The sequence below is a fragment of the Dreissena polymorpha genome, chromosome 3 (genome assembly GCF_020536995.1).
Source record: "Dreissena polymorpha isolate Duluth1 chromosome 3, UMN_Dpol_1.0, whole genome shotgun sequence".
In the NCBI taxonomy this organism is placed as follows: Eukaryota; Metazoa; Mollusca; class Bivalvia; order Myida; family Dreissenidae; genus Dreissena; species Dreissena polymorpha.
The window spans coordinates 2,156,729-2,222,756 of NC_068357.1; the positions used below are offsets into that span (position 1 = coordinate 2,156,729).

Sequence of the window (66,028 nt, forward strand, 5' to 3'; positions counted from 1 at the left end):
AATTCCAGACACACTGATTTCAATGCGAAAAGCCATGAACAATGTTAACATGGAAACAATGTTATCAGGATTGTTTTACCAGGCCATAGGTCCTTAACCGTACTAATTCTGCCCAAACGGCCATTTTGAATCATCGTTTTGATTGGATTCTTATATTGTTTTTCTATAATTGTTGACATTATATGAAAAGAAGAGCCCCTTCTTCACCACAGAGTAGTCTAGTTTTTCCATCTCGGCTACAAATTGAACACATTCTTCATACAGAACTGTTTGAGAATTGCAGAAAACCAGTAAACATGATTCCGAATTACCTCCCTTGATTTACGAACAGTATTGGTCATACAATAGTGTTATGGGCAAACACTCTGTTAAAAACAAAACCTTAGGAATATATCATTAAGCAAACGCATGTTTCATGGGTGTTCGATCATTTTGGAAATTTGTCGTTTTACTTTAAGGTGGCACACTACAGTTTTTGTAGTCTCGGCCAATCTCGTACACAAGCAGGAGCAAACCAATGTCTGATAACTGGTCACCTCGCAAATCTGAAAATAAACCAAGCACATTTCCAGAATGGTTGAGGCTGTGCCTTCTGAAAAATTAGTAACATTCAAATCAAATGAGTTGGTGTAAAATGTTTTAGTATTGATTATTTCAAATCAAAACATCAGAATTCTGTGTGTTTCCGAGCCTTTTAAGCCAGTTTCAACAACAAACTGCCACTTTCCTGCAGAAGCAAGGTGCCTGGAAACCATGTTTTTACATTGGTAACTTACCAAGTACTAAACAGCAATGGAGAAAATTGGGGGTGTCAAAGGATTAGATTTTTTGTAATAGTTCAATGTCCGTACGCCCTTTCAAGTTTCCAACAGAAATACTGACCGGAGCCAGCATTACACCTGGTTTCGAATCGCATTAATTCTACTTCCTGTATGCAGCTATAGTTACAATACCAATGTTTTGGTAACTTACAAACATCCAAGAAAAATCACCACAACTCAAACCTGACATTCATTATTATTTAGACACTCAAAATGGTGCTTACTTGAGCAATGTTCTCTTTTTTTAGAAATTTCTAAATTGGTGGCTAAAAAGTGTAGTGTGCAGCCTAAACATTCTAGCGGTCACTATTACATGCGCGCGCATCTTTACAGGGCACTATTCAAAATAGCGCCCGCTGACTTTGCGCGCGCATCTTTACAGGGCACTATTCAAAATAACGGACCTGTGAAGTTTATATACGCAAAGAAGAAACAAATGTTTGTGAGGTATAATATTGTAAAATCAAGCTACAAAGAACAAAAAGGACAAACATTTCTAAGAAATAATAAAGGGTATTAAATGAAAATGAATCAATTCAGTATTTCATGGACATGATAAGAGTAAATTGAAAAATATACTGACTTGAGTATATCAAATTAATGAAGCATGCACTACATGTAGATATAACACATGGCCCATAAAAATGTTATGCTATTCATTAAAAGTGCAATTTACTTCCAGTGGGATCACTAAGATGGCAAGACTTGCCTTTGACATAACGGCTCACCTTGGAAATGCAGCTGATGCTAATGGCACCGAGGTGTTTAAGCTGTTCCATTCTGGCATGTGCAGCAGTGATCTTAAGTCAATCATGGAAAGTTTACAAAACCAGATTCTTGTTCAAGATTCCTCATATCTACAATTGCATTTGGAATTGGGATATACATTCTAGATAAACGGTTTATAATACACTGGGGGGGGGGGGGGGCACCGAAAACATTGGAAGATTGTTTGCAGGAGGTTGTTAGGGCCGGTCGTGATGGAAAAGCAGCACAGGGAAAATGTATGCTACCAAAGTATCCCTGCTGAACTGTTCAGTGGAAATCAAGACACTTGTCAAGAGTGAGGGATGCTACCGGCAATACGTTATTGATTTGTTGTCGGTGACACCGACATTAAAAAGTGTGTGGTAATGACAGCATATGCGTTGCATGTGAATGTCATATGTGCATGTGCTGCTATAACTGCCAGAAGAAATGTTCATGTTATCAATTTAATTTAACGTTTGGACACACATAAATCCATCAGTCAATGAAATCATGGTGAGCAATTGGAGTGCTATACTGCTGGGCAACTGGAGTTTCACTTTTGTATATTTGCTTTCAAACAAGGTATTAATCTCATATTTATTTACCATCTTCACATTAAGGTCATTAAACTGTGAAAGTTTGAACAATACTCACTCAGTAGCTTATGCTGATAAGAAAACACAACCTACAGGTGGCTGTATATGCTAAGGCCATTTTTGCAATAAATCATGGCCATTATCAAGTACTTAAATACAAGATGTGATATGGTCATTTGGTTGCCTTTTATATAAACTCATATCAAGAAAAGTGAGCAGTGCCGCCGTCAGCAAATCTGAGCTAAAAGTTCAGGTAAGTATGTTAGTTAATTGTCACGGTGCAATGTCCTACTGAAGAAATCAAAAATAGTCAAAATAATTAATTTTATTAGCAGCAATTGGCCATGAATTTTCCTTAAATATGAAGCAAATACTTTGACAGTTGTAAGGTAGAAATAGTTAGTGCATGTAAGTCATTTTTTCAACAACTTCAGCGCTACTATAGTGTATTATTATCAAATATTCTGATTTATTTGCACAGCAACCTTTCTGTGCCATAAGTTTTGAAGTTGTTCTCAGTGGAATACTGTGAACAAAATGTTCATAAGAACTGTGATGTCTTCCAGGCAGGCATTGGAAAAGGCGTTCACCTTTATATAATTTCACAAACTTCTTTAAGTCTCGTGTGTGCGCTGCATGTACACTTTTCGATCGACCAATGTATTTGTCCATCACCTGGCTCATGAATTTTTTTTCCTAATTTTTTTTCCTAATGGTTCCAGAAATCAGACTGCAGCGCTGAACTGCAGAATCAGTATACTAGCCTTCAGACTGCAGCGCTGAACTGCAGAATCAGTTTACTAGCCTTCAGACTGCAGCGCTGAACTGCAGAATCAGTATACTAGCCTTCAGACTGCAGCGCTGAACTGCAGAATCAGTATACTAGCCTTCAGACTGCAGCGCTGAACTGCAGAATCAGTATACTAGCCTTCAGACTGCAGCGCTGAACTGCAGAATCAGTATACTAGCCTTCAGACTGCAGCGCTGAACTGCAGAATCAGTATACTAGCCTTCAGACTGCAGCGCTGAACTGCAGAATCAGTATACTAACCCTCAGACTGCAGCGCTGAACTGCAGAATCAGTATACTAGCCTTTAGACTGCAGCGCTGAACTGCAGAATCAGTATACAAGCCTTCAGACTGCAGCGCTGAACTGCAGAATCAGTATACTAGCCTTCAGACTGCAGCGCTGAACTGCAGAATCAGTATACTAGCCTTCAGACTGCAGCGCTGAACTGCAGAATCAGTATACTAGCCTTCAGACTGCAGCGCTGAACTGCAGAATCAGTATACTAGCCTTTGACCCGTTTCAGATTGGCTGGAACAAAAGTTATAACAGACATTTAAGGCTGCTGTAGAACGATTAACTAAGTGTATGCATAGAAATGAGAAAAAACATAAAATATTTTAATTACAATCAAGAATTTAACAGGAAGAGCACTTATTTGTTCCATAACTCAAGTTCGTCATGCAAATGTTTTACTTAAATAAGTACGTTTTAGCCTATCTTGTGGTTACAGCCTGATTGGAACAGCTGTATGGATAAGATTTATTGCAGGAACTTGAACTTGGCTGGAAATCTTTTATGAATGACGATACTCACAAGAAGTCCAAATGCGGGTACCAAAGAACCAATCTTGTTACCAGAACTGCAACATTGTAAGTTTCTATAAAGATATAAGCAAACAAAATTGCAAAAATAACTGTCATTTATATAATTTTATATTTATATACATTACATTGCACTATTCTGTAAAATTTCATAAACTCCTATATAACTTCATATCAGAATGTTTAAGTAGGTTTTAAGTAAATATAGCATTATGTAACCTATTGAAGGAATGTAAAAACCTTGATATATTGTCTTTTGTTCGTATAGTGGTTACCGCAGACCACAACACAGTTGGCAGAATCGATTTCATTGAGAAAAGCTGTCCACCTGAACTTCTAAATGCTCTCTTATGTCAAATCCTGTCTAAAAGATGATAGTGTTTCGAGAATGCCCTGACTTCATCCTGGACAAGCAGACCTATGACTTTTTTATGTCTGCAGAAGCATTCTTGGAGCCTTTCATCTTGTTCTCAAAGCAGCATCATAGTTTGTGTTAGTCACCTGACGAAATATTATCTCAACTAAGGCAGAAGGTTTCTATTGAGAGCAAAATTTGTTAAAAGTTAAAGCTATTTATTGGTACTTAAATACATTGCTTAGCATATCTTGTGTCTCATGAATAAAGAGCTGTTCAATTGAAAGGTTAACACCTTGTTTTAAAGATGATTGCTGGCTATGTTTTTGCTTGGTTGAATTTACAACTTCATTTTACAAAAATGTTAATTAACCTTACTAATCCTACAGATTTTAATGTTATTTATGCTTATAACTTACTGTTTCCTAACCTGTACTTGATGGTCTTTTGAAATTATTGACTGAGTATTTAAAATGTTCTGGTATTGGTATTTTCATGTCTATCATTAGATGTTAACATTTTCTTTATATTTTATTATAATTATTTATAATTATAGTTTTTAATATGTGTAACTGTAGACAGGGCATCCTTACATATAACAGTAATAAGTTGTCACTCATATTCTTAAATATCCATATATACTGTCGAAACATGCATTTTTTTAACTAAAATAGAATTAAGTTATTTTAGTCAGTATCCGATTAAAGCTACAGTTGTTAAGCAAATGAACCCGGGGTTGTATAAAGAATAATGTATTCAATGGTACACTACAAGCTATTGTTTCTACCTAAGCATATTCAGAAGTAATACATTAAATAACATGATGTTACCTTTACATGCTGTTTGGGTGTACTGGCTTTCTTTTGAGAAAAGTATATTCTTTTTGCTGCTGGTGATGGTGAAAATGATACAGGTGACTTCGAATTGTTACACTGATCCTTTTCAAAATGTCCAGAATAAGTTAGTTTCCTTTTCTGAGTAAGCAATTTGATCTTGTCTTTTTTTACTTTTTGAGACAGAACTGACTGGTCACTTGACTTATTTTTTTAAACAATCACCACACACATTTCTTCGCGGTGTTACTTCCATATCAAAAGTTTCCTTCACTCTCTCTTCTAACGTGAGGTTCATCCCATGGCCATGAAGCTAACTTGCAACACTTCTTGCATTTTCCAAAGAGAATACACATGCTCAGCACTGCTCTGCACTGCTCCATCGGTTGCAGACTAAATAAGACAAAGGTGCTCGCCCAGGTTCTGAAAGTCTTGATTGGCATCTGCCAACTGTTGACACTTGTTCTGTCAAAATATCTTACACATTTTCTATGCTGACAAATACATGTTCAGGTTCCAGTGTATTTCCACTCAAAATCAATCCAATTCTCCATTTGCATCGATGCGTTTTGCAATAACCATGAGGATACTTCTATTAACTAGTGACTGTTTCTTGTAAGAGTCACAAAACAGTCACCAGTGAAGTAAAACTCCTGGAAATGTCATTTCCTTTCAATCTGTGTTTGTAAACAAACTGAGCACATGTTTTGTTTCTAAAAATAGATTGAGTCGCATTACCTTGAAATCTCACGAGAGTCTCATGTTCAAGATGTATTACATAGTGTTGATTTTATTCACTGTTCCCGAACAAAGCAGTAATATGGACATGTTTTTCACAAAATTTTGACCACAAGTGAGATAAATGTGTATACAAAGATCATCATTATATCGTGATATGCTTTCATTTTTCGGTCAATAACTGTTTAAAAAGCTGTTTGGACCGGTGTTATTTAAGTGTCAACTTTTCAAGAATTTCTGGTTGGCTTTGCTAATAGGGTTGGTCCATAACTTTAAAGTCGTGCCAGTCAAACATCATACAAAGCGACATTTAAAGTTATGGAAGCCAGAACTAATGTTATCCATGTTATGTAGCAAATATGTTGATGTCAAGGTAATGGTTTTATGTTTCGTTTCGCTTAGTTTAGTTATTAGCTTGTAACACCATTTTAAGTATGAAAAGTGTAATGTAGAAACAAAGTAATATTAAACATTATTTTACAAATAATTAAGTATCACTAACTCGTCGAATAAACTCAGACAGATCCAATATCTTGAAGAATGTCTTCTTGTAGTATCTGTTGTAATAACAACGTAAGTTTTAAATATTTTTGTACTATATGTGTCTGGTACATTCATTCAATTAATATAAATAAGAAATGTGTTTGAAACATTTTAAAATACCATCTTTCATGAGAGGTTTGCATGCCACTTATGTGTACGATTCTCACTGAGTGTGTATACGGTTCTAAACACAGGACGCAGTGTGCATATAGTGTTGGGCGTCATTTGTCTGTGTGCACATAGTGTTGGACGCCATTTGTCTGTGTGCACATAGTATTGGACGTCATTTGTCTGTATTCAATAAGCAACACGACTCTGATACCAATTGCTACCACCGGATACTGTATCCTTGATACCGAAGGTACGACCTTTTTGTTTGTACATGTTCCATGTCAAACGGCATGTGCCGGACAGAAATAACACTTCAACACGTGTCAGCTTGATGCAGCCTTTTATTACGTCGACATCGGTTTATATTACCGTAGAGCTGCCTGCCGTGCAGTAAGTCGAAGGTGCTGCATCTCCGACAGCACCGCTGTTATCATGGTTGTTTTTCTCAAAAAATGGTCATTATCCACATTGGAAATACACATGAATGTATGAATGCATTTAACGCATTAATTCTTTGTCGCTATTAGTGCATCGATATTCGAAGGAAGGGATCTCGTTCATGGACAGAATGGTTACTAGCGATGAGACGAGGGAACTCCATTTCGATCCTGAATACATCCTGACATCATAGAGCCCACGCATTAAAAGGTCCCCGTTCATCGAAGCTGCCGAAAAACAGACATTATTGTCATCGATTTTCATGAGATGATTATTCAGCATCAAGTCAGCGACGGGCAGACCGTGAATGCATTTCATTATGCTAAGGTAATTATTTCATTCAAATAGGAGTATTACATATTTGATATCATTAAATTGCTCATTTGTTCTCTTTGTGTGGAAGTTGTTCTTCGCTTTTGATTTATAATTCATAATTCGACTCGCAAATTGAATTGTTCGTTTTATTTTTGGGTGCTAAAACCAGCCGTCGTCGACGGCTGTGAAAAGGAAGCTGCCTCGCTGGCCCCGCTGGGGATTAGAATATTGTTCGAAATCAAGAGTTTTTTTGTGGTGAACTTTTCTAATATGTAGACGATCTAATGTTGGAAACCTTCTGAGCTCTGTCGCTTATTTACAAAAATGGGTCATATATTCTATAATTATTCTTGACTGATTACAATAGCAACACAAAAGCGTTGCTCAGGCGGTCATTGTGTGGAAAAAAATACGTCGATCGCTCATTTCACGATAAATGTGGCGTCATTCGACTGACAGTGGACTTCTATTGGCAAATAATTAGTCAATTATTTTTAATCGATGTCATTTTCATGTACATGTTAAAAACTGACTTTGCTCATAGTTCCGAGTGTAGTTTTATGCCAAAAACTGTTGTTTTCCTGCCGTACTTTCTGTGGATGATAACTTACAAATGTGTTTGCATAATTTATTCTGATTAAATGAAAATTACAAAGATCGGACACAAATATACAAACTTTCGGAAACATCCTCGTATACTGAAAATTCATGTGTGTTTATGCTGAATCAGCAATTGAAACTATTAAATCACAAAACGTAACACTAGCTTAACGATTGTCTAATTAGTTTTTCGTTGTTGATAAAATTTGTGTCAACATATGGTTTATGTACATAAGCTTAAATAGGCATAATGCAATTTTACGGTGATGGTGGCCGAGGTATTAGGGCAATTGCCCTGTGGAGCAAACATTAAAACTATAACTATTTTTCAGTTGATTTACGTGCGCTTTTTATCACTTTTATCAGTGCGATTAACGGTATTTAGACTTCATAAGGTGGCCAAAAATTTATGAATGAGTATCTTTAAAAATATCAATTAAAGAAATTAAATATTTCAACATCAGCACCACTATTTCTTCAATACCCCCCTTCATCCAACACAGTGTCAAACGTATCTATCACACACACAGATAGCTGTCGACTGCATTGTATTTTAACAGGCTTTTCCCCAGGCGGTTTTAGCACAGCGGGCCCGCGGTGCCTGGACTTAAAAATCTATTATGCCGCGGCGCTTGATTTTCCGATCATGTCGCTGTGACGCTTAAAAATTGAACAAGCCATTGCAAGCTTTGATACGAATGTTGTCTGCATTCAACCAACGACCAATCCGAACATGCACCCTCTAATCAGCTGTGTGTGCATTAAGGGCTTAGATAAGTCGTGAGCATGATTTACGGGTCGTTGGGGTCAATTATGGTGTCCGTACGCCGATATTGGTCGATACTGATCGATTATTACCGGCACACGTGGCGTGAGAGCAATTAAAGGTATGCTCAATTTGTTTGTTGTTTTATTTTAATTGCATACAACTATAGTGTTTCAAAAACAGTCACTGTTGTTTGTTGCGGTAGTGTGTAATTAAAGAACAGAACATGCGTTTTATAATGACCTGCACAATGTACATCGTCAGTATAACGAAACAAAAAAGGCATGATTAGGAAGATGGATGTTACGAAAATCATATAATTTCAGTAAAATATGGTATAAATTTCATCGTAATTGAAGACATATTTAGAATTAATTGGAGTAAACCTCTAATTTGATTTCTCCCGCCAACTTAAACAATGCGGGAAATCACGTGGTCAGATTTGAGAATAAAATGGCCGTCGATGCCTCGATTTGGTTCAGGAAATCGCGAAATATTCCATGAGTTATCTCAGCACTCAGACCACCCAGCGGAAAACGGTTGATACTCGCTGAAACCGCTTCCGGTTGACCCTATGATAGGCGTTATCCGAATAAAAACAAGTAAGTAATAAGATGTACCTGTTTAAAGACTCAATTTATCCATCGAATCGAGGCATCGGCGGCAATTTTTTCTCAAATCTGACCAAGTGATTCCCCGCATTGTTAAAATGTGTTCACACAATTTTCTTAAAGGCGACTGAAAATTACCAATATGATGAATCGTCGCTGTCAGAGAGTGCAATAAGTGAAAGTTTGCACGACGTTGATAGAGATCCCGAAACCTCCGACCCAAAAACCAAGCGACTCGAGCGGCAAGCCAGTTGTTTCGACCTTAGTTGGAAGCAAGATTGTCCATGGGTAAGCGAAGTTTAACGAAGTAATCTCAAATATATTTACTTTACTAAACCTTTTATAGGTATGTAGTGAAAGCAACACAAAATGAAATGAAAGTGAAACATAATTTAAAATTTTCACTGAAACAGACAGATATTGTGTTGCATCAAAGATAAGACACTACAGATAATACAATTTCAATATGAAAGCATATCTTATCGTAATTTTCCAAACATATAATAGACAATGAATATAACAACAACAGTTTTTTGAAAAATAATCTGTTTTTTTTTAGGTATGATGTGCTCTTTGTGCATTCGTCACATGTGCATACCAGTTCTTTCAGCAGTCGGTACTGCCTCGTGGGTACTTGTCTAGACGGTCAATAATACAATAACAAACACAAAAATGCTTAAACATCTTTTTGTTTTTAAATCGAAGCGATTTAAAAAATTTAATTCAGAGTAAGTTTACAAATAGTTTGTATTTCAGACTGCAAGAGGGCTTCAGCACAATGAAAAGGGTAAACAACAGAAAATCATGCTCGCCTGAAGTCTGCAGTCCTCAATGCTCTGGTGATGGCCAGCATTGATGGACCGGACAATGAGGCAGTGAAATACGGAAGAATGGTGGATGCCTGGCACCAGGAGAAGCCTCGAATAACAGTTGTTTGAAGTAAACATTGTATATCTGTAAAATATGTGACTGTATTTGCATTATTATGCCTACTGCTTTTTTTTTGTTATTTCATAGTATAAAATATTACTTTAATGAAAGAAATTGAGGAAAAATAAAGAATAAATAAATAAACTTCGGTGTGTTAATAGCTCCAACTTATTGTGCATTTTGATTATGAACATGTAGAAAATCTATAAACAAAATCGACCCTCGCAAAGGACACCCTTCCGCAATAACCACCATTCCGCGATGTCTTGACCTGTCAGAGAGCACAAGATGGGAAATAATGAAAGCTCAAAATTGTGATATTATTTAAATCAAAGAGAATTCAATTTCAAATTCAAATAATGACAAGAGATGTGTTCGTCAGAAACACAATGCTTCCTATTGCGCCGCTTTGAAAATATTTTTATTGACCTTTGACCTTGAAGGATGTGCCTGACCAATTCCTGGGGAAATGCCTGATTTATATACATTATTTACTCCAAAGAGCGAACCATGCATAACTTCTGTTCAGTTCTTAAATTAACCTCCGTAAGGAGACTTCGGTTGACGCTATTCTCATTTGTCTTAAGTGAGCAAAGACTTGTGACGATCCATACAATCAATTCCATTTATGAAGCGGTGAGAAGTGGCTATAGTATGATTCAGGCGTGTTGAAAGTATCAATATGACATATAAAGACCAACTTATAACGAATAACGAATATATATATTCCCCTCAACAAGACAGATGCCTTTAAGTAAACATTTAGATGAATGTTCACATAATGAACCAAAATTTAAAATAGTTCCATTTTATAAGCTATTTTCGAACAATATTTCAGCTAGGTTAGCAAAAGAACAACATTTTATACATGTATTTAAACCCAAATTAAATTTCATTTAATATTTATCTCCATGACATTTTGACGTTGTAATATTTGGTTGTATGCCCTGATGAGCTATGCGAAACGCGTTGGCTAAATCAATATATATTTAAAATCCCAGACACGTGTTTTTACTTTTATGATATATATATATATATATATAAATAAATAAATATATATATATATATATATATATATATATATATATATATATATATATATATATATATATATATATATATATATATATATATATATATATATATACACATATATACACACATATATATGTATATATATATATACACACAATAAAAGATGCCATATTACATGACTTCTATGTGAACCGCCTCTCGTAATACTTCTTTTGCCCCCAGTTGTGTCGCTCGCGGTTTATTTTAGTAATATTTTTTAAATATTGTTAACATATTTGACTCATTTCGAAAGTCTAGTTTGTTCAAAAATGGGTATGTTTGTTATGTACAATAAATGGCTTATAAAGTACTATTGCTCCTGTTCCAATTATGTACAATAAATGGCTTTTAAAGTACTATTGCTCCTATTCCAAACAAGACGATATTTTTCCAAATGTGTCTTAAAATAATACATACAAATACTATGTGAAAGAATGTGGTAAGGCACGATATTGAAAGGAAAATCTGCTGGGTTCGTTAAAACATCAACTTGGTCCACTTGTGAGCATGCAACACATCGTGAGCATATGAATTTCTCTGATTTCACATTGATAACAATTGAACACATACCGAAACCAACATATCTCGTCTTATTTATTTATGTAATGAATTGGGAACGATTGCCCTTATAAAATGCATTGAGTTATTTTCTTTAAACGGGAGCTTTAGAAAACCCTAAACTTGTGAAACAGGTTTTACATATTATGTGTCTTTAACTTATCTATCCTTTATATGAATAGGTTTTACAAATGGCTTGATCATGTTTGCAGTGCACTAGGTAAGACATAAATGTCATTAATGGTTCTACAATTTTTCCATTCCATAACTCTATTAAGTAATTTGGAATACATCGCCTTTGCTACATCCGCAATTACTCTTCTCCCAGTAGTTACATCTTACCAGTAGATATTTAACCAATATTACAGCATGAGCATGAAATCGATAATTAATCAGCGCTTTACAAAACACTAAATAACTAAACCCTATGCGAACAGTACAACTGGGCCGAATGTATATACGCAATTAATTAATCACGAAATAACGAAACACTTTACGAGCAATACAATAGGAAAGACAAGATTCAAAGTAAATTTTGTATTTGTTTGGCGAAGTTGATCGTAACCATAGTCCAGTAAAAAAATGTACGGTGTCATAGAGGAGACATTCACTCCTCTTTTTTTTAAATTGCACTCCTCTTTTTTTTATCTCGTGGCCACGACTCTACTAACTCCTGGCCACGAGATCATTATTTCGTGGATGCATTAAACAAAAGAGGAGAGAATTTATTTTAGCTATCTCGAGATCCCGACTTAGCTACCTCGTGGCCACGAGTAAGTCAGCCAATCAAAATGTTCCATATGGGTGTCCATGGTGATCTTTATACAAAGGGAAGTAAATATCACAGTAAAAGTCCGCTTTGGCTAGCTATGTAAACGCGTAAATAATATTTGCACATGTAGCGCAAAATTTGATTTGCTGACTAACTCGTTCCCTCGAGATAGCTAAAATTCTAGTAACTAAGTCGAGGCTACGAGATAAAAAAAGAGGAGTGCAATTTAAAAAAGAGGAATGAATGTCACCTCTATGCCACCGTAAAAATTGCTGCATTCGCTTATATTTTAAACTTCAGTATTAACAAGTGTACCCCACCCCCTTAGGTTTAAATAATTTAAACGACTACCATTACTGAATATTCATATATAACCAACGTAATAATTAACGTAATAAATACAGACTATATTTGTCAGCCCAAAACATTTTTTTGTGTCGAAGAAAACATTATCAAAAATGAAGTTTTAAGCGGCCATTAAGGACGTTACAGAATATGCCTGAAAAGTAGGTATTTTACTAAATTAAAAAAATTACAACACGAAAAACGTTGATCTAGCTCCATTTGAAAATTCAACGAACGGACCCAAACCACAGGTGGAAGTTACGTACCCTGGATAGTATATTTAATTTTTTTTATTTTTTTAGAAGCCCAATATATTCAAATAAATATATAAAATCATGTTTACTAAGAAAAAAATTGAAAAAGAGCAATGAACAAAAATTCCCCATCCTCTGATATTTGAATCATAACTAGGTCATTAACCTGAATTTATCATAGACCTGTCTTTGCGGGCCGCAGAAATGTCAAAAAAAAGCTTTAATCCAAAACAACCCTTGGTCTTCTTATGGGCAATTGGACAACCTTTCAAAAAAAGTTTACTTCAAAGAAATCTGTGCAGCCGTTTACTCACAGTCGGCCGATAACCAAGCAATATTTCGAGCCCATTGGTCCACCCGAATAAATCTTTTTCTAAAGCTTTTTTGACATTTTTGCGGCCCGCGAATGCAGGTCTATGATAAATTCTAGTAAATGACCTTGTTATGATTTCAATATCAGAGGGTGGGGATTTTTTTTCCATGGTTCTTTGTCATTTTTTTTCATTTAACATGATTTTACATATTTATTTGAATATATTGGGCTCCTAAAATAAAATAATTTACTATCTAGGGTACGTTACTTCCACCTGTGACCCAAACCGAAAAGACAAATTAAGTAACCCCCCCCCCCCCACACACACACACACACACTTCGCAAAAAAGGACTGTAATACGGAAGACGCTTAAGACGGATTGCTTAAATGCTTAAATTGTTTTGTGTTGAAGCGTGGATTTGTACGTTCTTCTAAGGCTTTTGATTGCACTTTATTACCTCGAACGAAGGTCGACAAATCGCTCGCAGTTGTAACCTTCCAATACGGATTAACGTTAATGTCGTACGAGGTGTTTTTTAACAGTAAACTGTTTGTTTAAAACATTGAACGAATGCAAAACGTATATCGGAGTGTGTGTGTATCATGCATAAATGTACATTTAGATAGGAATACAATAAGATAGTGTGGATTAAACTAAGTTTCGATAAACACAAGGACGAATAGAAGTGGAAGTGCATATAGTTTCAACGTTTTTGTTATAAACATTGGATTAAAGTTGTCAACTTAATTGTTATAAACATTTGATTAACGATGTCATTTTTAAGTTAAGCTTGTCGGATACCTGTGTTTTCCCGGTTCAAATGTTTACACGTTAATTTACATATACTGTATTCATACGCGTCTTAAATAAACTACGGCGTACCGTTTAAGTCATTGTATTTTAGTTTTGTTGAAGCAAAAAAAAAAGGAATTGTTATCTGTTTTTAGTTGTTGCATATAATAAAAGGAATAATACGCTAGTCAATTGTTCCAAGAGTTTGTATCAGTCTCGTGGCTTAGCTATTTCGCATCACACTCGAGGCGGATGCGTCATCACTCAAGCCACTCGACTGATACAAACTCTTGGAACTTTTGACTAGCAGGTATATGATTTGAACTTATTCTGCCGAGTATTTTAAGATTTTTTACGTCAGCTTCATAATTTGAACAAACGTTGGAGAGGATCTGATTCAATTTACACATACCAAACCTGTCAGTCATCCGTTTCAAGGAGAATTTTAAGATTATGAAAACAAGTCAACCACATTTTCGTTCCAATTTTGAGCACGGGGGGGGGGGGGGGCGTTTGTTATTCGAACAAACTTCATAAAGAACCGCATTACACTAAGCCACGTATTCAACCATGCGGTTGTAAAAACTTTTTTTTTTGTTTTATTTTTTAAAACACTTTAAGGGCACACTGATTAATCAATGATTAATCAAAGCACCGGTTAGATTTGAACAATTTTCGCAGACGACAATCCAATTAATTTTCTTATAAAGTTTTGTCAAAATCTGAACTGTGCTTAAAAAGGTGATGTTGTTTGAGGTTTATGGACGAACGCACGGGTAGACAATACGCTTTCATAGTAGCTCACCATGAGCACGCACGCAGGTGTGGACAGTTCGGTATCATAGTAGCTAACCATGAGCACGCACGCACAACCATTAGCACGCACGCACGCACGGGTGGACAGTACGTATCCTAGAAGCTAACCAGGAGCACGCACGCTCGGGTGGACAATACGTATTCTAGAAGCTAACCATGAGCACGCACGCATGCACTGGTGGACAGTATGGTATCCTGGAAGCTAACCATAAGCACGCACACACGGGTGAAGGTATGGTATCCTAGAAGCTAACCATGAGCACGCACGCATGGGTGGACAGTAAGGTATCATAGTAGCTAACCATGAGCACGCACGCACAACCATTAGCACGCACGCACGCACGGGTGGACAGTACGTATCATAGAAGCTAACCAGGAGCACGTACGCACGGGTGGACAGTACGGTATCATAGTAGCTAACCATGAGCACGCACGCACGGGTGGCCAGTACGTATCCTAGAAGTTAACCAGGAGCACGCACGCACGGGTCGACTGTTCGGTACCTTAAGAGCTCATCAAGCGCACGTTGCTCTCATGTTTGCTTATTTAAACAAAATCTATATATTCAATATTTGTAATTATGCCAATTTGCATTTTTACAATAAAACTGTGAATACTCAAATACATTAATAATTTGAAGTTAACCGAATCAGATTACGAATTTCGAAATCATTCATCTGGCCATGTAAACTTATTTTGAGAAAATCTTTTGTTATCTTTATATTCAACCCAATACATTATAAACCTATTTTATTAAATTTAAAAAAACAAACAAAAGATCATCGTATCATATAAATGCATTGTAGCATATATACACTTATCTTAATGAAATCATTTTCCTGCCCTTATATATCGGCATGAATTCGGTGGAAATTCGAATCGATATATGGACGTAACTATTTATTGTCTTGAAATTCTCTCAATCTTGATTGGTTTCATGAATCCCGTCTCCGTCACGTTCTTAATGAATACTTCTTGACAGTAGCACGAGATTCCGAGGAGAAAACTCGATTATCTTTATTACATGAAGTTAATTGAGCAAACAGCATTCCTTGATAGTGTGACATTGGGTTAAGACCAATGGCCATGGTTCCTAAAATATCGAGATCAGTTCCGACTGGATACACCATTTCGTGGAGCGATCAATTTAGGACTCGTAACACTTCAGTTTCAGACTGTCATTTATGAACACGGTGGCCTGGTCACAGTTTGCAGCGTTGGACGGGATTATGAAAATATGTATTCTTATTTATATAGATACGCATCGTAACAATTATAATACGAGCATGTTTATAAAGAAATGTGAACAAATTCTATTCATTTCAAGCTATAAAATATAAGTGTAGAAAAGAAAACTTGAACTAAACAGATGATTGCATTTCGCGAAACATCTTCTACAGAAAACGTTAAAGAATTAAAAAATACTTTCGATCATGACTTGACAAAATGTGATGTGAATATTGTGTGAAGATTGCCTAAATTTATAATGACAAACTTATTTAGACGGTACTCATTGTCAATGTTTTTGGAATTATGGTAATGTACAATCATGTACATTGGTGTCCAATAAGAGTTTGACGAACTCTCAGACTGTATATGCAGCAATATGAATATTTCACGTAAAGCTAAGTTTTATAACAAATTATCACCATAGGAAGGGTAGCAAACTTAAATGAAATATTCTTGTACACAAGTGTAAAGTGTTTGTGAATCTGGAGCATAGAATAGTTGTTCTTTCATTGGATTGTATTGGAGAAGAATTCAACACGTGCTTTTAGATACTCCTAGTACCATCACAAAATTGACTGTATATGGCTTTATTCATTAAAACAAATAAACTGCTTCGACATATAATTTTTTAAAGGTTTTAATAAGACTGTAACATACAATAAAATATTTTCAGCCCAGTAACCTGCGATGTGTCCCCCTGGTAAAAGTCGACGTATTATGATTAATGTTGTGAATAGGAACATTCATGGAAAGGATATGCAAGTGAGATTCTTCTTGTATGTGCTGTTTGCTGTCGACATCTTTGTACAAGGTATGTTTAAGTTTATATAATTGGTAGTTTAGGTAACACATCGGCTTGGAAACCTTGTTATAAGTTATTAATTATTGCCACCGTATTGACCACCTGTTTGGACTGTTCGGATTAAGTGTTTTTATCATATTGACGTTTTTTCTATCGTGATAATGCAACGACACGCCTGAAACCAAATACATACATTTATTTGATTATATACTTTTTACGTGACAGAAAGGGAAATTCTGCCCCTGGGAGGCGGTAACAGTGACCCGGCGATCACGACGGTCAACATCACAGGCTCTTTCATTTTTCTAGCTGTTTTTGCGCAGGCGATAATTAGTTTATATCGGTTCATTTTAATCAAAATCTCAAGATGTTAACATTTATTTTATATAACAAACATATCACTTTACAGGTCGAAATTGCTTGTAAGAACGTCATGTTTGTATATGACAACAGTTTTTGTTCATGTGAAGATAAGATTGCTTTGTAAATGCAAAAATATGTAAACTGTTCTACGTTTTATCTCGATCCGCGTATTTACTGATTTCTTTCTGTTATCACGCTCGTACAATATATAAGGAACAGTGCATGAAATAACGCAAAATGAAATCTAAGCAAATTGCTTGTATCGTTGTACAAAACACATACTCTGGTAAGTTTCTTTCTTTCCAATGGTTTTATTTCTAACAATCTAGCTTTTGACACAACATTGACTCCTGCCGAAACTTTATGACGCTTTAGTTGGTCAATTTCTGTGTGCCCTGGTTTCGCAAAAGTCAGTTGAAATGCCTTAAACTTTTATTTTTAATAATACTCGCGTAAACCTTTTCAAGGTTTCAACCAAATCCCGCCCTACCGTCTGTCAGTGGTTAGAGCAAAAGCAACAATAAAATAGGTCCGAAAACGTATAACCTTTTGGTTGTGTAATAAGAGTTCACAGCAAATTCATACGCGATTTCAACAAGGCGATTGAAAGACTCAACGCCATCAACATAAAAGCATTTCTGTGTTCATTACGTCATTTGCATTTGTGATGCAGTTGGAATAGCTGCAAACCAGACCTCCGCTATACAGCCCTCTAGTTATTGTTGACATATAGCATTTATAATAGTATGAACAATTACGTATAGCGTGACATGTTCATGAAAATATCATGATCAAACCTCACTGCGTGTTCACATTTTCATGTATCGTTTTGAAAGAATGTTTATAAATCGTTTTGTTTACATTTGTCCATTTACAAACACAGTATATACAAATAAATGTGCGTCTTGGCTGTTTACGAGATAAAACATGATTTGGTCATAGTAACCTGGAATCTGTAATAGAGAAACTACTGCCTTTAAAGGCCAAATATAACATGTGTTTGTTTCCCCGTTTCCGACCGAATCGCCATAATCGCCACTATCATATATTACTAGTTTAGTAAAGAATTATAAGTTAATATTAAAGAATGGAGCGCTCGAAACGCGAAACGTACACATCTATTAATTAGTATTTCTCAGCATGTCCTTTCCACACACTGTAACCACTATGCAGCATGTCCTTTCCACACACTGTAACCACTATGACAGCATGTCCTTTCCACACACTGTAACCACTATGACGAAGATTGCGTGTCCATGAGAATTGAGAGCAAAAGCGGACATGATTTCTGTCGAAACTGGTGAAATTGGGATGAAAGTGAAAACTAGCTTGATATTGGTAGATATTCTTAAGGGAGTGATTTGCGATGTTTATGATTCATGTGTACACGGTGTCAATGCAGATGCAAATCGAGATCCCGACATACTCATACAATAAAAAAGTTTAATTATTGCTTGTGTGGATCGTAAATATGACAACAAACAACTGTCCCAAGACATCGTTAAATGTTTGAGAGACTGATGTGCGTGCAATAACGTCTTTTTATTTATGTACAGTTAGTTATGTCTTTAGCATCTTCATGTCGTGTGTTTTATTTCTGCACGGAGTTTTACGTATTATAAAGCTATACAAGTTTCATATTTACAAGTAACCATGATTAACATTCATTTTTTTCATATTTTAATTTTTATTTAACAAAGCATTGCAATTTCAATAGACGTAAACATTTTTGTATATATTTTCAAACTATGTAATCTGGTACTTTAACACCATGCATTTTATGCTTCTTCCTAAAATGCATTACGCTTGTAAGGAATTGTAATATACAATGGTTTAACAAAAATAATTGAATTATATTACACGGTACGTATTTTATTTTATAGTGACTCGAAAAAATATGATTCTAATACCCTCGTGAACTTTAAAGCGTTTGTATTTGAATTGTTATACCGATCATATGATTGTGTTATTGTTTTGGTTAGGTGTTTATTTGCAACGCTATTTGTATATTTTTAATCAATTAGTTTCCAATTAATGATTATTACAAAGTAAGTACAGAACCGTGTGCTTGATTAAGGCTGCTCTCCTTCTGATGCAGATGAGTTTATGTATTTTTTAAATAATAATTGACCCTTACTTATTAGCCGTGCTCTGTGAAAAGGGGGTGTTATGCATGTGCGTACAGTGTCGTCCCAGATTAGCCTGTGCAGTCCGCACAGGCTAATCAGGTACAACACTTTCCGTATGGACTGGATTTTTGTTAAGAAGAGACTTTCTTGCACAACACTTTACGCACACGCATTCATCCCCCTTTTCACAGAACACGGCCCATATTAACCCATTTATGCCTATCGTCTAGAAAAAAGGCATTGACAAACAGCGTAGACCCAGATGAGACGCCGCATGATGCGGCGTCTCATCAGGGTCTGCGCTGTTTGCTTAAAGGAATTTTTGGAAGAAATATTCTAAATAAATAAATAAATATACTAGACATCTCTAATTTTGGAAATAAATTGATCCAATTTAGAAGGATGGGAGAGTCCACTAGGCATAAATGGGTTAATAGTGTTATTATCTAGTTCTCCAAGCCTGTCAACGGTAGAGCTACTTCGTGCTGGGACATCGATCCATCAAGGTCTTTCTAATGCTGACTGATTGTGCTGTTGAATTATAAATGATGTATTTAAAATTTGCAATGTATGTGATATAATTATCTGGGAGAGGATCCAGATAATGTTGTTAAAACGTGTAATTCAATCCCATGCATATTTGATGCAATAAATACCTTTTAAACTATCAACAAAACACGCACTGAAATGTTAATTAATTCCCCAAAAATATCATAAAAGCAACTAACTCTCTCCATTTGCCTTGTTTGCACTCTTGTACCCGGCCAACAATCAAATAAAATTGTATTAAAGACGTATTGCATGCTTCAAATGTAAAATAAGCTCATTAAACCTGAAAGCGACCCGCCTTTCCAACAGATCGCGCTCATGTAATTTAGGTTATTAATTATCTTTATCACGAAAAAATGTCTCTTTAAAAAATGTGTTTAGGTTGATAACCAGAGACCAAACACATCTATGTCAGTGATTGAAAATGTAGTGGTATTTGTTCGTATAAATAAGTTGAACTTGTATTTTACCATCGCCTTATTGGTTAATATAAAACACTTGAATCTAACATTAATGTACATGTATATAATAATTGTAAGTAATATTAATAAAATAAGTCATGTATGGCATCGTGACTTAACAAGTTTTTCATATTTTTTTAAATATCTTCTGGAAGTTGCTTTTGTTACGGATTCTTAAAATCAAAATACCCTGTTATAGAATGTGTAAATATATCAAATTTAAATGTCTTTTCATCTCTTCATAACGTTTGAATAATTTGTTTGCCAGTTTTCTTGTATTTTATTTGGTCAATAAAATAGTGTGTCAATCCAAATTTAAAATATGTTCCAAGATTAAAACTTGCCTCACGCATAAAATTGGAGGCAACCATATTTGTTGAAACATGTTGACGCCTGCCATTTGATTGATGTAAACAAATTGAAAAATTATTGCACAAACATACTTGAATAAAAGGAATAGTATTAAATTACGTTTGCTATGACGTAAGTCACTCTCAGAATAAATGAGCCTTGTTCTTAGAAAACTGGGCATAATGCATGTGCTTTAAGTGTCATCTTAGATTAGCCTGTGTAGTCCGCACAGGCTAATCAGGGACGACACTTTCCGCCTAAATGTGATTTTCGGTAAGGAGGGACATCCTTCAAAAGTAAAAATACCATAAAAGCGGAAAGTGTCGTCCCTGATCAGCCCATGCGGACTGCACAGGCTAATCTGGGACGACACTTTACGCACATGCATTATGCCTAGTTTTCTCAGAACGCGTCTCATATGTAAAAAAACAGTCCGCTTTACCTTATATTCTGCAAAGTTAACATTATATTGTGTATCGGTATCTTTAACTAAATCTTGCGCATACCCTTATTGCTTTTACATATGATATATGTTTCTCTTTCATTGTTTTTGGTTGCTTACGCTCCCGATTTTATTGATTACATAAAATAACATATTGAGGATGTTTCGCCGCGTCATTACGAATGTCTTTTTATATAGATTTTAATTTTGGTAAGCATCTTTTAAATCTTATATATTTATTCAGTTTTTATACTTCAAGTAAGTTTTATAAAAAGCAGCAGTGTTTTTGCAATCATACGTACATATATACAGTTAAATTCCATGTAATACTATTGATGTCAAGAGTCGTCAGCAGTTCGTTAGATTTGCTTTGCGTCAGACTGTCGACATAAACTCGTCAGTCAACGTTATAGAGGTTATTTGTTCATGTCAATGTAAGATCGTTTGTTATTTCACGACCGATCATATAAAATATATTTTCACGAGTGGCGCAGCCACGAGTAAAAATATTATTATTCTATGATCTCGACTGAAATATAAAACGATCTTACACTGACATGAACAAATTTTCTGTTTCTTGTATGCCCCTTTTTCAAGAAAATAATTAACAACTGTTTCTCTTTCGCTGAAAAGTTACCATTTCTCCCGTGACGTGCCTCAATACATTTCAAAACACAAAATGACGTCATTATAACAGCAAAATTCCACAGTTAAGCTCTTTTACTATGTAAATAAACGGTGAAAAAGCATTAAATAAATAGAAACTTTGTTGGATTCGGTTGAATGTCGATTTTAATTCACTCGTGATCATATAAAAACATATAATAATTATTTATGATAATCTTAACATAGAAAAAGGAGTTCCGAAAATTTGTTATTTTCACCGGTGAAAATAACAATTTGTTTATTTTCACTGCTGTTATTTTACAGCAGAAAGGTCATATTTTATAATAAGGTATCACAGATTATTCATTATTCACAATTTAAATTATTGCATACGAAATATTTTCGTGTTTTTGCTGATTGTAAGACATATTTGAAGAATAAAGCTTTAATGCACTACGCTTAATTACATAATTAAACAACGACAGAAACAGCAAAGTAACGCGTGCCTTTCTTCTGTATGACATAAAACGTGTTACCTTGTAACGCATTGTTTGCAAAGTACCTTGTAATAGGTAATGTACCGTTTCCTTTATTTCCAAAGTATCCGCCATTTAAATTCTCTTATAATTAATGGCTCCATATCATGAAGACTTTCATGTCCTAAACAACGCTGACATTTTTTGAAGCGTTGATTAATGTAGCTGTAGCCTGGAACCAATTACAGATAAATGGCGGTTGCATGTTTCAGCGAATGAGACTCTAAAATGACGCATCGAAGTAATCAAATTCATGTCCTGCTAAGAACGTGCGTTGCTGTGCCGCCTTTATTATAGATTTACAAAAGGGCATCAAACACAAATTCCCTACAGTGTTAGATGTATCATTTATGGGCGAATTACATAGAATTCTAAGAATACGTTATAATTTAATGCGAACAGTTGCCTGTTTCACTATTTTCCACATAACATTCATTTTGTTTTCTTAATATCAAAGACGTATTTATACTTCGAATGCTATACATGTTCATCTGTTTTTATTTTAACAATTTATTGACTGTCTTTAGTTAAAATTTATAAAATGTAATTAAATGCGATTGTATTTACAAGTATTATAAAGTTATAAAGAAACAGGTTCACATTGCCAGTTAAGCCCTTAGTTTGAGCTATGTTATTACAATCCCTTTATAACTTGTTTTGTTTCAGTGTTATGTGTGTACTAAATATCTATTCTCAATAAGTTTGGATCAAAAGTATGTGATTATTGTACGAATGCTTTTAAGTAAAAATGGCCATGATATGTTAATTAAAAATCTGATATATAAAAATCATTTTTAGTTACCAGGTTAACGGTCCTGTGTCCGCTTTTATTAAACTTAAATTTTTCCTTTTTGTACTTAAAATTGAAGTATTTGCACCAATTAAATTGGACATATCATTGCAGGACCGCATTTGAACTACTCTAATTAGTCGTTCCTTATTTGCCCTTTTCAGTTCAAATACAAGCTTTCAAATATTACATTTTTTCTCAAGCGCATTGTTCAAATAACATAATAAAAAATACAGGAATCATTACTTTATTTTTGCGCGTTACGAAGATTTCAAACATTTAACATTCCTTTTATTTTATTCATAATAATAATAATAATAACTTTATTTCATGAAGAATTCACATTAAGAAATTATATCTTTTTTACAATGTGGTCTTCAGTAACAAAACACAAGTATACATATTGAAACATGCATATGAACATACAAGGGAAAAAAGAAAATGAACTTTACAGTTAAACGTTATAATAACTTCCTTATCAATTCCGACGACGACGACGAAGATGACGACAACGATGATAACGATGACGATGATGATTATGATAATACAAAATATGCAAAATCTCATACAAAAATCAATCTTTCAAAATAAATCACATCAGACACATCACAACAAAGTATTTACATAGAAAAAAAAATCATAAATGTGTGTGGTAAAAATAAATGTTTTGGGCTTTGAACACATCACTATTTCCTACGACTTTGCTGTCTCTAAAAGATGTTATCCATTAATTGCATAATATGTTTATATGACATTAAGATATATTCTAGTAACCAGAATTTATTCATGTACTTTTGTTGATGTATTGGGAATAACAAAAAAGAAAGAATGTGTAATAACGACAGTTTCACATAGTTGGCAATCGCATTTTAGTTATTGAATGTAGTGTATGGTATTTAGTATATCTAATGCAATCATTTGAATATGGGAGTCAACAATTCAATTGTTAAATCCATAAGATTGCATGTAACTATGAAACTTTTTATGATTAAACAAATTTCTTACACGCCTTTTTGCCGAATTTGACTTTCTGCCATTAATGTGTTTGTATATGTTTGTATATGTATATATTATTAAAACTGAAAAGTATGTTAGTGACTTTTTTCGAATGCAGGTTAACACAGGTTTTGTCTTCCTAAAACCATCTGCAGATACTACTTTTACAAATCATGAATAGATGTTCGTGTGTAGAATGATTAAAGCTAGTTTTATAATTTATCACTTGTTACTGGCTTATTTTTAAACAAAATCTAATAAAGTTAGCAAGCTGCAGCTTAACTATTACCGTTTTAAATTTCACAAGTAATTAAATTAGGGAATCTCGAAGGCTTTTAATTTTTTTTTACATTATACAAAACAAATATTCAAAAAAATACATCATCAAAAAGATTTTTTTCTTTTAAGTTTTCTCTTTCAGGATCGAATTGCATATGTAAGGCACAGAATACATAAGGCATAAATTGTGAATATATTTTAACACAACGAGTTATAACGCATCGTTTAGGTATTTATGTTGAAATCGTGTACGCATTTAATAAATACTGTTAGTTGTTTGATTTTGTCACTACCGAGTTAATTTATTATCTTTTGTGTATAGTCTTAATATTACGATTTCACACCCAACAACCAGACCGGTCGCGATGTTTGGACACATGTAAACGGCTAACATGAATCTAAGTCTACTAATCAAAGGCAAGTAAAAATATGGTTGAAACTGAGGTCAGTGGATTGCTTTAAACTAGACTAAAGTGTTTAATTGCGCCCGAAAATACTTTTACCGAGTCATACTTAATAAAGTATATATTTTGCATGCATATCCCGGCGGAAGCTTGTGAATCGGACACTTTCTCTTGCCTTCGCAGACATACTGTACATATTATTTGAATAAATAACTAATATAACGAATTCAAAGATTTGACGGCATTTGGTGTTGTTAATAAAGCCACGCCTATGATGGAACTTAATGCCACATTTATTGTTTTAATATAGACCCTTACTCATGTAATCAATGGCACACTAATATACGGTCTCATTGCAATATACTTCTGTAGAAATTTTCAATTAATCATATAAGCTTTCGACATAAAATTGTTCCTGAAATAAAACCAAATCACGAACTACTTTATGTCAAGTAAACAATATTTATTTGCCGAACGACGGTAAGTGCCGTTGCCGATCGTTCTGTTGTATTTAAGTTAAAAAGAAGTCCGGCTGCCAGCATCACACGGAACATAAAAACGCTGAGAATACGGATTCTCTTGCTTGAATATGTAATCAAGTGCATTGGTCTCAGAAAATATATAAATATTCGATAAATATCTTTACGATTGTAAAAGCTGAACAATATGGTACGCTTGTTGAACAGTCCGACTGTTTTCGTCTATTATGAATATTATGTCAGTTAAAAAAAATTAATTGCAAATTGATATAGTTAATGAGTTTCCAACCCTGAATTAATAACTGAATCCGCTTGTTTTGTGAATAATAGTATATCGAACAACTTAAATCGTTCAATTGGTATTTATATTAAATGGCGTACTATTAATTATGTCAACCGTTGGACAACCATTCATATACCCACAAGTTGCAAACAATTTCACAATACATATACCGATCGCCGTGGCCTAGTGGATAAGGCGCCCGCCTTGGGATCGGGAGGTCGTAGGTTCGAGCCCCATGGGGAGCGTTTGTCTAAGGATGGATGTTTGTCATGGGACTTGTTCCGATTAGGCCGGCTCGTGAGCCGCGAGCGTTAAACATGAATGGTTACCGACTTCTATCCGCCTGGCGTCTGGCATAGTGATAGGAGTTGGGAGGTACATGGTATACACGCAAAAAGTGTCTCATAAGTCAGATTGACTGGCCCTTTCAATAGGGGTGACACTATAATAAAAAAGACCTTTATACCGAGTATTCATGTACCATTCGTAACATTTAAAACCGTCGCTTTTGAAACACAATATATTTTCTCCGCGTATTGGTATCTAACAGATTTTTGTTCCGAAAATCAGAAACACGTGTCGTAGTCAAGTGCGTGTTTTTCAAGGGGTGGAACGCCTGAATGTTGGAAGACGATATTGATAACGTGTACTATAGGTGTTATGTTTCGCAACAGTTCGTGACCGTTAACGTGGCGAAGTCGTAATGCACACGATGTCGGATCCTGACGTCCCGACAGAATCAGATTTCTTTTAACTTTTTTTCCTCACTATCAAAATTATTTAAGACTGTTAAAACATTGAATATTTATAAGCAATCTCATTTAATTACTTTTGAAATAAAGCTAATTTGTGTGAACATTTTTCTTTAAAACGTCAATGGGAACATTAATTTGGATTTTCTTACTATAACAATTGTTTAGACTATTAGAAACATTCAGGATTTGTAGCAATCAAATTTAAAGACATTTGCAAAAAAACGCCAAAATATATTAACAATTCCCTTAAAAAACTGGATGAAGACGAGATTTTTTATTATATTTTCTTAGTTCAACAGCTTATGCCATTGATGCCATCATTCCAATAAATATCCTACGGTAAAGTCGTATCAAGCGGTTTAGGAAACGAGTTTCAGAATTCCTGAATTCGTGCAAACAATGCAACAATAAACGATTTACCTTCAGAGATGTATTTAATTACCGTAAATTCATCTAAAAATTGTGTTTTTAGAGCGTGTTTAACCACACAACGCCGAATAGTTCATACACAACCGCATTTCGCACGTCGTTACCTCGTATCGAGACATCACATCGGGAAGGGGTTGTACTCAATTGCAGTAGGCATTAGGACAACTAAACATTCAACTTTGTTTCACTGAACTACGGTGGCATAGAGGTGACATTCACTCCTCTTTTTTTAAATTGCACTCCTCTTTTTCATATCTCGTGGCCACGAGTTAGCTAAGTCGGGATCTCGAGATTCGAAATAAAAAAAAGAGGAGTGCAAAACTAAATAAAAGAGGAGTGCAATTAAAAAAAAGAGCGGTGCAGTAAATAAAGGAAGGGTGCATTATACAAAAGATGACAGAATTTCGAGATCTCGAGATCCCGACTTAGCTCACTCGTGGCAACCAGTTAGTCAGCCAATCAAATACCACTTGTTCCCTCAAATTAATCAGCCAACGAAAACGTCCTAAAAACAAATTTAAATAGTGTTAACGGATAATTAAATGTGTTGTTTCTAGCAGAAGTAGTTTAGATCTGTACTATTATCAAACTTTGTTTAGGCAAACATTTACCTTGCGATTTTGGGTGGCAAGAGAGGGGGTCAAATTTTGATATTAATATTTAAATTATGCTGCACATTATCTGAAATTTAAATAATGATGAAACACTTAAGAACGTGTGCTCCAAATACAGCATGCATGTAATTTTTTTTGCGTAAGAAACGTGGTCGGTAAATATTACTACAACAATAACAACAACAACAACAACAACACAAACACAATAATGAACTATTCCTTTCTGCTTAAATTTAAATTAAGCGATTGTAACAGAATAATGAGAAGTAAAAAACAAAACAAGAAAAAAACAAAGATATAACTTTGACCTTAGCTTCCAAATGAATAAATAATCAAACAACGAACATACATGTATGGAACTATTTCTCCAAATTTAAACAAGAGCATAAATAAACGCCCAGCCAATCAAAAATCAAATGTACATCTGGGCATTTTCTTGCTCCCAAATTACCATGCTATTTGGATGAGTGTCTCTGATTTTTCGAGTGATATAGGATGTTTTGCAATATTTCACCAATTCTTGTTTCATTTATTCAAACTTATTCTTTATATCATTTTTTGATAGCCGTCTTTTATTCAGACTACTGTTCCTTAAACAATAACTTCAGCAAAAACGCCCCTGTTTCTAACCAATTAACTTCTAACGCCGTCGGCGCTCTGTTTATAATAACCCTTAATTATATGACAGACAGACAGACAGACAGACAAACAGACAGACAGACAGACAGACAGACAGACAGACAGACAGACAGACGGACGGACGGACGGACGGACGGACGGACGGACGGACGGACGGACGGACGGACGGACGGACGGACGGACGGACGGACGGACGGACGGACGGACGGACGGACGGACGGACGGACGGACGGACGGACGGACGGACGGACGGACGGACGGACGGACGGACGGACGGACGGACGGACGGACGGACGGACGGACGGACGGACGGACGGACGGACAGACAGACAGACAGACAGACAGACAGACAGACAGACAGACAGACAGACAGACAGACAGACAGACAGACAGACAGACAGACAGACAGACAGACAGACAGACATTTTATTTGACTTGCACAATGTACATCGTCAACAACACATGTGGTTGGTATTGATATATGTTAACATGTATATGCGCAGAAAACAATTGTCGACAAACATGAATATTTACAAAACAAATATATACAGAAGTACAGAGGATGAACAATTTGAAAATTAAGTTATACGATTTAACAAATTCAATCTAATACTCAACGGTTCCTTAACAAATAAACAAAGTTTTATTATTTCAGACCTATTGGTTGATTGAAGCAATTGTACATACTTCATAACAGATGGATAATTATAGTAATATTTTTTAATGTATTTCTTTCTTATATCAACAAATGTTGAACAATTACATACAAAATAAAATTCGTCCTCAATATCCGTGGCATTACAACAAATACAATATCGTTCTTGTCTAGCAATATTGTTTCCACTATATCTACCAGTCTGTATACGTAAGGGGTGAACAGATAATCTTAATCGGCATAGATATAACCTTAAATTTTTTGGAATTAAGTCCAGGTAAGTCTCATATTCAAGATTTGACTTAAATGTTTTATAAATATCTAACATTGAACTATCTTCTAGTGTACGGTGCCAATTTTGTTTATATGAATCAATAATTCTGGATTTTAGAATGGGTTTTCAAATTTAAACATCGATATCATGAACACTGTTAAAAACATAACTGAATCCGTAATCATCCTATAAGTTTTTGATGTTATAAATCCAAATTCGACAGCGTCTGGCGTAATTTGAAACTCCAATGTTGTATACAGTTTTGATAACTATGTTATCAGAGGCTGCTATTTTAAACCAATATTGTACGATTCGTATGTATCTATGTATAACGAGAGGATATCTTCCTAACTCACCATAAACACATGCATTACAGGTATTAGTTTTAACTCTTAAAAGCCTTTTACAGAATTTCAGATGTATCCTTTCCAATTCCTTAGATTTCGTAAAGCCCCAAACTTCTGCTGAATAACCTAAAATAGACCTAACGAATGCGTCAAATAACTGACATAGAATTTTTGGCTTTAAATCAAAATCTTGACATTTACAAAAAATATATTCAATGCTTAAGAGCTTTGCCAATTAAATGTTCTTGATTTAAATTTAAACTACCTGTATAATTAAATACAACACATAGATAATTAAAATCATTTACAGTTTCTATAGCATGGCCATTGTATGTCCACTTTTCATTTGGCAATAATCCGCCTCTTTTTCGAAAAACCATTATCTTTGTCTTATCAATATTAACTTTCAGTCCCATTGTATTACAATAAGTATATAAATTATCTAAATGGTTCTGGATTTCCTTTGGTGATTTACCAACAATGGCCATGTCGTCTGCAAAAAGTTATAAAATTAAAACAATGTCATCTAGTTGCAAACCGGAATCAATATTTTTTTGCAAAAACAGCTCAAGGTCTTCTACAAATATAGAAAACAACAAAGTGGACATAACTTCTCCTTGACGCAAGCCAACAGCATAGCTAAAGTAATCTGAAAATGAAGATAAATATTTTACACATGACTTAACTTTTTGGTACATATCTCTCACAATTCTTAATATTTTGCCTAGAATTCCACATTTAAACAGTTTTAGCCATAAAGCATTTCTATAAATAGTATCAAAGCATTTCATGATATCGACAAAAGTAACATACAAACGTTTGTTTTTAAATACATAATGAGTTATCAAAGAATATAAAATAAATATTGCGTCAGTAGTGGATCGTCCTTTTCGAAATCTGAATTGGGCGTCCGAAATGATGTTGTGTTATGTACAAATCTTTTCAACACGTTTATTTAAAACAGTCGTGAATAATTTTGACAAACAGCTCACTAACGTAATTCCTCTATAATTATTAACATCGGATTTGGAACCTTTTTTTGAAGGGGAATAATAATACCTTCCGTCCACTGGTCCGGGAAATAACCGGAATTTAGTATATTGTTAAATAAATCACATAAATGAGATGACAGGATGTCAATAGATTTTATAAAATATTCATTTAAAATGTTGTCACATCCATGAGCTTTAAATCGTTTAAGTGATTTTACAGCAGTTGTTATTTCATGTACCGTTATCGGTTCATCTAATTCAGGATAAACATTATTAGGACGATTAAAATCATTACAACAATTAAAACTTTCCGCTTCTTAATTCGATGCACCCATATTATCCGAGCTAAGCTTCGAAAAATAATCTGTTAATTCCGCTAACGGTATATTATTAGATCTATTGGTTTTTTACTTAAAATATTTCCAAAATTCCCTTGGTTTACTTTTCCTTAATTCTGTAATTTTATCCTTCTTCGTTTGTAATCGCAACATTTTTTTCTTTCTGACAATATTTGTATACATATTTTTCTGACTTAAAAATATTCTGTTAGTGTTCGTTTTATCAGTGTTGAAGCATCGAAGTGCATCTAAAAATAAATTACGGGCATCTATGCATTCACTGTCAAACCTCTCCTTTTTTGTACTAGAATAATTTTCGAAGGCAACATTATCTTTTAAAATACACTCTATCGAAAACAAAGGGTCAGCTATATCACGAATACTGTTCGTAAATAAAAGTAACATATTGTTCACCGAAACCCTGCTTAAATTATCTGTGGTATTAACAATGCTTTTAAACAAAAGCACTCGAGAAATAATTCGTGAGCGAAACTGCTCTCTAAACGTAGAAGCCCATTTATACCTAATCTCTGAATAGTATGAACCACCACGAGGAAAGTCATTACAGTTCAGCGAAAAATGCAGTGGAGCGTGATCAGTCCATTCATGGTAAGGACATATTGTAAATGATTTAATCTGGGAGAAATTACATTCTTTTGTTAACAAGTAATCAATGACTGAGCAACCATTATTAGACAAAAATGTATATTGGTCAGTATGACCTATACGACCGTTAATAATTCGGTAACATACCCCTTTACAAAGATCTAACAATTTTATCCCGTGGTTATTATGTGACCTGTCATTGGAGGCCCGTGCAGTTGTGCTATCGGAAACATAATCAGGACAATCACAACAATCATTTAACTTATCAAATATAATATAATCACTCTTCTGACCGACTTTACTTTAAATCGCCACAAATAAAAACACTACATAAGCTATCATACATAAACAAATCATTTTCTAAAATATCTAATAAATCGACATTAATACTGTTGTACATAGCTGAATCATCTCCCCAGATATAGGCTCCACATACATAAATATCGTTCCGGGTATTAAAAATAAAGGATCAAGTTTAAGCCATATGATTGTATCTAAATGATTTTTAAATATTTGTATTCCATCTCTTAATTGCTCTTTATAATATAAAACAATTCCCCCACTATTTCTACGGGCTATGTCGGCAGCAAGGTTAGTCAACCATTGTTCATTCTCTCTCGTACTTGATAAAGCGTTATCTTGTTTCTTATTTTCAGTTTCTCCTAATCCAAAGTCGCCAATACTGAGCATGTGCTACAAGTGTGAAACTTTCATTTCGTTTGGATAATAGATCATTATAAACACGCTCTCCTCAGTGAATATTTAGCTTGATTTAAAATCTTTTAAGTACGCCATCAAAGATAGTTATGCCGCTTTCCTGATTAAAAGAACATTGACGAAGTTTTGCTGATTGAAGAATTTGAAGGAACTTAGAGAGTTAATATTTCGCTCAAAGTTTTATTCAAACTAATTTATGAAAAAAGTGTTCTACTTGATTTGTTTAAGTTGAAACAAGTAACTTTAGCATTTCATGAATTATTTAATGTTCGTGATTTTTAGAGAAATTATATCTTGCTTATACTGTTTTAAATTGCGGTTTTTAATTGTGTTGTCATCGTCAATTTTGTATTTGTTTCCAGTTAAATATGTTTGTGTGTTTTAAAGTAGTATTATGTATCAATTATTTAAAACAATTTTTCCATTAAAGTAATCTATGTAATTTTGATGATTAATTTACGTTTTTAGCAAAGAGACAGATCTGTTTGATGTTTTAACAGATCCGGTACAAGATATGTGAGAATCCATTTAAAATGCATAACAGGCAAGATGCGATATTCCTTTTGTTTGTCACTTTGAACTTTCTGAAATAAATTATTTGTCATAATATTTCGTGAAATAAGTTGACCCTTGGGTGGTATCAATACCGAGTAACATTGTTTGCTGTAATATACCATTGCATTTCTTAGGTCGGCCCACGATTGTACACGAGACAGAATTCGGGTCATGGCATTAAAACACGTAACAAAACATAGATTAGCGTTAACGGGGCCTTTTCACAGATTTTGGCATATTTTGAAGTTTGTCATTAAATGCTTTATATTGATAAATGTAAACATTGGATCTTAAAAGCTCCAGTAAAAAATCAAGAATAAAATTTTAAAAAGGAAAAAAAGTAGACGGTATAAGGGCTCGAACCAGTGACCCCCGGAGTCCTGGAATTAGTCTGAAGTAAAAACGCATTAGTCCTCTCGGCTATTCCGCCGGGTATACATAATATAAGTATTTTATACCTTATATAAGCAATCTTCGTAGTTTTGTAAATTTAAACGACAACAACAGAACTCTCCAAATTATTCAATCGTTTCGCGTTGCAACGCGTTATAATTTTTAGGTTTTCAAATCGTCAAAAGATACATATAATGGCTATATTGGACTATGGTAAATGTTCAGTAATACTGTTTCCTCACAAATATCATAACTAAAACGAAAATTTGCGAATCTGAAACAACTTTTTTCAATTTTGTCAATTTACCAAACCGTGAAAAGATCCCTTTAAGGCTTGAGCACAAAATCAGAATACGTTTAAATTATATTATAAGTAATAAAAAGTCCATGATACGTATTTTAAGAGAAATACAAACATTTTCTCTCTTGGTAATTGATGAAACTTGTGTCTTTTCATTACTCTCTGTACAGTACATCATGAAACTGAAATAACGTTACACTTCAACACCGTTATTTCGAAGTCGTCGGGACCGTTAAAAAAACTTCGGATTAACGATAATTCGAAATAAACATTTGGCAGAAGACTTCTTTGATTCTGTAAAAATGAAACGTTGTGGAAGTCGCATGGTTTTGTTACACGCTTACTTAAAAGCGTAAACTAGTCAGATAGCAAATAGATTTCCACTTGTAACAAACGGAGGAATAAAACGATTCTTTTTCTTGTTTTTATATTTGTATAATTACAGAATATGTAAAATATAAAGAATAGCACAAATTATCAGACATACATAAATATGAATACATTTTCGGAAATGAAACATTTTTTTAACAAATACGCGATGTATCTCTGAACAACGGCGTTCGCGCAGACGACAAAGGTGTAATGATCGGCTTTTGACGTGCCACGACAAAGGTGTGAAATTACGCACCGTATTTTGCAGTTTTGACTTCGGATTAAAGATTAATAATTAGGTGCGAATTATAGTGTTGGCACCGACTGAATCACTTCGAATTAACGATTTCTTCGGTTTAACGAAGTTCGGATTAACAATGAAATTTTACATTAAACAAAGGAGAACCAAAATCGGGACCTGAAAAATACTTCGAAATAACGGTGACTTCGGATTATCGGTGTTCGAAATAACGGTGTTGAAGTGTATATGCATGAATCCAATGGCAACGGTTTACATGATTTTTACCGTCCGTCTATTAAAAAAGCACTTTACATATCGCCTTTTTTAATATAAAAAGTTATGCTGCTGTCACTCAACATCATACAATTCTTTATTTTTTCACATGAAATGAATCATGGACATAAAACCATTAATACAAACCAACGACCTATTAATAAAGTGTGTTTCGCTGATACGCACATCATTAAGTAGAAACTAGTTTTCATTTAAGACGCTTGATTGACAGCCGTCGTTTCAGTGATATATACGGGAAACTGTGTTATAAGCAATTACGTACAAATGACGCCCGCCGTGGTATGTGGGAGAGAATGTACATAGTTCAATACAGATACGGGATCAGAAACGTGTGCAACTAATTTACTAAATATGCACTTGATTATTGATAATTGTATTCTGCTGTCTATACTTTTTAAACCCATTTATGCCTAGTGGACTCTCCCATCCTTCTAAATTGGATCAATTTATTTCCAAAATTAGGGATGTCTAGTATACTTATTTCTATATTTCGAATATTTCTAACAGCGCAGACCCAGATGAGACGCTGCATCATGCGGCGTTTCATCTGGGTTTACGCTGTTTGCCAAGGCTTTTTTACTAGACGCTAGGCATAAATGGGTTAATGTAGCGAGCTTAGAAGATTTCAAGCATGTTCCTCTTTAATCAACATCACCAACATTACATTAACTACAGAATTGACTCAATGGTCAATAGAAATGTGTATTTTTTTCACTTTGATGAACGACGCGAGTTAAGGTTGTATTAGATACAAGAGTTTTAAAAGGTTATTACGTAATTACGTAATTATATATATATATATATATATATATATATATATATATATATATATATATATATATATATATATATATATATATATATATATATATATATATATATATTAGGGTTTGATGAATGGGTTAGATTATAAGAATCCCGAGAAAAGAAGAACAAATTTATTTCAATTTTCGAACTTCGTAGTAATTACACCATTCTAGTATTGTTAACCCTTTCAGTGCGGGAACCGAATTATGAAGGCCTTTGCAAACAGTTTGGATCCAGATGAGACGCCACAGAACGTGGCGTCTCATCAGGATCCAAAATGTTTGCTATTCTGATAGTATTCTTTGAAAAAAAAATCAAAGAAAATGCTAATTTTAGAATTTCAGCAGACGACATTTTAGCAGAAGACAAATTTCCCAGCATGCAAAGGGTTAAGCATTTGAAAGATATCTCAGCTAAAATATGACGCATTAATTTCTGAATACATGTAATGGAAAGGGCATCACAGAACATCAGGAGATTGTAATGGAAAGAGCATCACAGAACATCAGGAGATTGTAATGGAAAGGGCATCACAGAACATCAGGAGATTGGAAAAAGTGAATTGTATCTATATTTAGGCTAAAACACTAGTGGCATCATTTTTATATGAGTTTCAAGAGCACAAGATTTATATTCAATATAATTGTAGTATAACACATATAATGTTGGTTGCGTACAACGTTTCGCCCTCAAGACATACATTTTGCTTAGTCCACGCTGTTCCCGTGCCCTCGATATGTTAAAAACAGATTTCGAGGGAAAGAATCCCAATTAACATACTAGTGGGAATATGTGTATTTGAAATGACGAAAAGTTTAGCAATTAACAAACCTTACTGATAACAAATGGAAAGTTAAGAGTCATTCTGCATTGAAATGTTATAAAATGACGTTTGTGACAAAAGTTGGCCACTGTTTTCAAATTAAATGCACCGTACAGAAATAGACAAACATTTGTCCTGACAATGTGAAAAATCTAAGGTTCTTTTCTACGAATGATCAAATTCGCTAGCATTTTGCTATTTCCCAATGGAAGGAACGGTAATTAAACGGCTATTCATTAAACGAACGATGGTTATGGCTTCTTTAATGGTTTTATCTGTATTACATCTGACGGTCTGTTCATTGAGCGACACTCTAAAATGGTTCGTTTCTCTTGTATAATTTCAGTTGACGCCAGCCAAGATTTTAAGTTGAAAATTGCCAAAGACGGCCAGCCGATGGTGAACGACGTTCCCAAGGTTTCTTACGCTCAGATGCCAGCCCCTCGTGTGGGACCAGCCATTCCCAGCCATGAACGAGGGGTCCCTGATGAACAACGTCTCATGAACTATTTGTTCCAGGGATATGAAAGGACGGTGAGGCCGGTGCGCAACGCCTCGACTCCCGTAGTCATCCGGATGGGCCTAACATTAACACAGATATTCGACATGGTAAATATGCAACTGTTTGTATCATTTCTTTATTTACCAGTTTGCAACCTCAAATTTATTTAAACGTTAGTAAGAGAATAATAATTTCCTTCAAATACATGCTGCTAAAATCAATTTTGCCGAAATCGTTGCTAATGGATATCTGGTAAAATAAAGCAACCATGAAAGTCGGTACTCTAACGGGCTGGTTACTGTAGTATGTATTGTCTACATTAAAAAAACTGATGATACAAGTTTGAAACTAGAATTTATAATATTGAATAAACCGTGTTCCACCAGAGCTCTTTCAAACAAGTAGAGTATGAAATGACTCCGCATAATTTTTGGATGAATGAACGATGTTTAACCCTTTCCCTCTCAGAAGCAAAGTGAAAATAGCTATGTGCAAACAGCATAAGACCAGAATAGCCTGCGAGTGACTCGCAGTCTTTTTGCTGCTCATCAGTATCAAAGGGTTGGGAATGAAGCCTTTTCAACTTGAATCTAGTAAGAAAGGTTTTGAATTAAATTTAACTTCCATAGGGACTACACATGCGTCAAAATACGTATCTAAGTGAAAAAGGCTAACCAATACCGTATTACGATGCTTAAAGGCCATGTCACACCGAAGTAACGGACGAGAAACGGACATAAAATCATTTAATCCGTTCGTGTCCGTTCTTATCCGTTTAATGTCCGTTTCATATCCGGTGAATCAGCTCCTTGTTCGGCGATGTCCGGTGACATCCGTTCCGTCCGTTTGGAAGTTTTGAGCATGTTCAAAATTTTCCGCCGGATAAAACGTTCAGAGATCTCCGTTTGATGTGCGGTTTTCATACGTTAGTTGACGGTTTGTTCGGAATTCGTGCGTTACACCTCCTGTACGTATCCGGTTTATGTCCGTTAATGTCCGGTTGTTCTGTTCCTAACGCATGTTCAACAGATAATAACGGACAGTTGACGTATATACAAGTGCGAGGAGTGTGGCGGAACAAAACTGTTGACATTCATTTAACCGTAATTAACCCGTGAGTCGAAGTATCATTTCATTTTGGTACGCCTTATGAGAAGGACATATGCAATGGAGTGTCGTGCTCGCATTCAATAAGAGTGTCAAGCCACCCTCGTGCAGGCCCAGATTGACCTTTTGGATGCTAATCTGGCCATGCATCGTCTTGCTCAGAAGAGAGCAAGGAGACGGAGGCAGCGCAGATGGTGGATCAGGGCTTGGCTGGGCCCCGAGTGGAGGCGTCAGTTCGGTCTGTATGACCATCTTATGGTCGAACAACGACGAGAGGACCAACGCGTTTTCATCAACATAATGAAAATGCCACCCGAGATGTTCGATGAGATTCTCGCACGAGTGGACCCAAGGATAACGAAACAGCGCAACAACTACAGACTTCCAATTTAACCAGGGATGAAGCTAACAATTGCGCTGCGTCATATTTTGTCTGGTTCAAAGTACCGTGATATGCGATTCGGCTGGAGGGTACCCCACAACACAATTACTCTTCTCGTGCCAGAAGTAAGTACCGCTTAATTTACTATAGTGCTAAAATTAATTGTAAAAGGCTTCTGTTAGCCATTTTAATATATTTGTATATTTTAATGTCTATTTCTATCATCATTTTGCATGAATTGTATTATGTTTAGTTATTGGTATAGGATAAAAGGCAAATAGATGAGTGCGCGCACTACAGTACTAATACCATTAGTACTGTCTTGTGCGCATATCTTGAAATGCACACAGTTATATGCACCGTTTATCAAGTAGTATATGTTTTACCTAATCATCCACTCGCAATAAATCATGGATTATCTACTGTGTCATACACGTATAATCCACGCTAGCTTATCATACTGTTATCTTTTACACGTCAGGTGTGTAGAGCAGTCATAGATGAGTATGCTGACGAGGGGATGCCGTTGCCAACAACAGCTGCCGATTGGACGCGAATAGCGGACGGCTTCAGTGACAGCCGGAATTTTCCCCGTGCGCTGGGTGCTATTGAAGGCAAACATACTGCCTGCAAATGTCCACCAAGATCCGGGTCTATGTATTTTAACTACAATAAGTACTGCTCCGTTTTCCTGCTAGCTCTGGTTAATAGAACAGAACAGAACAGAACAGAATAGTTTATTTTTGACTTAAGCATGTGAAGCTCATCGTCATTAACATACATATAAATAACAGCATGCGTTGAAGTACACACAAAAACACACATCATTTTAAAGAATAAATAATCTAAATAAACACGAAATAAACATAGTTCGTGAACATATTTCGTGAGAATGGTACATGGATGGGTTTAATACACAGTGGTCACACAATTTTATGCATATAGGTTTACAAATATAGGTATAATTACATATTTCTGACCTTATTTTTTTGTAAAAATGTATTTGTATTTAACACTACATATATATGACATTTTCTCTTATTTTAAAGCATGTTAAACAATACATGGCTAGCTTTCTTAATACAGTTTTGTTTGAGCTATTAAGTAGTTTAATAAACTTGAACATATTTGGCCGGATTCTATAATAGTTCGGAATTAATGCATTCCTAACATCATTATAATAAGGACATTTAAGAACAAAGTGAAATTCATCCTCGATGTCATTAAGGTTACATAATATACATTTGCGTTGATCTCTGTCAATATTCTGGTGTCTGCCCGTTTCTATGAATAATTTGTGAGAGGACAAACGTAATTTTGCAATAATGTTCCTATGTTTTTTGTTGACAACAATATCAAGATACGATGATCTTTCAAAAACCGGTTTGAGTTCCTTATATAGGATCATTGAGCTACACGACGTCACACTGACATCCCAGTTGGTAATATACTGGTCTCGTAATCTGTTTTTGAATAACGGGATAAAGTGATCATTGTTAACAGATTCGGGGAATAGCCATACATCGGTGAAACCGGTTTGGTTAAGAATGTCCCGTATTTTCGATGACCAATTGTTAGCATTATTTTTACGTTCAATTTCTAATCTTTGTAAAACTACAACTTGTTTAAGAATACAATTTCCCTGTTTCACAGTATGTAATTTCAAAAAATATTTAACCATCCTGACATATCTGTCGATATGCAAGGGAAATCGACCAACTTCGGCATATAGCGATAGTGAATTTGTTGACATTTTTACGTTCAATAGTCTTTTACAAAATTTACGGTGAACGCGTTCAATATTTTCCGCTTTGATGGATCCCCAAACTTCGCAGTTATAGTTTAAAATGGATGAAACATATGCGTCAAATAAATTAAACATGATATTTATGGGTACGTTCATATCTTTCGTTAGGTTGAACAAAGAATGCATCGCTTTTAATGCTTTGCCATAAAGTGTATTTGTTGCGGGCACGAACGATCCGCCACTTGACATCACAATTCCAAGGTAATTAAAATTATTCACAATTTCTAGTTCTTGACCTTTATAAGTCCATTTGAATGCTTTACTGATTGAACCCCCTTTTCGGAATACCATGACCTTTGTTTTTTCAATGTTAACTGTTAAATTCCATTTGTCGCAGTAGGTTTCTAAATTGTATAATGACTCTTGAAGACCCTCTTGTGTTTCAGAAAATAAAACCGCGTCGTCTGCGAATAATAAGAGATAGATAGATATTTGTTCTAATGTCATGCCGGCGTTTATTCCATTCTGCAGACTTAATTCGATGTCATTAATAAAGAGTGAAAACAATATGGGCGAGGTTATCTCCCCCTGAAATAGACCAACGTTACTATTGAATATGTCTGACAGTGAACCCATGTGTTTAACCTGTAATTTGACTTCATTGTACATGGATCGAATAAGGGTCAAGAGTTTACCGTCGATGCCCATATTAATCATTTTACTCCATAATTGACCGCGATTGATGACGTCATATGCTTTCCGGTAGTCAATATAGCAACAAAATAGTTTTTCTTTATTCTGCAACTGTCTTTCTATGAGGGCATTAAGAATAAATATTGCATCTACTGTGCTACAGTTTGGTTTAAAGCCGAATTGTGCATCCGTTAAAATGTCATTAGTTTCCGCCCATTGTTTAAGACGTTCATTAAGTATACTTGTAAACAGTTTGGCAAAACAACTAATTAACGTAATTCCCCGATAGTTATTTGGGTCTGTAATGTCGCCACGTTTATGTATTGGTATGATAACTCCGGACGCCCAGCTGCGTGGAAAACACTTTTTATCCATTATGTAATTAAATAATATTTCAAGCGGCTTTGAAATCACATGTATTGTTTCAGTAAAATATTCATATATTATATTGTCCTGCGCATGCGCTTTATTGTGTTTCAATCGTTTTGTTGCCTTTATTATTTCTTCTATCGATATGGGGTTATCTAATTCGGGGTACGACGGGTGTGTGTTTTGCCTATTGTCAAATTCATTTAAGAAAGTTTCGGCGTCAAAAGAATTTTGATTTACACTGCTTTCGTCGGCTAATTTACTGAAATAATCACTAAATTCGCTTAACGGTATCGTGTCTGAGATTTGTGATGAAGGTTTTCGCTTGAACAGTTTCCAAAATTCACGAGGTGATTTCCGTCTCATATTATTCATTCGCTTGCTTTGGTCACTGTTATATTTTAATTTTGTTTTCCTACATGCATACTTGTAATCCTTCTTCATAGAAATCATTTGTTCTCGCGTACGTTCATTTTTATTTAGATTGTACTCGTATAAAGCTCTTGTTAGCTGAGATTGTTTGTTTTTACACTCTTCATTAAACCATTTTTGTTTATTTTTATCAGCATATAAAAATCGGTTATTTTCAGGTTTTATAATGCGCTTAAAATATTTTCCCCCCTTTAAATTTAAATATTTTGAGAATTCTCCCACTAAAATATCAGGGTCAGCGTTTGAATCAATTTGCGATAATAAAGTTTGTTCCAGATTCTGTACATCGCACGATACATCACGCACAAAATCGCATTTGTTCTCTGGTTTCCATTTAAAATAAACAATCGGATTACTATTACTTGTTAAACCCGCGTTATTCGTGCGGAGATTAAATGTTAGCGGCGCATGATTAGAGAATTCCGTGAAATTGTTAACGGTAAAATCTAAAATATCACTGAAATTTGTACGCGCAGTTAATAAATAGTCTACCGCGCTTTCACCATTATGTGTACAGCATGTTATATTCCCTAAATTGTAGTCGTTATGTAACCGTCCATTCACGATACGAATATTGGTTGCTTTGCATATGTCTAACAAGTAGTCGCCAAATCGATTCGTAACTGGGTCACAATTTGAACGCGGGATTAGGGTTTCAATATCTGGGTCGGAAACAAAATCAATATCGCTTATATACCTGTCATTTTCGATGTAATCTGCTTTGTGTCCCGTTCGCGAGTTTGTATCTCCCGTTAAAAACACTTTACCTTTAGTTTGATAAAAATTAATATCACACTCAATCGTTTCAAAAATATCATAGGTATACAAAGAATGAACAGGGGAATTTTCTGGTGCAATATATACAACACATAGATATACATCAAATTCAATATTAAAAAACAGCTTATCTAATTTTAGCCAAACAATGCAATCAATATCATTTTTTACTAATATGACACCTTTACGAATAGAATCTTTAATATAAATAATAATACCACCACTTGAGCGCTTCGCTCTACGGTGTTGCAATCGTCTATAAGAATGAATTGGTTTGCTGTAGCCTTTTAAATCTATTGTAGAATCTTTATTTGTCCAGGTTTCAGTTAAGCATATGTTAATATGACTACAAGTTCGCCTGGGCCGTGGTGCTGCATCCGATGCACAGTTGTGGAACGAGTCAGACCTGAAGGCAGCAGCTGATAACGGAGAACTTGACCTGCCAGAACCTGGAGCTTTGCCACATGATACTGAGGATGTACACTCATTTTTCATCGGAAAGAAAAAATAAAAGTGTTCGACCGGCCAAGATTTATTTATTCATTTATTTTATTTTTGGCGTAAGTGTACATAAACATTCATAATAAAGAAACAAACAAGCATATGCATTAAAAACAAAGCAAATAAAATTATGATACTTTATAATATAAATAAAGCATAACATAAAATAACCGTTTTTTTGTACGTTGATGTTCAGTTCTTTTCCGTTTCTCTCATGTTGGGAGAACGTTTTATCCGGTACTAATGCGCTACACTGCCGTTTTATCCGGTAAAAGTCCGTTACTCGCACGGTAATATCCATAAGCCGACCGTTAATTATCCGGTAAATATCCGTTAAACGTACGTTTATTTCCGTTACATCACCGGTACTTGTGCGGTCATTGTGTGTTTTCTACGCTTCACACACCGATTGCGAGCGTCTTGAGCGGCAGAGCAGGTAAATTTCATCACCGGATAACCAAAATCTGCATATTTTGTCCGTTTTCTCTCCGTTACATATTCGTTAGTCGGTTTGACCGTGCCTTAACCAAGATGATATGGTATGCAGCTTTAACGTTATTGAATACTTAGAAGAATCAAACAAATCTCAAAGTGATAAGAACCCTCGTATCGCGTAAATAATTGCGAAAACCGTAAACACACTATACAACAGACTGCCCCTTCATTTCCAACGGTTTTGTTTGCTAAACGGCGAACGAGGAGCTGTGAAAAGGGGGGTAAGAGAAGACTTTCATTCAACAGAAAATATCAGAAAAGCGGAAGGTGTGCGGACTGCACAGGCTTATCTGGGACGAAACTTAACGCACATGCATAAGAGCGATAATAACACAGAAAGTATCACCACGTTAATTTTTATAGTCATGGAATAATAATTTAATATTAACTGACACACAGAGTGGTGAATGCATTATCCGATCCATTAAAACCGAATTGAAACCATCGGTTAGCGCATTGAAAGCATTTATTTGATAACAGTGTCAACGCATGGCAGTTTATGATTGCTTTTAAGTATTACTGTTCGTAATATTTGACAAAGTCTCGAGTGAACATAAGTCACCCTCCGGTTTAATTTCTCAGGTTTGTGAAGTAATTGTATAATACTTTATTTCAGTCGTATGTGTTGACCTATAAGCTGATTTATATTTTCGTTCGAACTTGAATTTTAATGAAATGCGCAACTTGACATGAGTTTCGGTGCTGATAGCTTTATAAAAACTCTGTTTTTATTACAAAGTGTTTGTTGTATTGGCACGAAGTGCCATTTTATCAGGTAATTCGATGTGTGTTTTGTTCTTATTTCGCTGATAAGAAGTGCTTAAGCAATTACAAATCGTCATATGGTATGGATATGTTGAATATTTTACAATGTCGACACTTGTTGAAAAATCGACCAAAGTTTGTTTTAGTAAAATATTTCAGTAGTGTCGTTATTAAAAGTTGTCTGTTTAGGCAATAACTGGATGAGAGTGTGTACAATCTTTATGTTATTGGGCCGCGCTCTGTGAACAGGGCTTAATGCTTAAACACGTTTTCAGTTGTGTTTTCTGTGAAGGCCTGTCTTAAGCTTTTAACAATAAAAAACTTTAGGATGCATAAAGTACAACTTAGCTATAATTGGGCCGTGCTCTGTAGGAAATGGGTTTAATGCATGTGCGTAAAGTGTCGTCCTAGATAAGCCTGCTCAGTACGCACAGGCTCATCCGGGGCGACACTTTCCGCTCTAATCATATTTTTCGTTTAAAGTAAGTCTCTTCTCGGCAAAAATCCAGTATATAATTCTTTAGTCTCGTCTATTGTTTCACATAAAGATGCCAATCAAGAGTATACTTTTGCGGCGGAAGTGGTGTTCCAATAAGGTCGTTGATTGACCATTTTTTGTGCATGCATTAAACAATTTAAGAAAAGTAAGTTTGACAGAAAATCCAGCTTTTCTTTTGCATGTATTGCTTTTACTAGAGATTAGCAAATGTACCGTTTAGCACAGGTCTTATTATTAAACAAAAGTGAGCGCACATATTCATGTCATTGTATATGTTACTTGAATTAAAGCATGCTAGTCAATTATATGTGACACATATTCAACTTTGGTATATTTTCTATAAAGCTCTGTGAAAAGGGGGTTTAATCCATGTACGTAAAGTTTCGTACCAGATTAGCCTGTGCAGTTCGCACAGGCTTATCAGGGACAACACTTTCCGCCTTAACTGGATTATTGCTAAGTAGAGATTTTCTTTAAACAGAAACTATCAGGAAAGCAGAAGGTGTCGTCCCATATAAGCCTGCGTGAACTGCACCTGCTTATATTGGACGAAACTTAACGCACATGCATTAAACCCCGTTTTCACAAAGTACGGCTCATATGAATCATAAATGAAAATTGGTATAAACGAAATTTCGACTTACGCAAAATACTGATTAATCGACTGATAATGGATTCTTAACTAACTGACTCAACAATCTAGGACCATACCTACCATACATGGTGTGTAATCAATAAAATACATTTCCACAATGACCCATAATGACAAGTAGAACAATAAATGATATGAAATGCTTTGTAAAAGTAAATCAACCATGTTGATGCTTTATTTCAAACCATTTGTTATTAACCGTTTTATTTAAAAAATGCTCGAATTGCCAATTTACTATTGTATTGTATATTAGATTTCATAAACGCCAATAGAAACTGCTATAAAGCTTGTAAATGGTATTTATAAATAAATAATAACCCACGAGGTTCCGTCAATAACTTGGCCATTATTTATTGGTTTAAAATGGAATTAAATACTATTGTTACCGTGTTGGTTATTTTCAAAGATGATATATTTCAGTAAAGGTTTTTAAATAATAGTACGCCAAACACATTTCTTGTGGTTAACAAACGACAAATCCCATTTACGTCAAGACTGACTGATTGGGACCCAACAATAGAACTGATTGTATGCTATTGCCAGTTCCAGTGGAACCCCGCGGGATTTATAATTTGCGGCTATCTGTCAATAGCTAATTATTGTGGGACTGATGAACTGTCACCTGTCTCCCCTGTGAATATTGCGATTTATCTTTGCCACCCCTTGATTGCGGCGTCCGGAACAGGGGCGAAAATAACCGGCTCGTATTCGAGATTGCAACCACTGCAATGCATACCAATGAGCACGTGGCAATGTTCTTTTATTGCGGATTTAAGGATTTACCAAAGTCCACTTTCCACATTGGTTGCAGCTTATTCTAGCATGGGTTTGTGTGTATTTGAAAGAGTGCTATTGAGAATGTATGCAACCGATTTGGTCCTTTTGTATTCGTGAAACTCGCTGAATATCCGAGGAAACAGGAGAGCTATTACGCGCAACTGAACCGATAAATGCTTTTTAGAAATACCATTATAGATATTGAAAATTTTACTCCTCTTCGGATTCAATGCGCAGACATATTTATTATAATGTTTCTTGTGAACCATAGGGAGAAATCTGTTCTATACATACATGCAAATATATTTTAGTTCATTGCATTGCTTTACGTGCATTGGTTATTGCCCATTAAAATGGAATCGTTAATAGAGGAAAAGGCTCTATGTAACAATAGAATGAAACCCTATCGTAGAGACAAAGAATTGACACGCAATGATATTTATGAACTGTTTGAAGATTTTGTGTTGGTCTGCAGTTTGGTTTTGTTGCGGCACGGCATAAACGTGAGCAAACGCATTTATTTTAAAGGGACTGTCAACCGCGATTGACGAAAAAAGAAAAGTTATAAAATATCGTATTTTTTTACAATTATTAGTTTATATTGATTAAAATATCACGACTGGCATATTACATTACTTGAAAAAAAAGTTGTTATGTTTTCATATTTTCAGTATATTCGGTAATAAAATTTAATGGGTATGTCTACCAGGTAACTAACTACCATTGAACTATAAATAACGCAAGTAGATTGATCATCATCGTCACGTGGTAAACCCAGGAATGCAAATTATGCATGCGCAATGTATTGTATATATTTTTTATATAAAATGATCAATCTACTTGCGTTATTTATAGTGTGTATATCGTTATATTACCTATTTTCGCGATATACTTTCGATTTCACATGGCGAAATTTTATTACCGAATGTACTGAAAATATGAACGTTTTTTCAAGTAATGTATTATACCAGTCGTGATATTTTTATCAATATAAACAAATAATTGTAAAAAATACGGTTTTTTAAAACTTTTCTTTTTTCGTCAATCGCGGTTGACAGCCCCTTTAAGGCTATTCATTTAATATAGGGGATCGCGTTAATGTGGCAAAAACACACGTTCGTCGTGCGAATGATATCGATACTTCATGTCGAGTATTTTTATATGGCCGATATATAAAACTTAAAACAAGACGATATTGAAAATAGCCGTTATGTATTCGTTAATGTGTCTGTCCGCACATCGATATTTACATTTTTAAAACAACTTCAATACATGTTTTTACTTTTATAAAAAAAATAACAATCAATTACAATAAGATATACGAGAGAAAAACAACAGCACTAACTCCGCATCTCAAACAATACTATTATCCTTTGACTTGTTTCTAATTGGACGCATACTAACTAAACAAGTATTTTTTTAAATTCCCTATATGCACCAAAATGCGCAGATTTGCCGCATATAATAAACAATTGCTTTATACATCACATAAACTCATGTGCTACAATTCACTTTCCGTCACCAACAGGAAGTTATCAATAAAACTAATGTGTGTAGTTAAAATGACTCAAAATTCTGCATTTCCCGTGAAATAATATTTGTTTTGTGTCATTTCGCAGGACGAGAAGGACCAGGTCCTGGTAACAAACGTCTGGCTCGATCAGGTTAGTGTTCTCCATGTTGTGGACAATATAGGGGCGGTTTGAAGGGGTTTTTATGAGCGATAATGTACTACAGGCAATTTCCTTTGTTACTTTGTTAACACTTCAGGTTTGGAAAGCATGGTGATTTTTTTTAAAGTTAAACTTGTATTTATTCATACCTGTATTTGTTTTTTCTACAGCTATTCCTGATGATCATTTCACATCATTTACAAAAAAAAAGAGGCATAGTATAAATCAAACCAATTATTTTTGAAACAAAACATAAAAAGATACATTCCAATTAATTGTACAACAAAAACGAAATTGAAATAGTGCATAAATGTTTGTTTAACATATTACTTTGTGTTCCTTGTAAACCATAAACATAACGATGTATGCGTCGACTTAGATAGCTTTATTCGAAGGCAAGCAATAACAAAATCAAATATTATTTGACTCTAAATACGAAGGATACAAAGATGTTGTTTATGGAATCTGGAAATGCCTCTTCAACATCCAGACTATTATATCGAACGATGATAGTTACAAACTCATTACTCGTAGCACGCAATATCCTGTCTACTGACCAACGAATCCTAACATATTGATATTGCAATGTATGTGTGTCGTGATTCATTTTTCTTCCCGAACGACCGGAAGCGATTATTTCCGTTGCCGCCACTGTTAATGAAGATAACGGCTTCCAGTAATTGTGGTCATGGCATTTGAAAAAGGTCGATTGGATGACTAGTCTTAAAACAAAGACGCATGCTTTATGTCATTCAGAATCGAATTAATTAACACGATGACATATCCATCCATGGCTGTTGGCAACGTAGCAACAATGGCAAAATTATTACACAATTTGGTGCGTTCGCGTTGAAAACCTTCTTACTACTTAAATAATGAAATAGATAAGAGATTTCATTAACATATGTATTATATATGACTATTAGTAGATTATATACCTGACGACACAGTGATCTATATTATAGGCTCTGGTGATAACATTCTTGTTTAGGAAAAACGTCTTTGCAAGAGAAAGCTATATCACCATTCTAACAGTTTACCTTTCTTAAATATAAATTGGAATATCAATAAAGTGTATTAGAAACAATCTGTTATAACAGCACTTTCGTAAAGTAGCTCCCTTCTAGTGAAGAAGAGTCAAATTTTAGCTCAATATGAAAGGTAATTATAATGATACAAACGAATTCAATACAGTAGACTCGGCCAATACCGGACTCTCTGAATCCCGTATTTTCTGCATCTATTTCTTTGTTAAAAAATGTTGAATAAACCGAACTCTCTAGAAAACCGGAAACCGAACGGATATCTCCGTGAATTTGGTCATTTTCAACGTAAAATACATTGAGTACACCGGACGGTCCAAATTCTCAAGATGCCCGAGGCGTGAAAATAACTTTACCTAGTCAGCGCAGCGCGTGCGGTGTCATACATTTTACTCGCGCAATCATCGATAATCTGATTAAACATGTCATAAAGGTGTCAAGTCGTTACCGCGCTAAAGAAGTCCGATTAAATAATGTTAAACAAACTGTGAATGTCTATTATAGACGTGCGGTAACACCAAAAGTGATTGACTCGATCGTTTTATTAACCTTATGATAAACAATTTAATTACAAAATTAATGCATGCCGTTGCGGCGATCACTTTCTTGTGATCTTCTCGGGTAGTTTAAAAGATCTTATAGCCATGTTTTTAACGCTTAAATGGTTGTTTGTTTGTTTGTCAGATAAAACTGTGAGAAATATGACCGTTAAATATCCATCCATCTGTCTGCAAATGCATTCATTGCCTTTTCTTCATTTCAAACGCATCTTCAGCATTAATAATCTTAAATCTACAAGTCTTCTCAAATTGTTATTCGTCAAAATTGTTTTTGAGGTTTAATTAATTCAGAGCTATTTATAGCGAACTCGAACACGACTCACTCGCCTATATGACAAATGTCACGTATGTACATGTATTAAGCACCACACTGACTTTGGGATTAATCAAAACAAGTCGGTATGGAATGTTTTTTGCTATTAATTGAATAAAAACACATTTTTGAAGAATACTTTAAACATAAACCTTACATGAGTACAGTTATCACATGGTACATGTAAATGTATATGGTTTGATGTATTCTTATATGATTTTAAACACAATGCATACAATGTATATTTCGGCAATATGCATACTCTTAGTAAACCGGAACTCTCTGAAAACCGGACGATCAGGCCGGTCCCCAGACCGTCCGGTTTACAGAGAGTCTACTGTACTTCACTTAATTATCCCTAAGTCGATCAAAATTTAAACAGGGTGAATCGCATGTGAAGAAACACCGCATGATGGTGTGTGCCGTCTATCAAAATGTTTTGACAAAGAGTTAATGGGAGTACTCAGAGGACATTACAACACTTAATTTCAAAATCCCAGATCCTTCTTTTGCTTACTATCTTATAGTTTTGTATTTGACATTGAAATTTCAACATCGTCTTTTTGAAATATTTTCTGAAGGATCATACACGCGTTGATTTTTCTGTTATGTGTGGTGTGAGTGTGATTTTTGCTTGAACGAAGTCTTTAAAACACATAATACGGATATACAAAGATGATGACAAATACCAATAAAAATATCTTGTGAAATGTTTTATTTTGATACTTTCAATTAGTATAACATTGAAATATATACTAAACAGTACATAAATATGTCGTGCACTACCGTCAAATATCCAATGTCTCTTTCTCACTGGAGACCGTTCTAGAATGCTTCAAACACAAGTACATTTGTATCACTGTATGGCTGCCACACGTAAGACTTTATTACATCCTGACTTTATAACTAAGGACTCCGCTGTCAATCAATTTGTTAAAGTTTATCACTTACTTTGTCAAATTTTGCAACATCTCAAAATAATTGGATGGTTACAACCATAAGCACTGAAGAAGTGTTATTTCTTTAAAATTACATCCTTGGTTATTTGACTTTTTGCGTGAAAGTAGTGTATATTGTCAACAACAAAATGATTAAGCTTATACCAGCTTTTTCTGTATTGCCTCGTTGCAAAGTTGAAATTATTTTGAATTAGTGAATAATAAACCACATAGTAATTGATTTGTTTTACGTAATTTGATTGATTTTAATTTGGATAACAATGATGTGAGGTTATCGTTAATTGACACTTATTTTTATTTTATTTAATCTTGTCTAAGTCTGGTAGTGTCCTGTATTTAAAATACAAATGGCCACATACTATTTATAAAAACAAATGAATTGTAACAATATTTTTTCTCCTTAAAATGTTTCGTAAGTTTCGCTATTCTTATATTTGCAAGTGGGGATATGTATCTGAAAAAATAACAATGCTAACTCAAGCTATTACATGCATCTTAACAAATAACAATGCCAACTAAAGCTATAACTATAAAATTATGAATGTATAAGTATGCAAACGAAAGATGAATGCAGTATGATATAAGTTAAAACTTAATAGGTAAGAATATGATCTTTTTTAGCTAAATGTTTACAAAACATAAATTGCAATTATATTGTTTCATATTAAGTTACACAATCGTGGGTACAATTGGACTATCGCTGATGATCAGATGACTAAGTCATTGTGTATAGTATATGATAATAATTATGTAAACCATTAATGTATAACTACTTTCTTTATGTAGTCATTCCGTTTATATTTTTTTAATTTTGCTGTTTGATGTAACACATTCGCATTACATGCGCATATTCCATGCAGTATCTAGTGTAGATTGCTATTTGAAATCTATTGTTTTCGCAATGATATAATATCATTACATAATTATATACTTTGAGTTCTACGTTTTCTTTGTGAAGGAATGGGTAGACGAGTTTATGCGATGGGACCCGGATCAGTTTGCCAACATCACCACCATACGCATCCCCTGCAACAAGCTCTGGCTCCCAGACATTGTCCTCTATAACAAGTAAGGCACACAAAACAAGTAGACATACATCGTCCTCTATAACAAGTAAGACACACACAACCAGTAGACATACAGACATATCGCCAACATACAATACAGTGTTTGCTATTATTTAAGAACATATTATAGAGACACTTACACTTACTCGATTGAAAAACTATCAATATTAGTTCTCCATTTGCAAAATGTACATTATGCTATTTGCATAACAGGTAAAATGATTTGCCGATTAACTTCTTAGACCAAAGTGAATCTTCACACACCAAACTATCACTACTTCATTTTTCTGAATGTATGTAAGCATTAAACAATTGCTGTTATTCGCCAGCCTATCGAATCTTAATTGTGTTAAAATAAAGCATGCATATTAGAAGACCTGTCACCGTCTATATTGCATAATACTACAGGGAGAGAAATTCAATTACCGGAATGCTCACGTTTATATGGCCTCAGATTGTATGACTTACCTCCCTTTCGTCTCAGCCGATTTTCTCATGTCCCGTACTAAGAAAGGAAGATACTTTAGTGGCAACTATATCGAATATTTATATTTGATCGTATGTTTTCATATCTTCTATGTACGCAACCGTATATTTAGTAATAAGTTGAAAAGCCTAACCCTTACATGTACATTACAATTAATGGGCATTGTTCTGAGAAAACTGGGGTTAATGCCAGTGCGTAAAGTGTCGTCCCAGATTAGCCTGTGCAGTTCGCACAGGCTTATCAGGGACGACACTTTCCGCCTAAATTGGATTTTTGCTAAGAAGAGACTTCATTTAAACGAAAAATGTCATAAAAGCGGAAAGTGTCGTCCCTGATTAGCCTGTTCGGACTGCACAGGCTAATCTGGGACGACACTTTTGTATTAAGTCCAGTTTTCTCAGAACGCGTCTCATTTGAATACTTACCACATTTACAGTGCCGCCGAGTACACAGACGGGTTAATGCCTGCAAATGCCATGGTCAAGTACGACGGCAACATCTTCTGGCCCATACCGACCAAACTGCAGAGCTCTTGCAAAGTTGACGTCACTTACTTTCCGTTCGATGAGCAGGAGTGCTACATGAAGTTCGGATCTTGGACTTACGATGGATTTCAGGTTGATATCATTTGGTCGATAAAAACATACATGTACGAGTTGCCATTAATATTTATTTGTACATGTATTTGTTATGTATTGACAATGTGTACCTCATTATCTGCCTTGGTACTTTTCGTTATTCCCGCTCCGTCCTTGGGACCTACACAATTGTTTCGTCCCAAGCAAATTTGGTTAAGTCCATATACTTGTTACAAATTATGGAAATAAATTTGTGTGTTTCTGCAATTTGAACAATTATATCCTCAATTAGTATACATACATGTATTATCTTCAAAAAAATGTCAAACGGCATTCTGAAAAAAAAAGAATACTTTTCTTGACAATAAGACGTTTATCGTTTTGATAAAAAATTGACTTCCTCATTTTTACAAAATGACTCAAATGATAAGAAAAAAGAGACAAATGAAATCGCTGATACTCTGGCGTGTGTCAATATTCTCTTTCTTAGACAAAGAGGCTTGCTTTTTTATGAAAAGTCATCTTTATTTTCGCTGCGTTTGATTAACGGATCGTGCGATGATGTTTTGCATCCCTAGCTAGATCAAAGCGCAATTGCGCAATTATATACGTCCAGGCATACTCGCGACAATATAACAATTTATCATAGCTATTGTAAAATAAAATTAACGTTTTCAGTGGTCTTTAATTCGTTAATTGATTAATATAAATACTTGTTTTCGTTTAACTGACGAATTTTATTATTTACAAAATAATACATGAGGCAAAAAGTAATGTGAATTCTGCTTTAAGCATAACCTTATTGGTAAGATCATTTTTAAGTTACGGAATATCAATGGCCATCATTATCGTGGATATGTATACATGAGGACGAACGCTCTTGGGCTATAAATGCTTCGTATCAAAACATGAGCTCGTTAAAAAATAGTTATTTGTAAGAGCCACACAAAATACTTTGAGCCAATATTATGTAAAACACAGATGTTTGCTTAAAACACCCAGGTACGAAACTCGAACACTTTTAAGTGATAACCTGTGAAATAGATGAGGTATTATATTTTCACAATTTACCGAGGTTTCCCTCTGTCTGCAGGTTGATATTACCAATCGAACCGAGAAGGTCGATCTAAGCAACTACGTGAACAACGGCGAATGGGAGCTGCTGAACATACGTATAGAGCGTAACGTCGTGACGTACGCGTGCTGCCCGGAGCCGTTCCCGGACGTCAAGTTTTACATCCACATCCGGCGTCGTACGCTCTACTACATGTACAACGTTATATTCCCGTGCATCATGATGTCCGCCCTCACACTGCTCGTGTTCTGTCTGCCACCTGACTCCGGAGAGAAGATTGCCCTAGGTGAGCCTTTGCGCTTTGGAAAACCAGTGATTTGTAGTCTTAATTTGTGTCGCGTTCTGAGAAAACTGGGTTTAATGCATGTGCGTAAAGTGTCGTCCCAGATTCGCCTGTGCAGTCCGCACAGGCTAATCAGGGACGATGCTTTCCGACAAAACTTGATTTTTGGTAAGGAGGGACTTCCTTGAATCTAAAAATACCATAAAAGAGGAAAGTGTCGTCCCTGATTAGCCTGTGCGAACTGCACAGGATAATCTTGGACGACATTTCACGCACGAGCATTAAGCCCAATTTTCTCAGAACAAGACACATTTGTTTTTTGTTTTTTATTTTATTGCATTACACGTCGAAGGCTTTTTTATAGGCACTTTCGATGCTGTTACTTTGAAAGAACTGAGACTTGGTGTCTTTTGAACGACATTGTGAACGCTTCTCAACTTGTTATTAACCCATTTATGCCTAGTTAACTCTCCCATCCTTCTAAATTGGATCAATATATTTCCGAAATTAGGAATGTCCAGTAAATGCATTTCTATATTTAGAATATTTCTTACAGAAAGTCCTTTAAGCAAACACCGAAGACCCTGATGAGACGCCGCATCATGCGGCGTCTCATCTGGGTCTACGCTGTTTGCCAAGGCTTTTTTTCTAGACGCTAGGCATAAATGGGTTAAACTTTTCATCATGTGACATGTATGTATTCGATTGTTAAAACAAGTGAACACATTTAATCTTAAATAATAAACCCTGATTTACAAGCATATTGCACAGTATAGTATTATAATTCAGTGCGACAAAGTAAAAATGTTATACATCCGACGTAAAACATAGGTGTCATGAAATATTAATTCGTAATTATTTATATCATACTTGTATATCGAAAACAGTGTATTCCATAAAATATTCTACATACACGTACAATTACGAAAACGTCGAAATATTATTGTTTTGCATGTCTTAATGTTTCTGTATAGAGTCTACTGCTGCCGCTACGAATTGAGTGAGTGACTTGTCACTTAATGACTTTTTAGCATAGGTGCGTTTACGCACCTATGCTTATGGTATATACCACATTTCGAAAATCCACATCGATCGGTTGCCCATTACCTGATAAAAAATCTGACGAAATATCTATTTAATTTAGTATATGGTCATTCTTACAATTTTTTTTTGGAAACGTTTTTCTAACGTTTTCTTCCAAGAATATTGCTGACACCGTTTTTAGTGAATTTTTCTAAGACCGTTTTATGTCAAAAAATCTTCTTATAACCTAAAACAAATTTCGTTCGTAAAACAATTCTATCTGCACTATAAATCTCAATCTCCTACGCAGTGGCCTCCCTTATACTAGAAGTTACTGACCGGGCGAAGCAAGGGAAGTAACTGCTGTGAGGAGCTTCTATAAAAATCTGCATTCAGAAATCTGTATTCAGAACTCAATCTGTTGTGCACGTCTGCATCTAACGCTTACCACAAGTTTTACGACTAATTCTTGACGCAGACGAATAGGGTAGCGTCTATTTTCATTTGTGAAAAGAAAAGTTCGATACAGATCTGTCCGTGCTTAAATTTTGAAAGGCTTGGGTAATTATTTTTCATAAGCGTTTCAAACACTGATGTAAATGGAAAGATTATCTATTTAAATAGTCGATAATTGTTTGAAATTATTGATTTGAGAAGTTCGCGGATGGCGATATCGAACTACATTATACCACGTGACGCCATTCTTCCCTGTATCTTGCACCTATGCTTTTAACGCCATCGGCGCTCTCGTTATTTACAGGTATAACAGTGCTATTGGCGTTCTCCGTATTTATGTTGGCAGTCGCTGAGAATCTCCCTGAAACATCGGAGTTCGTTCCGCTGATCAGTAAGTTGTCCATCAACTGAACAATAATAATTAGGTTTTGTTTGTAAATATACTCAACGTTTGAAAATTTATACACATGAATGTTTCGTTTGTACACTTACTTACCGCTTATCTGTACCTAATTTCCAGGTATCTACCTCACTATTGTGATGGCCCTGACCTCGATGTCGGTCATTATGACCGTGTTCGTCCTCAACCTTCACCACAGAGGTCCAAACAAGAGGGCTGTACCGAGGTGGCTAAAAAAACTGCTGCTAAACGGGATGTCCCGGTTCCTTTGCTTGCAGGAAAGTAAACACGACCCTGGGCGTTACTACGACAACGAAGAACGATTCATAAAAAATGTGTCGCTGAAGATTACGCTTGACAACATTCAACAGGCTCTCGAGAATGAGGCTAAACTAGAAAACATTGAAACGATGAATCAAGCAGATACCGATCTTTCAAATAATTCTTCGCATTTTGCGTCACCTCTAGACAGAGAACGTATGGACAATACTTCCGATGTACAGCGCAGCAACCACGTGGATTTTGCCCGATTGGAGGGTTCTGACTGGAATCAAGTGACAAGCTCGATATATCCTTCTCAAACGCAACACTGCTATCAGTTTGACCCGCGGACAAGTGAATTCAGTTCTGTAACAGGAGTAAACATTTTCCCAAACGCAGTGTCAGAAATAATCTCCTCTCAGACCAACAACCGACTGGGTGTCCCGGGCAGGCAGGACAACAACCACAAATCGAAGCGCCGCGCGAAATCTATTCTTTCGAAAACGAACGAAGAGATACTGACCTCTCTGAAGAGGATTCTGGAAAAGCACGAGAAGGAAGATCGAGACTATGAGGTGGTCCAGGAATGGAGGCGCGTGGCGCAATGTGTCGACCGCATCCTGTTCTTTATCTTCTTTATTGCTACCTTTTCTTCTACCATTGGTATTCTGGTGATTGCCCCTGCGACACAGTACTAGGGCGGCGAGGTTGTATCGTAGCCGAATCTTTCGCTAATGAAATGAATGAAACAGTTATTGAGCATGCAATGTTTGCGAATGTGTTTTCTTCTGTCAAATACGAATATACACTTGCATTAACTTACTCTTCAAAACTGGTGTGTGTGTGTGTGCAAAGCAATAATAACGTTATAATTCTATTTCTAATGTTCACAGTCAAATCGTTACCATTTATGGCGCTTGCATGCAACATTTTATATTAAAGTATTTTCATAAAATCACAAAATATCGCAGTAAATCGTTAACTATTTGTTCGCCGGCTTGCAATCGTGCGTCTTTTGGAATTCAGTACGGATAAAACATGTAGAAACTTTAGTTTTCTTAAAAACGTGATAGGTGAATAGTCACAAATATGTTTGAAACAAACAATGTGTGTTAAAATGTTTCAATCCTTCTTTATCGGACATCATGAGTAATACAAGCTACTTTCAAAACGCACTGTAAGCACCTGGCGTAAATGTAAATCTTCAGTATCGGATGGATTAATCGGTTGAAGCTGAAAATGGAAATATCGGTTTTGCAAACACTTCCCTTCATGTAAACATTTTCATTATGTATATTGAAACAACGTGTCTGAGACAAGGTGAAAATAAATACCAGGAGGAAAGTTACATAATCCCAAGGTGAAAACCTTGTTCGTTTTATAAAATTTCAATATTGACATGACATTTGCTTGAAACGACGTGCTTGACATAGAAGTGATGTGTGCATGAATCAAGCATGATGTGTTGTATTATCATCTGGAATTAATAGCCCTAGTGTAAAGTAATATACCAAACACAATTACATTTTTAAACATGAATTATTATGCACTAAACAGGATGATCGGGATCAACTCTTAAATTTGTTTGTACTTAACCTTATTTAACCCCGACGTATTTAGTATGTTTGTAACACGAATTTCAAAGATTGTACATATGCCCTAAGCAAGTTATGCCAGAAAATACCACACTGCATGTCAGGAAAAAATATATTGACCTATTAGTATGTGCATTGTGTGCGAGTCTGTCTTTAATGATCATAATTCCTAAAAGTAACATAAAATAATATACGAGATATATACGAAATGACTTTTTAATGTCTCCGTTAGAGTAGTTTGGATTTCAAGTATATATATTTTATGAAAAAATTCGATCAATTACTCATAATTTTGTTTGGAAAAAGACATATAATTAAGTATGAAAAATGTTTTACTTTGCTATATAGTGCACTGACTCTTGATTATTAAGTCAATTACCTTCCTTATTCGTATATATTATAACAAACGTCTTATTCATACCCGCGTTGTTACATACATTTCATTGACACTTGCATTTTTTCTGTTTAATGAGCCTTGGTTATATACGATGGTATATGCCAATTAATTTGCTTATACTTTAATATCACGAAACTATCTCCTTCGACCATTAATTGTACTTTTTACATTTGACCGACCAGCCGATGACTTCTACGCGAAAAAATGCATCTCAATTTTATAATAATAATATTAATAACATTCCTTGTAAAGGGAAGTACTCAAATGGAAAAAATAAATGCTTGATCTTGAAGTGCGATCATTTAACCGACTAGCATGGTAGTTGTACGCGATAATTCGAAATGATATCAAGCGCAATATGTAGCGTGTGTTTAAATTAAAACAAAATACCAATATGCTCACGATAAACATGCATTTAAGAGCGCTGACCAGTTTTTGTTCTTATATCACAAATAATAAAGACTACACAAAAATGTATCAATTTTTATTCGTATGATAAAACTTACTTTGTTGAAGTTGTAATCCGAATGAGTTAAGCACACATTTATACTTAAAAGTAGTAAATCATTAAAAATATGTGTAACGGTCTAAATGGTACCAAGTCAAACATGAAAGTTACATGTGCATTAGAACATATAACATACTTGTAAAAACATAATTATCGTTCAAATATACATCATTGTATCAAGTATCACAATTAGCTGAAAGATGGTAATATTTCTTTATAAATTTATATATATGAGTCGTGTTCTGAGAAAACCGGGCATAATGCATGTGGGTAAAATGTCGTCCCAGATTTGCCTGTGCAGTCCGCACAGGCTAATCAGGGACGACACTTTCCGCTTTTATGGTATTTTTAGTTTCAAGTTAGTCCCTTCTTATCGAAAATCAAGTTTAGGCGGAAAGTGTCGTCCCTCATTAGCCTGTGCGGACTGCACAGGCTAATCTGAGATGACACTTTACGCAAATGTATTAAGCCCGGTTTTCTCAGAACACTTCTCATATATATATTTTACTGTACTTGTCCACATGTCATGCTATATAAGTAGAACACCTGCGATTTGAAATACATGACGTTTTTATGTAACACAATAGTCACTCATATGTTTTTGTCCGCAAGAATGACAGAAACTGAGTTTGACTACAAACATACAACAATCAGTACGAGATTTATTTGATACTTGATCTTACCTATGAAATTTGGTGGTATTCAGTTTCAGACAGAGTTAATGTGACGCAAAGAATTTTAGCTTGTCGTCACATTTTCTTCATCCCCTACAAAAACAACTCGCCTTTTTCAAAACATGTAAAGCAATTTCGATAAATTTTGTTTATTAGTTAAATAGCAAACAAAATATACTACCTAGATAAATAGACTTATATAATGGTCTAGATAAATAGGTGTACTAATTCTGATATATCATTGAACAATTTTGAAATACTATCCAGCGCATAATTTTTCTTCATTTAATAGTACTGGCTAAGTTTGACCAAACGTCAATTATTTATTCACTTGACGAGATAGAATAATGAAGAAAATAGGTCAACGTAATCTACAAATGTCTGAAACTATATTCACCCAGCATGCCGCAATTTTCTAGGTCGCAAAGCCCACTGGGCAGTTTTCTATATGTCACCTAACCTCTGCTATTTTAGTATTTGTTAAATTTAACGTCGTCGTTATTTGTCATCGTATTGCCAGTCGCCCATTACATTCGTTAAGAATCGCGAGAATAAACCACAATTATAATATACAGTTCAATGCAATGTACCAAAGTTATAGCAAGTTCAGCTCGCATATTCGGCCACGACCACCATTCACCGGTCCCGAGACCGTTTTAATACATCCTTGAAACGCATTAAGCATAAGAATAAGTTATAAAGTGTTACGTTTCGATTATCATACCTGGCTAACATTCACTAAATTTGGGCTATTTGAAAATGCTCTCTTGAGTATGATCGCGCCTGAAATTTTGGAAATGTTCTTTTAATATAAAATGCAATAAAACTAGTTTTAATCAACAACGACACAGACATCAAAAGTATTTTGTTCCCACAACAGAAGTGAACGATTTGTTTTGCATATTAAATTCTACTAGCTACACTCGCCTTTTTAAACATGCAAACAAAAGACATTTTCAAACTTTGCTGTCTTAACAGAGGGCATATGTACGGTGGCATAGAGGTGACATTCGCTTCTCTTTTTTTAAAATTGCTCTCCTCTTTTTTCTAGAAAAAGAGGAGTGCAAAACTAAATAAAAGAGGGATACAATTAAAAAAGAGCGGTGCTTCTCTTGTTTTAAATTGCTCTCCTCTTTTTTTCTATCTCGTGGCCACGAGTTAGCTATGTCGTGGCCACGAGATAGAAAAAGGAAGAATGCAAAACTAAATAAAAGCGGCGCACAATTAAAAAAAGAGCGGTGAAGTAAAAAAAGGCAGAGTGCATTAAACAAAAGAGTAGAGAATTTTCGCTATCTCGAGATCCCGACTTAGCTCAGCCAATCAAATTGTTTGTCATGTCAATTTAACGTTTAGTTTGGATTACCTGCCCTTTGTATACAAAGATTCAGCAGGTACAGACGAAGTTATAGCGGAGGCGATGGCAATAGTAAGTCAACTTGCAAATTTTAAAAGGTGGTTCGTTGTGCAAATTATTTATCTCTTGATCAGTATTATACGGGCAAAAGCTCGCGAAGCGGGCGTTGACCGTTCATACATATGGAAATTTAGACCATAAAATTACATAAGAATACCATATAGGGATGCGTCTCAAAAAAATTGCCACGCGACATATATTTTCGCGATGCTATTTATGACCTTGAACAAATCAAACACTTTGACATATGCTTAATCACATGTATATACATACCTCAGGAAAAATTATATCAATGACATCATAATTGTGTTGCGAATTGCACTAAATATTCTCGCATTATTTGTTTTTCTTCGCAACCGTTCCAGAATTAAGTCATTACTCAATTATCTCCCCTGAATACTCATTTTCAGTGGGTATAAGCCGAAGACTGGTTCACTACATACAGTGACAGTCTTTACCAAACACAATTTAGGTGAACATAACCCGTCTTTAATATATTGCCGAATCTCAGATTTCTGTCGAATTTATTTGCTTTGATCTTTTCAATATCTTATTGTTATTATTATCCTGACAAATCACAAACGCTTGTTACAAAATTATTTGTTTTAAACCTTATAGTTGGCATCTCTATTCTTCCAGTATTCTCGCGGTATTTCAATAACGACACCTTACTGTTTATTTGTCAGAATTTGTGACGCATTTTCCAGTCGCTCACAGAAAGAAGTTTTACGTGTGATCATGAGTAATATTCTGGTAAGTTGTCGTTGTTATCCATCAGAAACACATTTATTTACAAAATTTTAAGATATTCCGATCTAACTTTTTAGTCGTTTAGCTTTAATTTTTAACGTATTTACACCTCGTCTGCTCGCACTTAACCGATATCCCGAAAGGTTACATAGTACTATAATTAGTTTAGGCCTAAAACCACAAAATCCGATACTGTTGGATTTTCGTACCACAATCTTACGTAAAAAATCTTCCAGATTCGAAATCAACAAAAAACAAGACATTTATAAATTGTCTGCATTATTGATCAAATTTTAAGATATTTGTTGGTTTTCCGTTTTAAGAAGCTGTTCTTCCAAGGCAAGAGCTGGGAATCATACAAGCCATTCTATCCAGCAAAACTGACAGTTTTGGTTTACAGAAATCAACAAAGGAGGGATTCCTGAACTATCAAAATTTCCAAGCTATACACACAGTTATTATCTGTGGTGATCTTTATTGATTCTGTTGGTTTACTTGGATGGAACATGTGTGAACTTTTATAGAACTTTGAAAAGTCTATATATGTCTATCTATAAACAAAAATCAGCTATGGTATAATAAGATCAGATGTGCAAACAATGTCAAAGGGTTGCTAAATTAACAATTTGAAGGCAATTATGATGAAAAAAGATGAAAGTTCCCATGCAAATTTTGTCTGTATATCGACAAGTGTCTGCCAATAAATGTCAAACTAGCAATTAATACAAAACTTACCACAAGTATGTAAAAGCACTAAGTACCTGTTGTGATCATTTTTAGTAAGATAGTGTAATTCTAAACAGTAGCAAATAGCTTGTTTAGTAAATGCATAATGCAATTAATATGATTTCCGTTCTATTGTGTAATTAATCATTTGGTTCTTACTTGTTAATCCATGATACATGTTTAATGGCTAGTACAAAACCAGCAATGTTAATTTTGTAAAAGGTAATACAATAACACCACTTTGTTATTTCATATACGTAAATATTCTTGTACTGTAGGTTGATGACAGTGTTTTAGTATTAGTTGTTTTGTAACTATTATTTTATGTGCAAATAAATCATGTGAAGTGTTTTTTATCTCCACACAATACCACATATCTTTTTATATATGTACTGTGTTATGTGTTATTTGAATGTTTAAATAAAAAATATGGATGATATAACATGATGCATTCTTATATTTGCATCAAATTGTAACTATAGAGCTAAGTGTTTGCAGTTAAGACTGAGATTTTAGAATTTCTAAAAAATGGCTAGTTTTTTAGTGGCGACAAAATTTAAACTATTCAACAATAGTTTGCGAATAAAAATTAGAAACTTGCAAGATACCTGCATTTATTAAATATTTTAATTGCGAAACAAGTATGTTGTTATGCTGTTACACATAATTATCATTGATAATAAATAAGAAGACAATTAGCGGTGTTAACGTTTCCCAACAGTAGAAATCATTCTTCTGATGAAGTCAGTGGTATACAGACGAAAGCTCCAGGTATGGCTTTCAATACGTAGTGTGTGTTATTTGGCAGTCTTAAACTTATTGGATTAAAAAAAATCCTGTCAAATTTGTCAATCAAAATTGATTTGACACATCACATGATTTTGATTATGTTAAATCAGTGTACTGTATGCTAAATGCAACTGCTTTAGCAAGCTGTCAAGTTGAATTGAGACATTTGATGAGACAAACTGTTTCCTGGGTAGGACCTGTACTTAGTGTCTATATGACGTACCATGACGTCTTAAGTCTACGAGACCTACTAGGTAGAACGAGAAATGTACTTCGACGTACAATTTTCACCGACCCTTGAGTGTTAGCCAATCAGAAGACACCTTACATCTGTTGCTTTTAGAGATATTTGACATTGAACATTAGTATTATTATTATTTATACCAAATTATGCGACTATCGACCGCTTACTCATAGATATTGTGCGTATTTATTAAACATTATTATTATTATAATTTATACCAAATGATGCGACTATCGACCGCTAACTCATAGATATTGTGCGTATTTATTGACCTGGCGTGGCGAAATTAACCTCTGACTTATGCAAGTTATGGTTAACACAAAATACGACCAACGGGGAGGTAATTATACATTATTAATCCCATTAATGTTTGGTAACTGTTTGGTTACCGTTGGGAATTTTCTACACAGTAATGCGCTGGACGGTCGTGATACTCCGCCCCGCATGATCAATAAATATTCTCAATATGATTTTAAACATTTATTATGAATAAACCTGAAGGAAAAGCGGCTCAAGAGACCAGTGTTTTGATTGGCTGTTCAGAAAATGTGTACGTCGAAGTACAAACATGTATGTCGAAGTACAAATTGTACTTTGACGTACAAATATATACTTCGAAGTGTATTTTATATTTATGTCGACGTACAATTATTGTTCTTCGACGTACATTTCTCTTTTTTACCTTGTAGGTCTTCTTGACTTTCAACCCAAATGGTACGCCATAGTATGTCTTTAGGGTTATCTAAAGAATGCTCCCACTTAAGGGATCAATACAGAGACCTCCCAGTGACTAAGCCAGTTAGCAGACACCCCATCAACTATACCACAGACACTTAACCAGCTATAAATTCCTGTGGCTAGAAAAAAAAAATAAGATGCTAGATCTTTAAGCTTGGAACATGTAACTCGTTTTTAGATTGATTTTTTTTATGCATTACTTAATTATTGCAACAGTTATAATATTTTGAACACAATCATGTCCATATATTTATTAAAAATACATGGTTATCAAAAAAACTTTAAAAGCTTTTGCCCGTAAATAAGGTAGCACCTTTAATCATATTAATTAAGTATTTCAATTGTATGACTCATTTTCACGGAACGATAGATTTTTCATTCTTCATAAGTTGAATAGTTTTCGGATAAATAAATGGAAAATGTAATTTCGGATAATATTAATTATATGGATTAATAGTACCGTCAAAATCCTTACTTTTACCAATGATATGTACATTTTGGCTAACATAATACAATTTATTCTGTTAAAAAATCGACAATGTATTTGTACATCCATTTAATTTGATTGTTTTATCAATGCTCATTTATAACAAACAACTATATAATAAATTTTACAAGCCACTGCTCATTCTAATAGAACTATTTACGTTGTCCTATTGTACTTGCAATTTTTGCTATGATGGCTGAGAGAGCTGAGTTAAATAATTATTATTGTAAATAATCGGTAATTTAATATTTTTTTTAATTCAACTGCTAAGCAATTAACATAGTCATAGTACACTAGAGAAAGAGATTATGACACATGCAGGACTAAAACCTGTGATGACCATTATTCTAGCATGCCTACCAAGCGAGCTTAAATCCAGATGCTTGTAATTTTCCTTTGTGGGATGATAATCCTGTGTAACCAAGGTCTAATTATTTAAACTAGCCCTGACACTACACTGCTTTCTTCTTTTTTTTCCAGGTTATCAACAGCCAGTCAGTTACAGATGCATTGCGACAGAGACGTTGTTATCTACATCTCTGATTTCGAACACAGAATTAAACAACATTGGTCATAATGTAAGCATAATTAAGCTCGACTATAAGATATAAAAGTCAACAAAACTATTTGCAGTTTGAGCAATGAGCACAGAATTGAGCATTGAGCACAAACAAGATAATAGATAATGAAGTTTTGATCTGCTGATGCAAACAAACTGACCTGAGCTTATACAATTTTATTTTGTGCTTTAAGTTCTAATCTGTGTTCTCAGCTCAAACATGACACAAATAATCCTATTTTTTCTGGAGCTGTTTATTACCTATTAACAAAGTTGTCCTAAAACTAGAAACAATTTTCCTAATATTTTTAGCAAAATGTACAATTGTAAACCAATGAATATCTTGAACATCTTCATATATATACATATTTATATACATATATATACATATTTATATACACACATTATATTTGCAGCTTACATAAAAGAGATCGGCAGAGCAGGAAGAAGCCATGTTGATGCCCTGGCCATTCTCTTCTTTAACAAATCAGTCATTGCATCTGCACATATGACCAGAGAAATGAAGGACTATTGTGGAAACTCAACTATCTGCCGAAGAACTTAAGTTAACCAGTATTTTGGTTTTGAAACTAAGGAAGTCGTACAGTTTTCAATTTGTTGTGATTTGTGTAATAATGAACTGGGGATAGAATATGATTTTAGTAAACTGTCACCTTACTAAAAGCATACATATTATTATTACAAGATTCCTTGATTAATTGAATTTCACATCGTTTTAGGAAAGCCTATCTTCGAATATTTTAAATATCTTAAATATATTTGATTGGATTGATTTATTTATCATTTATGTTTGATGAAAATGTATATTCTATGTTGAATTAATGCATATGTTATTGTGAGTGTGTGTGTATGTTTTTGTGTTTCTGAGGAAAGTGGGTATGGGTGAAAATGTGTGAGAATGGTATGGGAGTTGCGTGATAATGTTTATAAATTAACATTTGTTTGTAACGATATACCATGTAGTATAAGTTACCTAATAAAGTTTTTTTCTGTTCTGTTCTTAACTGTGCTGCTTGGCTTATTTTGGTTGAAAAATGATCAAATCTACCTTAAAAAGAACTTACTAATAAATAATTGACTTTTGACAGATTTAAAGAAAGTGCCTATACAAAAAGATTGGTTGGCCTTATGGGAAACAGTTTAGTTATAAAAATTCATTTTCTATAACAATGCTTTTAAAATTCAAATATTCTATGTAATTTGAATTAAGAGTTCAGAACTATTAAGCATAATAATGTAACCCTATTTTTTAACGTCCAATTTCATAATAACACTTAATTTGGTTCTGAGAAATCCATGTGTGCAGTTCTTCCGTGTTAATCTTCTTTACCGGATTTTTAGCTCGACTATTATATATGACATATATATAGTGGAGCTATCCTACTCACCCCGGCGTCGGCGTTCCCGTTAGCGTGCAAATGTTAAAGTTTGCGTACCACCCCAAATATTTTCAA

The 66,028-nt window shown here is 34.7% G+C and overlaps 1 protein-coding gene across 1 annotated transcript; it reads left to right on the forward strand.

Moving 5' to 3' along the window:
* The first annotated feature begins 31,226 nt into the window (after positions 1-31,226).
* Positions 31,227-56,370, forward strand: LOC127875068 (neuronal acetylcholine receptor subunit alpha-10-like). The gene is made up of 8 exons (XM_052419886.1): positions 31,227-31,296; positions 36,143-36,405; positions 47,114-47,158; positions 51,001-51,110; positions 52,033-52,213; positions 53,268-53,535; positions 55,316-55,402; positions 55,532-56,370. The coding sequence occupies exons 1-8, from the start codon at positions 31,227-31,229 to the stop codon at positions 56,368-56,370; spliced, it is 1,863 nt and encodes a 620-aa protein (XP_052275846.1).
* Positions 56,371-66,028: the final 9,658 nt, after the last annotated feature.

Bases quoted from the DNA above. Each gene is read 5' to 3' on its own strand.
- LOC127875068 (XM_052419886.1), top strand. From the start codon at position 31,227: ATGAACCACCACGAGGAAAGTCATTACAGTTCAGCGAAAAATGCAGTG. The intron at 31,297-36,142 runs GTAAGGACATAT...GTATAATTTCAG, and splicing joins GCGTGATCAGTCCATTCATG to TTGACGCCAGCCAAGATTTT. The intron at 53,536-55,315 runs GTGAGCCTTTGC...CGTTATTTACAG, and splicing joins CGGAGAGAAGATTGCCCTAG to GTATAACAGTGCTATTGGCG.